General features: G+C 40.1%; 1 protein-coding gene across 1 annotated transcript; it reads left to right on the forward strand.

Moving 5' to 3' along the window:
• Positions 1-426: 426 nt before the first annotated feature.
• On the forward strand, positions 427-34247 carry ALDH8A1 (aldehyde dehydrogenase 8 family member A1). Its single transcript, XM_007520028.3, has 7 exons — positions 427-614; positions 5708-5855; positions 7661-7816; positions 11797-11946; positions 24090-24346; positions 27324-27485; positions 33126-34247. The coding sequence occupies exons 1-7, from the start codon at positions 477-479 to the stop codon at positions 33576-33578; spliced, it is 1464 nt and encodes a 487-aa protein (XP_007520090.1). The 5' UTR covers positions 427-476; the 3' UTR covers positions 33579-34247.
• Positions 34248-72089: the final 37842 nt, after the last annotated feature.

Genomic DNA, 72089 nt, shown 5'->3' on the forward strand with positions numbered 1-72089 from the left:
GAAATATTAAGGTGAAAAAGTTATCTTTATACTGCTCTCTTGTTTCTTATTGGATGGGGAGAAGGAGAAGGAGTTTCAGGAATTTAGCAATATTACATAAAATGAATTATGATTGCAAAGTAACTACAGATGTTTTAAGTTATAACAGTGAAAAGACCAGAGAGTTTGGTCTGTTGTTCAGCAGAGTGTCATATTTTTAAATAATAAAAGGCCACAACAGAATAATACAGATGTTAGTTTAACTTCATTCCCCACCCCTCTTCCTTTGCCCATATTTTATAAGGTACTGAAAGTCTGTAAAACATTAAGAACAATGTTCCCAGATTGGATACTCTGAGTGTCAGGTCCCTCCCACTTTCACAGATTGGCAGGTGGAGCTAGGAGACTGGTAAGGAGGAAGGGATCTCACTCAGAATTTGGGAACTAGCTAACTCAACTAGATCAAAGGGGAAAGGCAACAAGAATCCTTTATTACCATGGCTGAAACAAAGGCACTGTTGCTGTTGGAAAACTTTATAGATGGGAAATTTTTACCTTGTAACTCATATATAGATTCCTATGATCCATCAACGGGGGAAGTGTACTGCAGGGTTCCAAATAGTGGAAAAGATGAGGTATGTGCACTAGAGAACAATGAAATGTATTTAATATGCTGGCAAATTATACAGCTCTTAGTTTCTAGAAGCAAAGGGGGTTATAATAGAGTAAAGAATTGCTAAACATTAAGAGAAAGAAGATTTAGACTAGAGGAAATTTTGCATTATCACTGAACATATAGGATAAAGAAAGCAAGCCTACAGTTGCTTCATGCAGAAACTAATCATTAGGTAACTGATGTTTTGTAAGAGGTATTATTTGTAGGAATTGTCAGTATTATAAAAAAGGGAATAGAACTCTCTTTTCTCTTTCAAGTGTTGCCTAGGTATTTCTTAGTTAAATATTTCACTAAACAAAGACAATTTAAAAGGCCAGGAATGTAAAGTAAAACTGACCATTTGAATGATGAAACTGAAAAGCAAATTGTTACATAATTTTAGTTTAATTTGATACCACACTCTTTCTTATTCAGAGTGCTTAATGCCACATACATTACTTCTTTTTAGTGACAGAAATAATTTTATTTAAAGAATTTTGTGAAATTACTGGGAGATTTATTTGGTTAGTTATAATTTATTATGCTAATATACTGAATTTTACTAAAATTAGTTTAGCTGCTTTGTGGATTTTAATTTCTTAACCTAGAACAACCAGATAATTTTAAATTTTAGCCTTCATATATTAAGAATTATATGAATTGTTTAAAGAACTATACTAGTATCTCTCTATGGATAACTGTATTTAATCATTTTTTGCACTTGAAAACATTTAGACCTCTGTGTAAAAAACTTTAGAGATTGGCTAACTTTCTGGTTAAACTGTAACCTATGAAGTTGTTTGCTTCAAAGTATCTAGGAGAGTTGAAGGGAATCTGCTTTATGTTTTCAATCCTTCTTGCCTCAGGATTTCTAAAGTAATGTTAAAGATGGCAAATATACCAACTTCAGTGGAACTATTTTCTGCAAATCATGATTCATGTTTTTCATTTTTTGTCTTGTAGTACTGTCATGGGCCCCCTGCATACTCTATTCCAGTGGTCCTGGCCCACTACCTTCTCCTTCTCCTCCTGTTCCTCCTCTCCCTTTTTTTCCTCCTCCCCACCTTCTCTGCCTCCTCTTTTTTCCCTCTTCCTCCTTTTTCTCTACCTCCTCTTCCTCCTGATTTTTTTGTTGTTGTTGCTTTCCCATACCCCCAACCTTTTGCCCCAGCTCTAAGTAATTCTCATAGAGTTCTTCTCTGTCCCCCCCGCCACTTGCCACCACCAATATTTTAAAGTTTAATCAGAAATTGAAGGGGGCTGGGTGGTAGTGCAGCGGGTTAAGCGCACATGGTGCAAAGGGCAAGGTCTGTTGTAAGGATCCTGGTTCAAGTTCCCAGCTCCCCCACCTGTAGGGGGTAGCTTCGCAAGCAGTGAAGCAGGTCTGCAGGTTTCTATCTTTCTCTCTCCCTCTCTGTCTTCCTCTCCTCTCTTGATTTCTCTCTGTCCTATCCGGCAACAACAGCTTGACAACAATAACAACTACAACAAGTGCAACAAGGGCAACAAAATGGGAAAAATGGCCTCCAGGAGCAGTGGATTCATAGTGCAGGCACTAAGCCCCAGCGATAAACCTAGAGGCAAAAAAAAAAAAAAAAAAAAAAAAGAAAAGAAAAGAAAGAAAAGAAAAAGAAAAAGAAAAAGAATGTGAAAAGGCTTATACTAGAGAAGCATGTGGACCATTTTGGCAAGGTAGCTGACCCATGTAGAAGTGTATGTGCACTATTATTCACTTCTAAGACCCTGTTTTCATTTGCATTCTAAGTCACACCTACCTCTACTATCTTCTGGGTGGACAAGTAGTTTATAGCTGAGATTCATAGAAGTGGATTTTCTAGACCCATAATAGCCACATTTAAATGTTAACACTACTAATTCCCCTCATCAGTGCTCTGTGGACTTTTCCACTGACAGTGAAAGAGCACATACTTTTCCATCAAAGGGAGTATGAAATACTACTCAACTGTAAGAAGTTGAGATCTTGCCTCTTGCTACATGGATGAAGCTGGAGGGACTTTTACTAAGTGAAAAATGACAGAGAAAGACAAATATCAGATGACCTCGCTCATACACAGAACTGAGAGAAACAAATCAAGGGACAAAGTTAAACAACAGCAACCCTGAGATTCTGGTGCAGAATAGAGGTTACTAAAGGAGAGGGAGGAAGAAAGTGGAGGATGTTCTACGGTCTGTAGAAAATGGATATAGGTACCTTGGTAGTGGGAGGAATATGATAACACAATCTGAAGTGTGGTGAAACTGTAGCCCTAAAATACATGCAACCAAGTAAACCAACATTACTTTAATTAGGGAAAAAATAGTAATAGCAGTCTGGGAGGTAGCATAGGAGATAAAGTAGTGGACCACTCTCAAGCATGAGGTCCCAGGTTTGATCCCTGATGGCACATGTGCCAGAGTGATGTCTGATTCTCTTTCTGTCTCTCCTCCAATCTCTCTCACTAATAAATACATAATAATAATAATAAGAAGGCTGGGTGGTGGCACATCTGGTTAAGCCCACATGTTACAATGCACAAGGACCCAGGTTCAAGCCCCCAGACCCCCACCTACAGGGGAAAAAGCTTTGCAGGTGGTGAAGCAGGGCTGCAGTTGTCTTTCTTTCTCTCTGCTTCTCTGTCTTCCCCTACCCTCTTGGTTTCTGGCTGTCTCTATCCAATAAAGATAGCAATAAAAAATTACAATGTAAAAATAATAGTAATAAAATAATATTTACAAAACTTAATTGCTAGAAATTCTGACATACCTATTAATCTGCCAGCAAGCATACAGGTACTTCATTTTATTTTCCTTAAAAACACCTGAGCCATGGATCACGTGATAACTCACCAAGGACAGCACACCTTACTACTATGCATTTAGAACCCAATTTTGAATTCTGATATCACATGGGGGCACCTCGGGCAATACTGAGGGAAGCTCCACATACAGTGGAGCAGTGCTGTGATGTCTTTCCTCTCTGTATCTCTATCTGAAGCAAACGAAGTATTAGCCCATAACAGATGTCTGTCGTGTGGATGTTTTCTAGGGTTCATAGGGTGTCTTTGTGTTTTTGTGATAATTTATTTTGCTGTGCAAAAGTTCTTTACTTTAATGTAATTTAATGTGTTTATTTTTGGTTTTGTTTTTTTAAATTTTTGCCATGGAAGTTGAGTCCCTAAAGGTAGCCCTGATGCCAGTATCATTTAGCCTAGGAAATATTTTGCTTATGTTTTCATCAATGTACTTGATAGTTTTGGGGGAAGAACCAGTAAGTCTTAAATCTATATTAAGTTTATCCTCGTCGTGGTGTGAGAGAGTGATGCAATTTCATTATTTAAATATGACTATCTGATTTTTCCAACACTGTTTGTAGAATTTGTCTGTTTCTTCTAAGTTCTCCAACTTAGTAGCATAAAATTGTTTGTAGTAATCTTTTACTATCTTTTGCTTTTCTGTTCTACTTGTTGTAATTTTTCTCCTTTCATTTGTTATCTTATATTAATTTTTTTTTTCTTTATCCTAACTTCAAGTGCATGATTTCACATTGGGTTTCTGTCATTCTCAAGTTAAACACCATAATAGCATTTTTTTTTTTTTTTAGTTTCACTACTGCATTTTTTGTTATTGTTGTTTGTCTGTTTGCTTGCTTGATTTTTGGTCATTCTCAGAGAAATACTTTTTGTTCTTTTATTATGGAAATGATATACAAGACGTGGTTATCATATGGATACATTTTCTCATCCTTCCTTGATAGATGCTTGCACACCAATCTCACCAGCAAATTAGATCCTCTCTACATTATATATTGGGTTCCTTACACTCACTCAAATTCCTGATTCTGTCACCATCCTGCTATTTTTGATCTTGCTGCCATAGACCACATCCAGTCCAAGTTATACTCTGTATTCCTCCTATAAGTGAGCCCACATGCTATAGGCTCTTCTTCAAACTGCTCTCATTATAGACGTGAGGGCGATCTGGCTGCGACATCTGTCACCCCATGGATCACCAGGGTTGATTTGGCTGATCTGGCTGGCTAGGCGGGTGTCCCCTTCCTCCCTCACTGCTCCATGTGTGTCCCTCCCAAAGCTGCACATTGAAGAGGACGGCCTTCCCCGAATAGAGACAGACTGGTCTTGGGTTGAGGGTATACGTAGCTGCATTCCCCTGCTAGAACCTCCAAACGAGCTCTCAAACTGGTCTCATTTTATTGAAAATCTGTCTGATGATAATGCAGAACATGAGAAACAAACCTACTCTATGACCCAGAAAGCCCTCACCTAAGGATCTATCCGAAGAACACAAAAACATCTATCTGAAGAAGTCTATGTACAGCCTTATTCGTAGCAACACTATCTGTAATTAGCCCAGATTTGAAAGAACTACTGTGTCCTTTAGCTCTGTCATTTCTGTTTAAATTATTTCATAGTCAGTCCTTGTTAAACTCTTTTCACCAATCACTTGTCTTGGTGAACATCATTAGAATTGTTTCTTTCAAGTCTTCTTCAGAAAAAAAATATATATGTTATATTTAGTCTCTTCCTGCAAGAATTTTATCTTGATCTATCAGTGTAGGTGATTTTCTCTCATCCCGTTATGTCTGATTCTCAGCAATTATAAATGTTTGCCATGTAAAAGAGGAAAAGAGTGAGAGTCGGGCGGTAGCACAGCAGGTTAAGCACACAGACCGGGGTAAGGGTCCTGGTTCGAGCTCTTGGCTCCCCATCTGCAGGGGGGTCACTTCACAGGCAGTGAAGCAGGTCTGCAGGTGTCTATCTTTCTCTCCCCGTCTCTGTCTTCCCCTCCTCTCTCCATTTCTCTCTGTCCTAACAACGATGACATCAATAACAACACCACCTACAAAAACAATAAAAAAAATACAAGGGCAACAGAAGGGAAAATAAATAAATATTAAAAAGAGAGAGAGAGAGATAGAGGAAAAGAGTAAGAAGCCGGCCAGGAAGTGTTGAGTATTTGAAAGTAAGCACAAAATAAAGTAGGCACGTATAGTCTGGGTTTATGAAACCTCTCTTGAGTGGCTTTTAGGCTACCTTCTCCCCTTGATCCTCAAAGGTTGAAGCAGCAGTGGTGGCTGCGAGAGCAGCCTTTCCTGCATGGTCATCCAGGAGCCCCCAGGAACGCTCTCAGGTGCTATACCAGCTGGCAGATTTGCTGGAACAGTCCCTGGACGTGTTTGCCGAAGCAGAATCCAAAGACCAAGGTGAGAGCCACTTACTCATGAGCTGGGTTTTTTGATCTTGCCCTGCCCCATCCCAGGTAACAAAGCTGTAGTCAGAAAGGAGCTGCCTCTTATTAAATGTGTCTGCCAAGTACAAAACATTATTCAGATGCTTACCTCTATAGATTTTTACAGATCCATACATTCCTCACAGTCTGCAGATTATCTCTCGCCTTTTAACTGGTGGCAGAGGAAAAGGTGGAAAGTAAAACCAACAAACTTTAAAGTTAGGACTTGCATATGGCATACTTGTGCCTCATTCCCATTACCAAACCAAGTTATGCAGGTAACCCCAAGCTCAAAGAGCAAGGAAGTCCACTCTTGTTGGTGAGTACAACTGTAAACACAGGGTAAAGGCTATGAATATGGAAAGAAGTTAACATTTAGGAATGATCATAGAATCTTCTGCTAACTCTCAGTAGAGAATTTCAAAGCAACATACAATTCACAGTCACGCTATTTTGGAAAATGGCTCCTGTGCCAGTCACTAGGTCACAGACATCAACACAAAATTTCATTTATTTATTTTTCCCTTTTGTTGCCCTTGTATTATTTTTGTTGTTGTTACTGATGTCATCGTTGTTAGATAGGACAGAGAGAAATGGAGAGAGGAGGGGAAGACAGAGACGGGGAAAGAAAGATAGACACCTGCAGACCTGCTTCACTGCCTGTGAAGCAATGCCCCTGCAGGTGGGAAGCCAGGGGCTCGAACCGGGATCTGTAAACCGGCCCTTAGGCTTTGCGCCATGTGCACTTAACCCACTGCACTACCACCTGACTCCCTAAATTTCATTTTTTTTTAAACTCCTTCTCTGAGGTTGGGATAATGGAGTAATCCTCTAAATCTTTGCAGTAGCAACTACTAGGAAAAGCCAAGATGGCTTAGAGTGATATATGTGCTATGACCCAGAATAAAGTTAAGAGGCAGTCTAATTTCAAGTCCTTAAGAAGAAAGCGTTTCAGAGTCTCTCTTAAAGACTACTGAGAAACAATCTAGGTAAGCAACTGTTTTCCTTTTTTTTTTTTTTTTTTTTTAACTCAGTCCAGTTAGAACTACATGGGATATGTGATGGCCTGAGCTTCTGACACACACAGTACACTGTGCCAGTGATCCCCACCAGCTGTTCTGCCACGTGCTCATCTTAATAACTCCACCAAGTGTTAGTAGGCATTTAATACACAGCACATGTTCATCAAAGTGCTTTTTTGTGCAATGTGAAAATGCAGCTGCCTTAATGCCCATTATCCAAGCTTTGTAACATTGCTGAATTTGAACTGAAAGAGCTTGTGTGGGTGAAGTGAGAGATAGCATCTGGCAGATTCATGGTGATAGCTATGAATTGTTCAGTTCACAGCATAAAACAAAGACTGCTTGACTCAGCTTTAAACTCCCCCTCAGCTCATTTTATAATCCTCTGTCTAAATTATTTCTTATTAAGGACATTTTATTTTATTTATTTATTTTGCATAGAGACAGAACTCAAGAGAGAAGGAGGAGATACGGAGAGAGGAAGAGAGACAGCTGCAGCACTACATCACCACTTATGAAACTTCCCTCCTGCACATGGGGACAGAGGGCTTGAACTTTGGTCCATGCACATTGAAATTACTTCACAGTTTTATTAAACTATGGTCAAAACTCTGTCTGGTCAGGAATGCCATTTTAGACTGGAAGGAACTAGGCCTACTTCAGTGTGAGCTGTGATAAATGTGTGACAGAGGGTCTTCACATCTTTAGAGTGTTCTACAGAACACTGATCATGCTTTCTATTGCTGACTTATTACAGGAAAAACCATAACTCTGGCAAGAACCATGGACATTCCCCGGTCTGTACAGAACTTCCGGTTCTTTGCCTCCTCCATCTTGCACCAAACAGCAGAGTGCACGCAGATGGAGCACCAAGGCTGCATGCACTATACTGTGCGGGACCCTGTGGGAATCGGTAGGTGCTATGCAGTGAACCACTAGATAATAGTGGCACAGAGTAGTCATCCACCAGCTCTCTAGAACTGATCTGCAAGAACAGATAAAGGAAAAGGAAGGAGCTGATTTCTTCAGCATTAAAAATTAACTGACCTTTAGGCAGGGGAGGTAATCTAATGGTTATGGCAGAAGACTTTCATGCCTGAGACTTCAAAATCACAGGTTCAATGCCACTTGTACTACTATAAATCAGAGCTGAGAATCTGAGCACCACTATAATTTAAGAAAAATTGGTTTAAAAAAATCTATTTCTGATTTACCTTCTTTGTGTTTAACTTCTTGTTTATCAATAGAGTATTGCTATTGTGAAATCACTAAGAAATGGTTCTGGAAGTATATTCATATACCAGAATCCCTCCCTATAATCTAAACAGTTAATTTCTGGAGAGTGTTGTGGTTAAGAGTATGAATATAATATATATGGCAAGTTACATAATCTTTGTGTGCTTCAGGATTTATTATCTGAAAGACTGTAATAACATTTTATTTATATAGGTGGTAAACAGGCCTTGATTAAGTTGTACTTCCGCAACTTTCTCCCACCCCCACCCCCCGCCTTTTTAAAAAATTTTTTACTTAAGAAAGGATTAGTGGACAAAAACATAAGGTAGGAGGGGTACAACTCCACACAATTCCCACCACCCAATCCCCATAACCCACCCCCTCCCATGGTAGCTTTCCCATTCTCTAGCCCTCTGGGAGCATGGACCCAGGGTCGTTGAGGGTTGCAGAAGGTAGAAGGTCTGGCTTCTGTAATTGCTTCCCCGCTGAACATGGGCGTTGACTGGTCGGTCCATACCCCCAGTCTGCCTCTCTCTTTCCCTAGTAAGGTGTGTCTCTGGGGAAGCTGAGCTCCATGACACATTGGTGGGGTCTTCAATCCAGGGAAGCCTAGCCAGCATCCTGGTGGCATCTGGAACCTGGTGATTGAAAAGAGAGTTAACACATGAAGCCAAACAATTTGTTGAGCAATCATGGATCCCAAGCTTGAATAGTGGAGAGGAAGTGTTAGGGAGGTACTCACTGCAAACTCTAGTGTACTTCTGCTTTCAGGTATATATTTTGCAGTAGTTTATGGATACGTGTGCACATAAGCTCTCTCTCACAGAAACTGGTGTATATCTAGGTTATGGGACTTTGTTAGAAAGTGAAGTACCTGAGATGAAATTAGAGTGTACTATAAAAGGAAAGGTCTCACCCGAGTAATGAAGCTGAAAGGTTGTCATTCCACATGTGAAGTCTCTGGATACAGTCTGAGGTGAAGCATGTTGAGGTGGCAATCGTTGCTTTGGTTAGGTTGTGATCGGCGGATGCAATATTATTTGGTTTGGATTGGGAGATGCATACGGGAAAGTGGGCCCTATCCAAGGGTTCCAGGACTGGGGGAAGTAGGGGCTCTATAGTGAAGATGTGAGGTTCCTGCTGTCTTAGGGTTCAAAAAGACAATCGATAGTTAATATTATCATCACATTATTTGGTAATTGGGTTAACTTGGAAAAGTCCCTTTGTTATGGTTTGCTGCCCAGTATCTTGTATATAGCTGTGCTATTGGATGCTTCTAATCTACTTGGTCTAGGCTTTTGAGAGAGTCCGCATATCAAATACATAGCCTATATATTAAAAAGATTCAGTTTGTCTTTTGAGAAACTTTGAGACATACAATTGATTTCCCCCTCTCATATTAATTAACTACTGATTTATATGTCTACATTTTTCTAGGAGTGTACATAAACACCATTCCCACCACCAAAGGACTGTGACCCATCCCTCCCGCCCACTCCCACCCCCCACTTATTATTATTTTTTTTTAAACAAGAGAACTGCTCAGCAATGGCTTATAGTGGTGCTGGGAACGATACCCAAGACCTTTACCTAACTCAATGCCACAGGAATGAAATTCTGTTGTGCTACTGATAGATGGCGCTGTGTCCTTAGCATTTTCCTCACTCGGCCTCTTTCCTGAGGAACACAAGTGTCTGCAATGATGAAAAATGTCCTGTAGATGCCACTATTTCCTACGAGAAAAGAAGCAACATTGACCCACCATCCATATTTTACTAGTTCTGTTTTAGGACAGGGTGAAAGAATATGTTGAAGGAAAGAAAACTAGAAAAATCACCACTTTGGTTACTTGAATCTTCTGGAAATCATGCTGCCAAGGGCATTATGAAAAGTTCAAATCTCCTTTTACTAAGAATGCTGCAAGACATTTTTGTTACCTATAAAATATTTTCCATGGAGAAATTTAACTTTATAAACTACATATTTTTCACAAATGTCTTGGTATAAAATAAAGTGGACCAATTTACTTAGTCACCAGAGAAATTTATTTTTGCCTTTCCCTGCTGAATTGTTGGAAGTCTGGATAGTTCATGGATATTGCACAGAGACATGTAGATGTTGCTTCTGTTAATCATCCTACAAGCATATCTGGTTAGAATATTGATAGGAATCTAGATGCAATGCTTTATTAAAATATCCTCTTGTTTGGGGTCAGTTCATCTGGAAATGAGCCTGCTTTGTCAGGCATGTGACTCAGGTTCGAGTACTACCCTGATATGTTGGAGGGAAGTTTGGTGCTGTGGTATCTTTATCTTTTTTCCTCTATTTCTTTCTCTCTATCGGAAAAAGTTGGTTCAGCACAGTGAAACCAAGGTGTAAAAAGAAATACTCTTATAAAATGTTTTTTATTATCTTTATTTATTTATTGGATAGAGAGTCAGAAATTGAGAAGGAAGGGGGTGACAGAGAGGGAAAGAGTCAGAGAGACACCTGCAACACTGCTTCACCACTCGCAAAGCTTTCCCCCTGCAGATGGAAACTAAGCACTTGAACTCGGGTCCTTGTGCATTGTAGTATGTGCACTCAACCAGGTGTGCCACCACCTGGCCCCCAAAAGAAATATTCTGTTCAGCCAAAACAGATTTCAGTGGTCAAAGTATCAAAGTTCATTGACATTACTAATAGGAGAGTTCTCACAGAATTTACTTGCTCTTATTTTACAAGAAATTATAAAACACTAGGAATTTTTAAAAATTATTTATTTATTTATTTATTTACTTACTATTGGATAGAGACAGGGGAGGAAGAGATAGAAAAGGAGACAGAGAGACACCTGAAGCCCTGCTTCACCACTCTTGCAGCTTTCTCCCTGCAGGTGGGGACCAGTGGCTTGAACTCGGGTCCTTGTACACTGTAATGTGTACACTTAACCAGGTGCACCGTCACCTGGCTCCAAATACTGAAGATCTTTTTATCTCAGTCCACTACAGACTAGAAACAGAAAGGGAGAAATTGGGATGCTATATTAGCTGGATAGCTTAGTGATTCTTCTTCTAGCGTTTGCCCTTCTTACGTAGCCAGTCAACAGCGTCAGGTTGAGCCTGATGTAAAGTTTTGAGCCCTCCTTTGAATCTGGAGAGGTGGCAGTCGTTGACTATGTGGGTCATAGTCTGTCTGTATCCGCAGGGGCAGTTCGGGTCGTCTCTGGCTCCCCAGCGATGGAACATAGCGGCGCACCGGCCATGGCCTGTTCGATAGCGATTGAGGAGGGCCCAATCATAATGTGCTAGGTCAAAGCTGGGTTGAGCTTAGTGATGAGGAGGGGAAAATGTAAAAATAGAATAAAAGTTGATCTAAGAATTCATTACATTTATTAGTGACACCTTTTACCTCTGCAGTCTATTGCTCTTGTTCATATATGTAAGTTATCAAGAGAACAGCAAATTGTATTGTTTAAATTTTTTAAAGGTGCTGTTCCTTATATGTTTTATAGCTATTTCCTCACAAATGGCTGCAAATAAGCCAGGTTTGGGATCCTGGCAGAGTAAGCTTAAGTTACATGTAGCAGGAAATAGCTACTCACTAATAAAATCTCTCCTGGCTAGTCTGCTTGGAGTACATGTAGTTATCAGCAATGCTTCTGTTGTCTTCCACTAGCTGGTCTGATCAGTCCTTGGAATCTGCCACTCTACTTGCTGACCTGGAAGATCGCGCCTGCCATTGCTGCTGGCAATACCGTGATAGCCAAACCCAGCGAGCTGACATCAGTGACAGCATGGATGATGTGTAAGCTTCTGGAGAAAGCAGGTAACTACTACTAGGACTTCAGGGAGCCACAGAGTTGGTTTGGGGGTGGGAGGTGTAAGTTTCAGCCACTTTAAGGTTACTGATATTTTAAAAATAATTAAAAAAAAAAAATCTAGTCCCTTGGGGAACAAACTTGGGGCCTTGTGGATGCTGTGATACTGTTAAGCAGTTTCTGAGGCCCACGTTTTCATATTTTTATTGGCAGGGGAATCAAGGAAGGAGGGATAGATAAAGAGGGAAGAGAACTTAGTACCACTTCACCATCCCTGGAGTTGCCTGAATTCAGTCAGTGGTGCTCAGTGTGTTGTGGGAGCTTGAACCCATGGCCTCTTACTTGGGATGTCTACTGGATATGCTGTTTCTAAAACCCTTAACAAATTATTTTGGGATAGAAATCTGCTCACCGGTAAAGTTAGGTCCAGTGACATCTTTAGTTTTTTTTTTTTTTTTTTTTTTGTCTTCCTGGACCTTTTCTAAGAAATCTGTCATCTGCTCCCTACAGCAAGAACATATTGCTGCCAGTTAGTTGTTTGGCAGTATAAGGCACACAATATAATAATGCAGCCATTAGACATCAAAATAGACATCAGCCTACCTTAGATAGTGTCTTAAACTGCTTTTTCTTTAAAAATTTTTTATTGGTGATTTAATAATGATTAACAAGATTACATGATAACAGGGGTACAATTCCATCCAGTTTCCACTACCAGAGTTCTGTGTCCCATCACCTCCATTGGAAACCTTCCTATTCTATATCCCTCTGGGAGTATGGACCAAGATTCTTTATGGGGTACAGAGGGTAGAAAGTCTGGCTTCCTGCTTTTCTGCTGGACATGGACATGGGCAGATTGATTCATGCCCCCAGCCTGTTTCTATCTTTCCCTAGTGGGACAGGGCTCTGGAGAGGTTAGGTTCCAGGACACATGGGTGAGTTTATCTGTCTGGAGAAGTCAGTATGGTGTCATGGTAGCATCAGCAACCTGGTGGCTGAAAGGTTTTAAGATATAAAGCGGGACAATTTGTTTCATAAACAGGAACCCAGAGTTAAGAACAGAACAGATGAAATTAGGGGTCTTTGTGTGGGATGAAGCTAGGAAGTACATTTTAGGTATGTTCCATGACTTTCGTAATTTTTGCCTAAGCCTGATAGTTTACATTTAGGACTAAAGGTATTGTCTGAGAAGATTGTGTTAGAATTGAGAGTAGAAAGCTGGATTAGGGCAGAGAGTAGCTCCTAAATATGAGGAAAGTATATAAGTGCCATTAACTGTAAATCCCACTGATCTGACCTAGGGCCCATAGCTATTCATACTTAGCACAGGAACCTGTATAACCTCTGAGTCCCTGTCAGTCGGAGCTCAAAGTCCATGGTCACAGCTGGGAACATTCTAGGCTGCATTCATTTTAGGACCAGTCTTCCTTGAGTGGTAGAGTAGGTTGACCAGTTTCCCTTTGGAGAGTGGGGCAGTCTCTACCATTGTTGCTCTTCAGTGAAAACAAGGTCCTGGAGATGCCCACAGAGGACTTATGATGATGTTCTTGATGGAGATGACCAGTGATGGTGGAGAGAGGGATATATTAGAGGTCTAGACCCATCAGATCTATATAGGAATTTAAGGATTCCCTGACTGGAGTCCCAGATGATGGGTGGGGCTGGTATTGACCAAAAAAAGCCATCCATTAAAGTGTGCTGGTCTTCTGTCTTTGTCCAGTTTATCAGTCCTCATTTTATCTGACAAGGTTAGACTAAAAGTGGTTCTTTTAAGAATGTTTATTTAGAAACTACTGCAAACTTACAAAAAAGTTAAGTAGCATAAATTACTCATACATCTTTTCACCCAGAGGCACCATTTAAGCCATAGGCTATATTCTAAACCTATATTTTACACCTAGATAATACAGTGCTAAAAATTCCAACCTGGATCAGTTCTTTAGTCGTTAACTTTCTATGGCCTTGAAGATTTTACATAATTATAGACTAGGTCTATAATGTTGTTTGATGTTTTTCTCATTATAAGACCTAGAAAGTTTAGCCTGACTTTCACAGAACTAAGACTGTATTCTCATTTTATTCTACATGGTGGTGTGTATCTACATGTATTGTTACTGGGGATGGTGACTTCAGTGATCCTTTTAGGATGATATTTTCTGGATTCCCCCATCACAACGCCGCCTTTCTTCCCTTTTCTATAGTAAGTCTTTTGTGAAGAGATATATGGAGACTATGTAAAATGTGTTGGCTCCTTCCATGTTTGTATCCCAATTTTAGCAAACAGTGATGGTCTTTTTAATAGGTAAGTTAAATTTTATGTTTGGACCACAAATTATTCTTAATAAAAATAAGAATATTACTAGGCAGGGCTAGGCAGTCATGCATCCAGTTAAGCACACATGTTACCATGCTCATGGAGTGTGGTTCAAAGCCTCAGTCCCCACCTACAGGGAGGAAGCTTCAAAAATGTTGAAACAGTGTTGCAAGTGTCTCTTTTTCTCAATCTCCCCCTTCCCTATCTACCAGGAGTGGTGGATTTGTCCTGCAGGCAACAAGTCCTAGAGATAATATAGTGAGAGAGAGAGAGAGATAGAGGGAGGGAAAAGGGAAGGGAAGGGAAGGGAAGGGAAGGGGGAAGGGAAGGGAAGAGAAGGGAAGGGGGAAGGGAAGGGAAGGGAAGGGAAGGGAAGGGAAGGGAAGGGAAGGGAAGGGAAGGGAAGGGAAGGGAAGAGAAGAGAAGGGAAGGGAAGGGAAGGGAAGGGAAGGGAAGGGAAGGGAAGGGAAGGGAAGGGAAGGGAAGGGAAGGGAAGGGAAGGGAAGGGAAGGGAAGAGAAGAGAAGAGAAGAGAAGAGAAGAGAAGAGAAGAGAAGAGAAGAGAAGAGAAGAGAAGAGAAGAGGGAAAATATTGTAAGGCATTTTTTTGGTTGTTTATTCATAGAATACCTGATAGAAATAGTCCATTTTTTAAGAGATACACCTTCCTCAGTTTCTCATGTATTTAGAACCTCTACTGGGGAACTTATGGCTCCTATGTTCTTTCTGCTAATGGTGCATCTCTGACTTTTTTAGGGGACATTTTCCTGATGTGGCAGCAGTATTGGGATGCCATAGATGGAGGTCCCAGCAAGTAAACCATCAGAAAACCCTCCTCTTTTGGGTCCCTCCACTCAATTTTTTCCACAGCCTCAGGTATAAGAGGGCAGTCTATTTTCATAATGGGACACAGGCTTCCAGGGTCTTCTACTCTTGGTATACCATGCCTTCTTCAAACCCACAAAGAAGGCATTTCTGGTTTACCTATGTCTATATGATTCTCTCTCTCTCTCTCTCTTTCTTCTCTCTCTGTCCTTCTTCCCCCTACCTACCTTCACCTACTTACTTTTTCTGTGAAAGCAAAAATGTATACACTGGCTTCCATAAAAGCTGAGTCAATTCTTTATTTCAGGATTTAGATGATAAAGTTAAAACATCGGATTTAGGGCAAGGAATTAGGTCTTATGACCCATTTTCAATCTCTGTTACACAAGTAACTTAGAGAGGAATCAGACCTCCTATCTTTGGTCTTGAGATGATGACTATGGCTGCTTTTGACCTTCAGGGGATGTTCAATATGTTCCAGAAAGTGTCAACCTCTTGTAAAAAAGAGCCGTTTAATTAGCCAATAAATCATTTTTGCAGAGACTTGGCCAACCACTTCACTGTTTCTAGGCTTCTTTTTCATTCAGATATAAAAACTTGATCTGATCTATCTTTCAGGCCTCAAGAGTCACATTTTTCTTTATGATTCATACACTTATTTTAATTTAACTGACTTTTAAAAATCATTTTATTGGCTGCTTAATGGTTTACAGTACAGTTATTGACACATGAGTACCCCTTTTCACATTCTTGTGGTAAATGTCTGAAAAACACTCCCATTGTGAATAAACACCACAATATCTTTTTTTAAAAATCCCAGCAATCACATTTTAATACAATTATTTAAAATATTTTAAATGATTTACTTTCAAGAGAGAGAGGAATAAATAAAGAGACTACCATGCTGTTCAACTCTGAAATATTTTGGAGCTTATGACTGAGATCTCTGAGGCCTCGGATATAAGAATCTGGTGTGCTGGCATTGTACTATCTCCCTAACTCTTCATTCCATTCCTTGAGTTAACTTCCAAAGTTAAGTATCTAATGTCTTCAGAGATCTAAGGAATTTCTTCCCTGTATGTTGACTGCAAGGTCCCTGGAGTGGGATAAAAGTGGGACTTTCTAATGGAGAGTGTAGTGTGCTGATACCTATCAGGATGAAATAAACTGTACACATGTGATAATATTTATCTTGAAAAAAAATCACATACCTTGTAAATCATCTTTTCACCAAATGAAGTGATTTAAGAAACATATGGGGCTTATATTCTGTTTTGGTTTCTATTGGAGAAGGGAAGAGGTAAAAATGGAGGTGCCAGTTTTTCCCCAAATCATGTTCTCCCCAAATCAAGCACATCTTGACTATGATGATTTCTCTTTATCTTAAATAATATATATATTATTAAATATATATATTAATAAATAATATATATATATATATATATATATATATATACTCCTGGGTTATCACTGGGGCTTGCTGCCTGTACTAAGTATCGATCCATCACTCTCAGCCATTTTTCTCCTTCCTTCCTTCCTTCCTTCCTTCCTTCCTTCCTTCCTTCCTTCCTTCCTCCCTCCCTCCCTCCTTCCCTCCCTTCTTATCTATCTATCTATCTATCTATCTGTCTATCTATCTATTTTATTTTGACCAAACAGAGAGAAACTGAGTGAGGAGGGGGGAGATAGAGAGAGAGAGAAAGACACCTGCAGAACCACTTTACTACTTGTGAAGCATCCTCTCTGCAGATGGGGAGTAGGGGCTCAAACCCTGATCCTTATGTGTGGTAATAAGTGTGCTCAAAGCACTATCACCTGGCCCCCTAAATTATTATTATTTTTTGCCTCCAGGGTTATTGCTGGGGCTCTGTGCCTGCATTACAAATCCACTGCTCCTGGAGGTCATTTTTTCCCACTTTGTTGCCCTTGTTATTATTGTTGCCATTGATGTTGTTGTTGTTGGATAGGACAGAGAGAAATCAAGAGAGGAGGGGAGACAGGGAGGGGGAGAGAAAGACAGACACCTGCAGACATCCTTCACTGCTTGTGAAGTGACCTCCCTACAGGTGGGGAGTCAGGGGCTTGAACTGAGATCCCTACATCAGTCCTTGTGCTTTGCACCATGTGTGCCTAAATTATTTTTAAAGATAGATAGATAATGAAAGAGACTACACCACCAAAAACTTCCTTCAGTGTGGTGGAGCCTGGGCTTGAACCAGGGTTGTGAACATGGCAAAGCAGCATGCCATCCAAGCGAGATATTTCTTCGTCCCTTGTTTTCCCTTTCTTAACTACTTTCCCCTTTAAAATATCCTAGGCCCGTCCTGCACTTTGAGTTTTATATTTCAGTCTACTTGCCCAACATTGGTTATTATGAACTAATATGATTATTCCAAGATGGTTTTTCCCTCCCTGGGCTGACACTGCCAAACTTTTCTCCTCTGATGAACATGGAGAATGTAATGCTCAAATCGCATCTATCTTCAGCCCTCTGTTTTTCTACTGGGATTGGGAGGAGCTGTGATTCACCTCTGCATAACTCTGCTTTTGAACACTATGATAATTTAGTTGTGCAAGGAGTAGAAAGATAAAATAACCTGCTAAGATAATCTCAATACATTTTTTTCCCTTTTATCTTATCTGGTACTTCACTGCTCTGGGCTGACTTCTCCTGATACAGACTTTGAAGCAGAAAGGCAAAGAATGAGAGGGAAAGGTATGGCAAAGAATGAGAGGGAAAGGTATGGCACTGAAACTTTCTTCAGCATGGTGCAGAACTAGGGTCCAACCTCGGTCACACACATGCCAAAGTAGTGCACTATCCAAGTAGGCTATCCTTATGACCCATGTTCTGATTATTTAGTGCAAGTTCCTTTAGTCCCGAGTCATTCTCACAGGTTTGACCTGTAGGAAATCATTTGAAAAATAAGCAGTGAATATCTCATTGGAAATTCTAGGATATATTGTTTTTTTCCCTGGGGAGTACCAAATGTTAGCCCTCATTCCTGGAGTGTCCACTGATGTTGATTTTCTAGTACTTCTTATTCATTTTTGTTCTGCTCTATTTTAACTTAATTTTTTTTTGTTACCTTGCACTGGAGGGGCATTATTCCCTTTACTGTTCCTTAGCCACCATCCTGAGTTTTACCAAGTTGTTATTTGGTAATTAAACTGCCTTTCTTCTCATATAATAGGAGTCTCTTAAGAGTAGAAGGCAGATATCTCTAGACAGATTTCATTACTATCTGGATTAAATGGCAAAATGATACTGAGAAATTATGGCCAGTAGATAGCTCTGAACACATTAATCTCCAAGCTCAAGGAAATGTGATTGCAATGTTAATGCCATTGTGTAGAAGACAATCTAATGAAACTAGCTTATTGCTCTATGGACCTAAATATCTGATGTTTCTATGTTTCTAGCACCTTTTTTTTGTGTGTGTGTGTAACTGGGCTTAATGCATATGTGATTTCATAGCTTTCAGACAACTTTGAGAGAAAGAGAGACAGAGAGAGAAAGAGAAAGAGACACACACACACACACACACACACAGAGAGAGAGAGAGAGAGAGAGAGAGAGAGAGAGAGAGAGAGAGACTACTGCTCCAGAGCTTTCTGTGCTGTCATAATACCTGCCATGTGGTACCTGGGTTTAAATCCTTGTCTCATGCATAGCTGGGCAGCACCCTACCTGGTAAGTTGTCTCTTCAGCCCTTCTAACACCATATGTTTAAAGGTAACTGCAGATATTACAAATCACTCAATCATTTTTTTTCCTCCAGAATTAAAAAGTCCAACAGTTTACTTTCTCCTCCCCTATACAACTATTAAGCAAATAGATACATGTAGGAAATATGATGGAAACACAGGCCCCCACCCAGAAGATGAAGGGGAAGTCCTGTACTCTTTTACTGATCACAAGAAGATTTTTCCTTCCAATTTTTTTGCCTCAACCCACAGCCCAGCTGCTGTCACACACTGCCTGGTCCTGGGCATGCCTCACTTTGGCAATGCCCTATGATCTAGGATCAATACAAGCTAGATTTTGGTTGTATATATATTGTGTACAAGTGGGGATCCAAGTATTGTTTTACCAGATACCATTGTGAGTTATTGACTCTTACCATCTGTTCCTTGGGGATTCACCTGCAGGGGACCAAGTTGTTCCTTCAGAGTGATTGGGCTAAGATTGTGACTCCATACAATAGTGTTCTGGATAATACTGTATCATCACTATTAAATTATTCATACTTTCAAAGTGTATATATGGCTTTAATCCAAGGGAATATATATATTAAATTTTTATTTATAAAATTGAAATATTAACAAAACCATAAGATAAGAGGGGTATAATTCCACACAGTCCCTACCACCAGAACTCTGTATCCCATCCCCTCCCTTGAAAGCATTCCTATTCTTTATCCCTCTGGGAGTATAGACCCAGGATCTTTATGGGGTACAAAAAGTGAAAAGTCTGGCTTCTGTAATTGCTTCCCTGTTGGACATGGACGCTGGCAGGTCAATCCATACTCCCAGCCTGTCTTTCTCTTTCCCTAGTGGGACAGGGGTCTGGGAGGCGGAGCTTCAGGACACATTGGTGGGGTCATCTGCCCAGGGAAGTCAGGTTGGCATCATAGTAGCATCTGGAACCTGGTGGCTAAAAAAGAGTTAAGCTATAAAGCAGAACACTTTGTTGACTAATAATGAACCCAAAGGCAAGAATATTGCAGGTGAGGATTTGGGGTCTTCATTTTGGAAAAAGCTAGTAGGTATATTTTAGGTATATTCCAAGGGGCCCATGACTTTACTAGTTTTTGCCCAACTCTGATAGCTAACATGCAGGTGGACCCAAATTATTGTCTGGGGAGATGGTTGTCATAGTTGGAAAAAGGACTAGGAATCTGGATCAGGGTATAGAGTAGCTCCCAAATACAGTAAAAGTATATACATATTGTTAGCTGTATACCCCCATTGATTTGATCTGGGGCCCATATTCAGCATAGGAGCCTGTGTAACCTCTGCATCCCTGTAGGTCTAAGCTGGCATTCTGTGGTCATGGTTAGGAACATTCCAGGCTGCACTAATTTCAGGACCTATCTTTTTTTTTTAATATTTATTTATTTGTTTCCTTTTGTTGCCCTTGTTGTTTTTATTGTTGTTATTGATGTCATTGTTGTTGGATAGGACAGAGAGAAATGGAGAGAAGAGAGGAAGTTAGAGAGGGGGAGATAAAAATAGGCATCTGCAGACCTGCTTCACCACCTGTGAAGCGACACCCCTGAAGGTGGGGAGCCAGGGGCTTGAACCGAGATCCTTACACCGGTCCTTGCACTTTGTGCCACATGCGCTTAACCTGCTGCGCTACTGCCTGACTCCCAGGACCCATCTTCTTCAGGTGGTAGAGTCTGTTGCTCAACCTCCCTTAGGAGAATGGAACATTCTTTACCATTGTTGATCCACATTGAGGGCAAGGCCCTACAGGGGCCCACAAAGGGGTCCATTATGTTGTTCCTGATGGAGATGACCAGTGATAGTAGAAAGAGGGATCTGTTAGAGGTCTAGGCCCATCTTGTCTGTGTGGGAATCTCAGGATTCCCTGACTAGGGCTCTAGGAATAGGGTGGCCTGGTAGTGACCAAAGAGCCATCATTAAAATATGCTGATGCCTTGCCCTTATCCAGTTTTGTAGTCCTTACTTTGTCTGAAAAGGCTACCTTTGGCATGACTCAGGGAAGTGAATTAGGAAGTAGGTGAGGAGGGTATATAGTTCTAAGTAGAAACTGTTTCATTAGGTACTTTATGGTGTCTTTTTTTGGTCTTCCTACTTGTTTAAAAGATTATTTATTGTTATCAGGGTTATTACTGGGACTCAGTGCTAACAGTATGAATCCTCTGCTCCTAGTGGCCATCCCCCCACCATTTTTACTGGATAGGACACAGAGAGGAGGGGGAGATAAAGAGGGAGAGAGAAATAGAGGCACTTTACTCTTCATAAATCATTTTCCTGCAGGTGGAGAGCAGGGGCTGGAACCTGGGTTCTTGTACCACATGGCAATGTGTGCTCTCAGCTGGGTATGCCACCACGTAATCCTTACAGATATACTTTCTTACTGGAATGTTAAAGCATTCAGAAATCAAGAATCATTTCTAATTGAATAATGTTATATGAAGCCTTTATTTACTTATTTAATAAATCTCTATGAATCCCCTATTACTAGTTTTGCTATTTACCAATTGCTAAATCACAGCATTTAGATTGTTACTTAACACCATTTTACCATTTTCCTGAACTTCCTCATTAGTAGGTGAAGGTGATAATGCTGCATTACCCATTGATTTGCTAAAACAATGACTGGCCTACATTAAGCACCAGATGTATGAAAACAGTCACCGTCTTAGCTCTATATGGCATACTAGGCTTTGGCATAGGGGATACAATGAGAGAAAAACACAATGCAGTTTTCACCTTAGCTATTATACCATCTAATAGTGGATTACAAATAAATGAGTAAATCTGATTGTAAAAAATAACTTCCAGGCAGTCTTTCCCAGGCGGGGTGAGGCTTTGCTTGGTCAGATATTTATCACTCCGATTTGGCCTAAGTCACTTAAGCAGTAAAAAAAAAAAAAAAAAAGAGCCAAGGGATTCAGAAAGGAACAGGATTGGAATGACACCCCTTGTAAGCCAGGAATCTTGGTAAAGAAAAAAAAGTCAGCGGGGAGCCTGCTAGCAGTGCTCCCCACCCCCGGGGTTTGGTTATGGGAGGGATGGTGAGGTTCAGAAATAATAAAAAAAATTTCCTTTCTTTTTTCTCTATTTTCTAACCCAAATTGAGCTATATTCACCTCCTGGGTGTCACGCTTAGAACTCCTTGTTCCCCGTCCTGCTGAAGGCCAGGATCCTACCCTTTCTAGCAGTTGTTATCAGAGCTCACACCAGCAGCTGCTTCCAAGTCGTCATCTTGGCTCTGCCCTCATAAATGAGTAAATCCATAAACACAAAAATAAATATTAGGGACCTGGGTGGTAGTGCTGCGGATTAAGTGCCGGTGGAGCAAAGTGAAGTGCAAGGACCAGCTTGAGGATCCCAGTTTGAGCCCCTCGCTCCCCACTTGTAGGGGAGTCGCTTCACAGGTGGTGAAGCAGGTCTGCAGGTGTCTATCTTTCTCTCCCCCTCTCAGTCTTCCCCTCCTCTCTCCATTTCTCTCTGTCCTATCCAACAACTATGACATCATTAACAACAACAATAATAACTACTACAACAATAAAAAATAAAATAAATAAATATTAATAAATGAAGATGTCATTTGGTAGGATCTAATGATGTAAAATATTGGGGTACCTATTTTTGGCACTTTAAGTCAGCCTTTGGACTTGTATCATGTGCCCATCTAATGAGGTACAGGGCCTCCAACTCAAAATTTACTGTCTTTGACTAACTTTCCCTACTCCCTAGTGCCAAAATAGTCAATCTCTTCTCTGGCTTCTTTAGTGTTTGCCCTTTGCTTAACAATTCACACTGAATTATGACTCTTGGATGCCAACAAGGAACAGGCTTTTTGCTTCTTACCTTTCATTCCTGGAGCTCAGTACCAGCACTACACATCCACTGCTTCTGGTGGCCCTTTTTTTTTTTCTTTCTATTTTCTTTTCACTTGATAGAACAGAGAGAAATTGAGAGGGCAGAGGGAGATAGAGAGGAAGAGAAAAAGAAAGATACTTTTAATGAGTGGCTGAGCAAGTTGTGGTCTATATACACAATGGAATACTACTCAGCTATTAAAAACGGTGACTTCACCATTTTCAGCCAATCTTGGATGGACCTTGAAAAAATCATGTTAAGTGAAACAAGTGAGAAACAGAAGGATGAATGTAGGATGATCTCACTCTCAGGCAGAAGTTGAAAAACAAGATCAGAAGAGAAAACACAAGTAGAACCTGAACTGGAATTGGCATATTGCACCAAAGTAAAAGACTCTGAGGTGTGTGTGTGTGTGTGTGTGTGTGTGTGGGGGGGGGGTACAGCTCCAAAAAGGATGATGGAGGACCTAGTGGGGGTTGTATTGTTATGTGGAAAACTGGGAAATGTTATGCATGTACAAACTATTGTATTTACTGTTGAATGTAAAATATTAATTCCCGAATAAAGAAATAAAAAAATGGAAAAAATAAATAAAAATTAAGTCGATAGAGCCAAGTGACAGTGCATATGGTTGAAAGCATATGTTCAAATGCACACAGACCCAGGTTCGAGCTCCCTGGCCCCCACCTGAAGAGGGAAAACTTTGTGAGTGGTGAAGCAGTGTTGCAGGTGTCTCTCTGCCTCTCTCCCTCTCTGTCACCCCTTCCCACCAGATTTCTGACTGTTTCTATTCAATAAATAAATAAAAAGAATAAGAATAAAAATAAATAAATAAATAAATAAGAAAGAAAGATACCTGTAGACATGGTTTTCCACTTGTGATGCATTCCTGATTCAGGTGGGGAGTGAGAGCTTGAACCTGAGTCCTTGTGTGAATCTTATATGTGCTTAACTGGGTGCACCACTACCTTTTCTCCTTCACAAGATTCGGTCTATCTTAAGATTATCTGTGCGGCCTCAAACCCTGAAATCTAATCAATACTACAGAGATTATCTAGAATATTCTTTCATAGTTTTCTAGGGTAAAATATCTGGAGAAATTTTACGTAGGATAGACTTTAGACAGAAATGACTCTATGTTCTTTGCTTTGCTGTTAAACGAGTGTAGTGGACTCGAGATAACTTGGAGTTAGAATACAGGATATGCATGCATACACTTTCAGGTTTGATCCCCAGCACTGCATATATTAGCGTTGAGAGATTCTCAGACCTCTTCCTCCAATAAAATAAGTAAATCATTAAACTTTTGACAGCTGTGAAAATACACTTTCACTTGTTCAAGTCATTGGACTTTTAAGGAGAATTTCCAGGCAATCTGAAGACCTCAACAAATGGAGGATAATTACTGTAACTGATACTGTTTCTGATTCAGGTGTGCCACCAGGAGTTGTAAATATTGTGTTTGGAACGGGGCCCAGAGTAGGTGAGGCCCTGGTGTCCCATCCAGAGGTGCCAGTCATCTCCTTCACTGGGAGTCAACCCACAGCTGAGAGGATCACACAGCTGAGTGCCCCTTACTGCAAGAAACTCTCTCTGGAGCTTGGGGGCAAGAATCCTGCCATCATCTTTGAGGATGCTAATCTGGAGGAATGTATTCCAACAACCATCAGGTCCAGCTTTGCTAACCAGGTGTGCCCTCTGGGTGTTTTTCTTTTTCTCAGTGACCCTGTCTATCTGTAGCTATCTTATCACAGTGCATAGATAGCCAGGGCTGAGGAGGCCAATGCACTGCCATTGCAGTGAAAGGGAATCTGTTACATTGCTTATTGTTTTCCATTGACTGTCTGGTAACAGTGTTGACTGGGGGGTCTTGCACAGTTACATATAAGTTCATCAGAATCTTTTGTCTTGAGTTACACAACTATGATCAGGTACCGGCTATGGACAAATGACTGATTCTCGGTGATCCAGGCTTTTCCATCGCTTTATTCATGGAATCACCATCCCTCAGTTTTTTCTTGATGTCTCAATGTCCTATTTCCAGTAAACCTTATTTTCCCCCAGAAAAATGTTAAATGTGTTCATACACTTAGGAATAAGCAACTGAATATAGAGCAGAATTCATCACTTGAAGTGATGAGTGAATTTCAGGGAACATTCACTTCTCTTAACATTGTGTAACATTAACATGTCTTTGATGTTACACAATGATGTCTTAACATCATTTTCATGAGATTCTTCACAGCCATGCAATCTAAAAGGGTTAAAGACCTGGATAAAATATACTGAACTGTAAGCATCATGAAAGTGGCAATTGTGTCTACTTCTGTACAGCATTCCCCCCCATTTAAAAAATTGATTTAATAATAATCCATAGGATAAAAGGGGTACAATTCCACAGGTTCCACCACCAGAATTCCACATACCATCCCTTCCATTAGAAGCTTCCCTGTTCTTTTTTTTTAAATAGTGATTTATAAGATTATAAGTTACTAGGTGTGTATATTAATGCCATTGCCACCACCAAAGGTTTTTGTCCCCACCCCACCCCCCAATAGTGAAACTGAAAATATACCCTCTCCCCCCACCCAGAGTTTTTTACTTTGGTGAAATACTCCAAATTCAGTCACCCAGGTGCCCCCAAACAGATAAATGGTTAAGAAAGCTGTGGTATATATACTCAGTGGAATACTACTCAGCTGTTAAGAATAATGAACCCATCTTCTTTAACCCATCTTGGATGGAGATAGAAGGAATTATGTATGCTAAGTGAAGTAAGTCAGAAAGAGAAAGATGAGTATGAGATTACCCCACTCATGAACAGAAACTGAGAAAGAAGAACAGACAGGGAAAAACAAAATGGAAGCTTTCTTATTCTTTATCCCTCTCGAGTATGGACCAGGATCATTATGGGGTGCAGAAGGTGGAAGGTCTGACTTCTATAATTGCCTCTTCACTGGATATGGGTGTTAGCAGGTTTATCCATACTCCCAGCCTGTTCCTATTTCTCCCCAGTGGGGCAGGGCTCTGGAGACGTGGAGTTCCAGGATACATTAATGAGCTCGTCTGCCCAGGGAAGTCAGGTTGACGTCATGGTAGCATATGTCACTTGGTAGCTGAAAAGCATTAAGATATAAAACATAACAAACTGTTTAATAATCAGAGAAATTGAAACTGGAGGGGGAGATAGAAAGGAAGAGAAAAAGAGGAAGACCTACTACATGCTTCACTGGTCATGAAGCTTCCTTCCTGCAAGTGGGGATTATGGGTTTAAACTCAGGTTCTTTTGCACTGCAATGTATATACACAACCAAGCATGCCACTGCCCAACCCCTGTGGCACAGCTGTCTCAAAAAAATCAAACATGATTGGCTTTTTATGTGGTACAAAGTCTCCAGTGGCTCTGAGGTTACTCCATCTCAGAAAAAATAAATGTGGACTTTAGCATTATTACTCAGACTGTGGCTGAAACTCCCTGTGCTATGTCTCCCCTTGAGTTGGTATTCAAACTCCATTTCCTAGCCATGTCCATTCCTGGGATCTGGCATGTGAGAGGCACTTCCTAAACAAGTTTGTCCTCCATTCAGTTCTTCTACAATCATCCTACTAGAGAGCCTAGTAATACTTTTGATTTCTGGCATCAAGAGTAATTATCTTTCATTTGGTTCTACATATCTAGGGTGCTTCAGTTTTATAGCCCCTTCATATCGATGTGGTTCTAGATTTGCTATAGGAGAGAAGATAGATTAGGGAGAAGGATATTGTCTCCAAACAGTGCCAGAATGACCCAAATCATTTCTAGATGCATTTCATTGGCCAAAGCAAACTACATGGTCATGCATAAACTTAAGATGGCCGAAAAGCCCCAGAAACAGAAGGAAAACAGAAATATGGATGGACAATAGTATGTCTTCTTCCATAGAAATAGTGCTTATCAGAATATGCATGACACATAGTAAGCATGGAATACATGTAAGCTATTGCTATTCACTTAATGTTGCCGAAGACCGGCAGTGCCAAAATACAATTTATTTTTCACTCCGAACCTATGAAATTATATATAGTATTGCCGTGTTCACCTCCTGAGTTTTATCTCCTACCACTTTCAACATTTCATCCATTCCTACCACTACTTCTAACCTCCACCCCAGCCAATTTCTTATTTTAGTTCTCATTAATTAGCCCAAATACCATACAGTTGTGGCTTATCAATGGTGCAGGGAACTGAACCAAGGACTTCAGAACCTCAGGCATGAATGTCTTTTGTATAACTCTTATGCTATCTCCTCCTCATGATCATCACTTCTTGTCATGCTTATTCAGCTCCTTCACATCAAACATGTCATTTTATATAGTCATTTTTTCACAAGTGGCTTTTAGGACTCTCTTCAGTAAAATAGCTGTTCCTCCATCAGTATCCCCATTATCTGCTTAATTTCCCCTTATCACTGAGTACATTACCTGATGTTATGTCATTTATTGGGATGTTTGCTTGTATTATTGCAACAAATCTGTACATTCCATGTGGGGGAAACTTTGTTTACAACTATCTCCTGTTACTAGACCAGTGCCTGTGTCATAGTAGGGCTCAGAGGTGTAGGATGATCAATTAAAGGGTGCGTAGAACCTCCAGCTTCGTTATTGTCCTTGTGTGTCATACTTACAGGGTGAAATCTGCCTCTGCACAAGTAGAATCTTTGTCCAGAAGAGCATCTATAATGATTTTTTAAAGAGGTTTGTGGAAGCTGCCAGAATGTGGAAAGTTGGCATTCCCTCTGATCCATCAGCCAGCATGGGAGCTCTGATAAGTAAAGCTCATTTGGAGAAAGTAAGTAAATCTTTGCTTGTGATGAAAGTTGCAGAAAGAGTTCGTATTTCGAAAGAAGTTCAGTGTAAGACACAACACATATTTATGCTATAACGATTGTTAATCTGCCTTACTTTTGCAAAGCTATTATCTGTGGGGAATTATCTCTAGATGCAGAGACTAAAAATGTTAAGCATAAATACACAAATGTAGTCCGGACATAAATAGACTTGAGCTGTTAGGACGGAGATTCCACCAGTTAAGCATGAAGGCAGATTTCAAAACATAAAAGATCAACTATCAAGAATGATGTAGATAAATACCTATGGGTATTGACACCCCTTAATCTACATACAAGTATTTACCTATGGGTAAATATTTTTCATGGCAAAGTTCTTTATCTGCTTTATAATGCATAAGATTTCAGAAATGCAAGCACACACAATCCAAATTATAAGATCTTTAGTTGATGGGGTGACAGATGATGGCCTACCTGTAAAAAGCCAGTGATGGCCTCTGGGCTATTTATGAAATTTAGATCTTTAGGGTCATTGCAATTTAGTATTTGATGTTGTTTTCAAAATGAGTCATGAAATTTTGCACAGAAAGACACGTTTTTAGCTGCAGTCATTAAGGCATACATAGTTTTAAAAATAACTATGATTAAAATTTTTAAAGATTGTTTTGATAAAATAGACCAATTATTTCTTATTTTTTAATTTGTCAAGGAAAAACAATAACGATGACAACTCTGTGACCCCCACCCACTGCATATAAGATTGCTGGTATCTATGGAGTTGTCCTTGTTTTGCAGTCTCTTATGTCTGACCCTTCCTACCTACAGAATGTGGTTTTCTTTTTTCCCCCTCTGCTCACATTTCCTCCCCTGTATAAAACTTCAGAACAGTCCTACAGAGGCCTTGAGGTTTCTGAATCTGTGATTCTTACTGCTGTGCCCAGAGCCTTTGTGACTAAATACAAGACCCACAGCCTCACCCTGAGTCTCCTACCAGGTGGACCCCTGCTGTGGGCTATCAGCTCCATTTCTTTAAGGAAGCCCTCAGTAATCTGTACTTTTTGAGAAGAGCTAATAAAAGCATCTGGGAAGTGTGAATGCTGCCTTTTTAGATTGTGACTCTTCAGATTGGTTCCAAACCATCTGGGATCAAGCAGATACTGGACACACTTTACTGGCAACCATTTTTCCTGGCCTTTCTCCTAATAGTCTTGGAGGTTTCTTCAAGAGAGACCTGGCTGCTATTTCTGCATTCTACATCTCTCTGCAGTATGTCCATGTCTTCTCACAATCAAATTAGTTGTGCAAATTCTGAAGGTTTTGTTTCATCTTATTTCTGTATTATTGTTACAATAGGTGTTGATATAGTAACAGGAGAGTTTAATTAGATATGTAAAAATCTGGTTTATAATGGCAGAGGGTTCAGAAACTCAGATACAAAGTGTCTTCAAGTGTCTGTATGCCTTCTAAGCTTCCCAGGGGCACATGGGGCTGCACAATACATTGCAGGTGTTTCTATTCTCAAGGAATAAAATCAAGGATCACTTTTGCCCATTTCCCATTTTTTTTGGTTTTGCTTTAGTGTCCTGAAACCTTCCCTGCTTGACTGCCTTGAAAATCTGGCTATATGCCAGCCTTTTAGACTAACAGAATCTGACTCTAGCTATAGGAATTATATAGAATTCTTTTCCTTCTTTTTCTCTTTCTCCTTCTCTTCCTTCCCTTCTTCTCCTTGTTCATCTTCTTCCCCCCCTTTTGTTGCCCTTGTTGTTTTATTGTTTTAGTAGTTATTATTGTTGTTGTTATTGATGTCATCGTTGTTGGATAGGACAGAGAGAAATGGAGAAAGGAGGGGAAGAAAGAGAGGGGGAAAGAAAGACACCTGTAGACCTGCTTCACTGCCTGCAAAGTGACTCCCCTGCAGGTGGGAAGCCAGGGGCTTGAACTGAGATCCTTAAGCTGGTCTTTGCGCTTTGTGCCGCATGCGCTTAACTCGCTGCGCTACCCCCCGACCCCCTCTTCTTTTTTTAAAACTAGAGCTCAGTTCTTGCCGTGGTAGTACCAGATAATGAACCTGGGACCCCTGGGACCTCAAGCATGAAAGTCTGTTGCTTTCATGTATTATTATCCTTAACTCAAGTTAGAGAATTCTTGAATATAAGCACAGAGGAACTTAGCAGGCACATTACTGATAGGGCCAGACTTTAAGCTTAACAAGGGTCTGTTTTTACATTTGCCTTTCTTTTTTAATCTTTATTTGTTTATTTATTTATTCCCTTTTGTTGATCATGTTGTTTTATTTTTGTAGTTATTATTTTCATTGTTCTTGATGTCGTTGTTGTTGGATAGGACAGAGAGAAATGGAGAGAGGAAGTGAAGACAGAGAGCGGGAGAGAAAGACAGACACCTACAGATCTGCTTCACAGCTTGTGAAACGACTCCCCTGCAGGTGGGGAGCCGGGGGCTCGAACCGGTATCTTTAGGCTGGTCCTTGTGCTTTGCACCACCTGCGCTTAATCTGCTGTGCTACCGCCTGCCTCCCTGTTTTTGCAGTTTCTATCCTCTTTTGTTAAATAAATTGATGTACAGAGGGAAGAACATTTCAGAAGTTTCTAAGGTAGCAAGTGTCAGAGTATGTGCTATATTATTACCATCTTCATCATATTCATTTTATCATCATTACAGCTACCATCACTGTCATCATCTACAAAACCACCAGTAGATGACATTTAACAGACTTACTCTGTGCTGTTTTGCACAAAGCCGTTAATAGTGTGCTAAATGTTTTTTATATTTCATTTTATCAATTATTTTAAGGACCCTCTGAAATAGGTGTCACTATAAGTCTGATTGTTTAATACAAGGCTGCTGAGGTATAGAGTATTTAAAATCCGTCAGCTGGAGAGCATGGAAGCTGGGATGTGGGTACACTAAGACTCCTGTTCTCATGCTACTAATCTCTGTACAATCACTACTCTCTGCTTTATCCTCTCATAAAAGTCTCATGATATTAATACACTTTTGAAAAAATTTTTTTATTATTTTTATTTATTTGTTGGATACAGTCAGAAATCCAGAGGGATGGGGAGATAGAAATGGAGAGAGACAGAGAGACATCTGCAGCACTGCTTCACCACTCATGCGGCTTTCTCCCCTGCAGGTGGGGGACCAGGGGTTTGAACCCAGATCCTTGCTTACTGGAGTGTGTGTGCTTAGCCAAGTGCACCATCACCTGGCCCCATACATTATGTTTTTATAGCATATTACTAGTTACAAATTGCTTTCCCACCAGGTTTTACTGAAATTTTCAATTTCTGAATTCCAAATGTAGTTATTCTATTGCCCTAGCATATTTTCTCTAGAAAAAAAAACCAGTTTGTATGAGTCAGTTATATTATGCATGAACTGGGTTTTTTTCCACAGATTTACAACTTGAAAATCAACATTTCCCTCCACACTTCATTATTCTAAATGTTTCTAAGAGATAATCATGTAATTTCACTTAGAATTACAGGAAGGAGAATGCAGACCACTCTTGGCTCTGTTTGAATCCTTACTCAAGTGCTGGTATTGCATCCATTTTGGTTCTCTGAAGACTTTCACCTTGACTTCCCCTGTTGATAAGGATGACTTCGGCTCCTTTACATTGATGTGGGTGGGTTGTTTTAAAAGGAGTAAAAGAGTAGGGGAAAGAAAAAATCCAGGTCTACTTTAGTCTCTACCCACAAATGAGACTTGGGACTTTTCTGGGAAAGCTTTGAAATCATTGTGCACTCTGTAGGAGGAGAACATAAAGCTGCACCAGTTGTTCGATTTCTTAAAAGTCTATGTCCTCAAGACTTACTAAGTGTTAGGCAAACAGAAGCAAACATTAATGATAAAATGACACTTTTTTTTCTACACCAGAAAATAAATATATAGCTCTGCACTAAATACAATTCTACAGTGGAGTAATAATGTAGTTTTGGGATAGAATATTCAGATGAAAAATGAAAAATAGGAGGGCAGGGGTAGATAGCATGATGGTGAGGTAAAGAGACTCTCATGCCTAAGGCTCCAAAATCCTAGGTTCAGTCCTCTGTATCATCATAAAAACCAGACTTCAGCAGTGCTCTGGTAGGAGAAAAAGAAAGAAAGAAAGAAAGAAAGAAAGAAAGAAAGAAAGAAAGAAAGAAAGGAAGGAAGGAAGGAAGGGACAGAAAGAAAGAAAGAAGAAAAAAAGAAAGAGAGAGGAAAACAAATACAAAACACCATGTCAAAAATTTATCTTGCTTTTGATTTGGTACTTGATTGGTAGGTTTAAATGCTAGGATTTTTTAAAAAACTTATTAATGTGTCATTATGTTTTCACATTATAGAGATTTCAAACATGTGCTATTGAAAATTGACATGTGCTTCTCTTTGTCCTGATTTCTGTCACCCTCTAAACCCAGGTCTTTTTCTTCTCCTCTGTTAACCACTAACTGATCCTATAGCTCAAAAGTTTATTGTCTTATTTAGTTCATCGTTTTTTTTTCTCTATGTACCATACTAGTGAAGTCACATGGTGTCTGTCTTTCTCCAATTGTCTTATTTCACATAGTATGATACCTGCTAGGCTCTGTCCATAGTTGTTTTGTACTTTATAAACTATGGATTAGGCTCTGTCCATAGTTGTTTTATACTTTATAAACTATGGATTTGTTTTCTATTTCCCGTCTGCTTATAATTTCCTTCAGAGTTAGAATAATCTATTATGCTGACCTTGGCAATGCTTCAACAAATAAATATATATTCTAATACTAAAACAACTATTTTCTATATTTATTATTAATAAACAATTGTCATTATTTACAAGTCACAGGGCTAGTTTATTACATTATTTTCCATTGTAACTAGCCACAAAATATTACATGGATATATTTTAAGTTATGAGATTAGAAATTGGAAATTATTTTATTTTGAAAATTGACCAATTAGAGCAAATTCTGATTTTTTTACTTTAAAGTCTTATACAATATTCACTTTTTATTTTCTGCAATGAATATATCCACTCAAATCTGAGAAAATATTCTTTTTTGTATTTGTACCAAATACAACTGAAAATAACATTGTGAATTCTGGCAATATATTTATTAGCTATATGAACCATTTATTCTTTCAGTCATATAATCAACTAATAGGGAATCATAAGACTCAGTAAATAGAATTTTGAGAGAATTAAATGAACATGTGTGAAAAGCTATTATTTGATTGTGTGACACTCTGACATCACATAAATTACTCTCCTCTTATACAGAAGTGCTGAATACTCAAATCTTGGTTGGAGCACTTTTACCATTAAGCTTAGCAGTTGAATGATAAGGTAACTAACCTTAGATTTCTTAGAACTGGGACCAGTCATACTGCTTCCCCAGGACCTGAACATATACATCTGAGCACTGGTAACGAGCCAGTCTTTTCCCCTTACTTGTTTTGCTGCCTTGGTTTTTATGTACCTAAGTAACCCTTGATATAATAAACCTTCTATTTGTTAACCCTCCCCCTCAGGAAAAAAAAAAAAGATTTCTTAGAAATGACCATAAACATCTATCTTAGATAACAATAAAAATGATAACTTTTTTTTTTTGCTGTTTTGTTACTAATCATGATTTTTATCTACCCAGGTGAGAAATTACGTCAAGAGAGCTTGTGCTGAAGGGGCCCAAGTTCTCTGTGGTGAGGGAGTGGATAAGTTGATCCTGCCCCCCAGGAATCAAACAGGCTACTTTATGCTTCCCACAGTGATAACAGACATTAAGGATGAATCCTGCTGCATGAAGGAAGAGATATTTGGTCCGGTGACATGTATTGTGCCATTTGATAATGAAGAGGAAGTGATTCAAAGGGCAAACAATGTTAAATATGGGTTGGCAGCCACAGTGTGGTCTTCCAATGTGGGGCGTGTCCACCGGGTGGCTAAGAAGTTGCAGTCTGGCTTGGTCTGGACCAACTGCTGGCTCATCAGGGAACTGAACCTTCCTTTTGGGGGAATGAAGAGTTCTGGGGTAGGTAGAGAGGGAGCCAAAGAGTCTTACGAATTTTTTACTGAAGTCAAAACCATTACCATTAAACACTGACTTTGGTCAGTGGAGAAGCTGTGAAGGTCAATGGCTGACTGCAGAGTAGTGAAAGGAAATACTGACACAAATTCCAGCCTTGTCTTGACTCAACAAAAATAGTATTTTTATTGACTGGTGAAGAGATGCTACTTTCAATGTGGATTCAAAGAAGAGAGGACATCTCCGTGGGAAAGCCCAGAATAGAAGCCAAATATAGAGTCCTTCAATGAGTGTTATATCTTCTAAGGTTTTTTTTTTTTTAATCACTTTGAATTCATGTGAAATCACTGACATTTTGATTTTATTTTCATTTGCAAGTATATGGTAAATATTTTTTACAAAGCTGAAGGGCTGCAAATCAGCATAATTTACCACCTATGTTGAAATGGTTTCTCTCCATACATTAGTTACTAGTCCGGTTAACTGATTATTGACTGTACTTTTCTATATAAGGCAACAGCAACTATTAGTGATAAGCAGTATGGAATTTGTTAGAGAAGGCATATAAAGTAGGTTCCACTAAATGGATCAATATATTGATCAGAGGAAAGAGAAAAATAAAATAACCAGTACTATTAGAGGAAATTTTAAACAAGAAAAGGAGATAATTTCATCCATGGAATTGATCAATTCTAATCCTCACTGTGCATATCTCATTAGAAAATAAATTTTAAGTGATTTTAATAACTTGTGTGGAATATACTTTTTCTTCCTTCCTTCCTTCCTTCTTTTTTGTGACTGTATCCCCACCCAACTCTGGTTATTTATGGTCCTGAGATTGAACCTGAAGCCTCTTGTAAACATGTCCCCTCCATTTTTATTTGTGATTTATAAGATTATAAAATTACAGGGTATAGTTCCACACCTACCACCAAAGGTCTATGTCCACACCTTTCTATTTCCCAAAAATAATCATCATAACTCTTACAAACACTTAGAAACAGTTTACTTGCTTACCCTTTTTTCCTTCCCCTCCCTTTCTCCCTCTCTCTTTCCCTTCTTCCCTTCCTCCCTACCTTCCTTCCTTCCCTTCTTCCTTCTCTCTTTCCTTCATTCCTGCAAGTTTGTGCATATCAGTTTTCTATATTCCATATATGAGTGAATCCATCCAGTAGCTGTCTTTCATCTCTTTGTTTATTTCATTAAGCATAATCATCTCCAGTTCCATCCATTTTGTCCCAGATGTCACAATATCTCTTTTTTAATTGCAGAGTACTTCTATAGAGTATATATCCCATGACTTCTTTATCCAGTCATCTGTTAATGAACATGCAGACTCTTTCTACTTTTTGGTTATTGTGGGTAATGCAACTATAAACAAAGAAATGCAGTCAAAGTTTACATATCCTTTGAATAAATGCATAAGAGTGGTACTAGGGGGTCAACTAGGAATACCAAAGAAGGCCACCTGGGACTGCAACAAGACAGGACTAGAACGACTTCAGGAACCCACCTAATCACCAGTGAGGGCAAGCACATGTGGCTTGTGGACAGAAAGAAGCCTAGGGAGAGATTAAGTGGCTGGTAATAGTCTGTCAGTTTACCGGTTGAGGCACCACCTCTAGTCTGTTTCACCAACAAAAAGATGGCTGAAGGGAGGAGAGGACTCCCCTAAGACTCACCAAATGCAACTGTGATTCTCCATTGCTACTGCCCTGAGAATCTGGAGCAGTGGTGGGGAGGCCGTGTGCTGACACCAGGGAACAGAGAACTAACCAGGAAACTCAGGAGGAGGTCTATACCTCAGTAGCCTAGCAATGGGGCTGTGAGAGTCTCTTTGCATAACCACTGGATTATCTATTGGTTAGCAGTGAGGGGTTAAGCTAAGAAGCCTACTTATAGTTTAAAAGCCCTCAGGCTCCCATATCCTACAGGGAAGAAAAAGAACAAAAGAGACTTTTTTTTTACTATTTATTTATTTTTTGATACTTATTTATTTTCCCTTTTGTTGCCTTTTTTTAAAATTGTAGTATTATTGTTGTTACTGATGTCATCATTGTTAGATAGGACAGAGAGAAATGGAGAGAGGAGGGGAAGACAGAGAGAGGGAGAGAAAGATAGACACATACAGACCTGCTTCACTGCCTGTGAAGTGACTCCCCTGCTGGTGGGGAGCTGGAGGCTCTAACTGGGATCCTTATGCCAGTCTTTGTGCTTCGTGCCATGTCTGCTTAACCCACTGCACTACTCCCCAACTCCCCAAAAGAGGCTTTTAAGGCACTTTACTCCAACTCAGGGACTAAAATAATATTGAAACAACTGTCAATTTCCACAACTGTGAACCCTTTAAGTACCTTACTTGGACACAAGTCAACCAGGCAAGAGTGATCAGTAATTTGAAAAGTAGGAGAAAGGGAACTAATAACATACTATATAAAATGCCTAAACCAACAAGAAGAAATATTGGAGAAATAAACCAGGACAGGAGTCCAGCTAAAAGCCCCCCAAAGGTTGAAGCACAAAATAATGAGGTCAACTAGTTAAGGAAATAATCACATGAATGAGTAAAGGGTTTGAAAGAATTGTCATCAGAAATGCAGAAACAACAAATGAGACTCTCATTTGTTGAAACACCTATTATCTCAAGGTTATTAGAGAGCTGAAAGCTGAAATAGCTGAGCTAAGAACACAACTAGCTGAACAAGTTAAAACAGTATCAGAACAGGTTAACAAAATAGATGAACTCCAGAAAACAGTAGAGGAGAGAGAGAATAAAATAAATGAGGCTGAAGACAGAATTAGCAAGATCGAGAATGAATTAGAGACAACTAAAAAAGAAGTAAGAGATCTCAAAAAGAGATTAAGAGATACTGAAAACAACAACAGAGACCCATGGGATGACTTTAAAAAATAATATATGCATTATTGGCTCACCAGGGGAAAAAAGAGAGGGAAGGGAAGAAAGCATTTTTCAGGACATAATAGCTGAGAACCTTCCTAGTCTAGACAACATCAAAGACATAAAGGTTCAAGAAGCCCAGAGAGTCCCAAACAGAATTAACCTAGATTTAAGGACACCAAGACACATCATATTTAGAATGGAAAGGAATAAGGATAAAGAAAGGATCCTGAAGGCTACAAGAAAAAAACAAAGAGTCACCTACAGAGGAAAACCCATAAGATTAGCAGCAAACTTCTCCACACAAACAGAAGAGAATGGCCAGAAGAGAATGGCAAGATATCTATGGAATGCTTAATGAGAAAGACTTTCAACCAAGACTACTGTGTCCTGCTAGACTGTCATTCAGACTAGTCAGAGGCATAAAAACCTTCTCAGACAAGAAACAGTTGAAAGAATCAAGTATCACCAAGCCTGCCCTGAAAGAAGTTCTGAAAGGTCTTCTATAAACAGTCAGATCATGATAAATATGCCATATATCAGAACACTAAAAATCTACAAAATTGGCATTAAAATATCTTCAGTTTTGATATCAATAAATGTCAATGGCCTGAATTCACATATTAAAAGGCACAGAATAGGAAGAAGGATCAGAAAACACAACCAAACAATATGCTCTCTACAGGAAACCCACTAACTCAGAAGACAATCACAGACTCAAAGTGAAAGGATGGAAACTATCATACAAGCCAATGGCCCACAAAAAAGTGCAGGAACAGCTATTCTCATATCTGACACAATAGATTTTAAAATAAATAAAATTAGAAAAGATAGGGATGGACACTACTTAATGTTCAGAGGATCAATCAAGAGGTCTTAACATCTATGCATCCAATGAGAAGCCATCTAAATACATCAAACATCTACTGAAAGAGCCACAGCAATATATTAACAACAACACAGTCATAGTAGGGGACTTCAGCAACCCACTCTCTCAGCTTGACAGATCATCCAAGCAGAAAATAAAGACATGAGGGAGCTTGCTGGTGCTCATGTGGGTGGCCTTGCAACAGAGGTAAGCCACTACCGATTCTAGTGGTAGTGTGATGCAGATAGAGGCGCCAGGGGAAACTCAGGTATGTCGGGCTGTGATGAGAAGGTGAGAGAGGAGATCAGAGCAGAGAGGAAACACAAATCTTTATTCATGTGGGTACCTCAGAGTTGGGTGAGAGCGCAGTGGTTCAGGCCACGTGGAGCTAGCAAAATGGCCGCCTCCTGCTACGAGCAGCAACCCTTCTCTGCTTCCAGTTGCCGAGGTGAAGAGGGGCAAAAAGACAGACTGGACCCACAGCAGCAGCAGGATTTATAGAATAAAAACCAGAAGTGGAAGTCGGGACAGGATTGGCTAGGAAACAAGGCACTCCAGGAATAGGGTTTCTCACAGTAATAGACAATACCCTGAGGAGACAACATGGTGGAACAAGGCACTCCAGGAATAGAATGTCAGCTCTCTCAGGAATTGAAAATACCCTGAGGGAACAACACGGTGGATGTGACCGCATCTGCACAATTTTCTAACACAGGTATGAACTTCCAACTTTATTCTGAGAAGGACAAGGTTTTATAGCAAGTAAAACAAAGGACATTTTACACATATGTCAGTAATCACAGGGTTTCAAAGGTCAGTTGCCCCTATGGTGGGGAGGGGTAGGAATGACGAGAATTGATGAGATACCAAAAGGTCAAAGCAGTTAGTTTCCATGATGCAAGACATGTTGATTATCTAAAGGTATTAAGAAAAACATAGTGGCTAAACCAGCAGGGTGAGATGAAGCAGATAAGGGCAGAGCTTGATGTAGATCATAGATATCAAAGAACAAGGAAGTAAGGTGTGGGGGTCTCACTGCCAGGGTACTGGTAAGGCTGTGATGGAGTATGCTTATGTGTGTGATCAAAAGGTGGTGAACTTATAATGAACTTACAATCAGGCAGCCATTTGATCTGCTAGAAGGGGAATTAGTTAACTGTGAGAGGTTACAGGCCTTTGTGAAGCTTTGAGAGACTAACAAGAGGAAACTGAGTCATGGAAGCTTTCCCTCTTAGCTACATCCCTGGAAGGGAGAGGCTGACAAGTAGGGTGTCTTTCCAGACCTCCATGACAAGGATGGGAGAGTTCCTCTAAGATCTACCATGCCTTCACATAATTCCATAGGAGCTAAATGAGGAGATAGATAAACTAGAACTATTGGATATTTTCAGAGTCATTCATCCCAAGAAACTGGAATATACATTTACTCAAGTCCACATGGGCCATTCTCAAGGATAGACCATAGGTTAGGCCACAAAGACAACATCAGCCAATTCAAGAGCATTGAAATCATCCCAAGCATCTTTTCAGACCACAGGGGAATTAAATTAACACTTAATAATCAACAAAAGATTACTAGTAGTCCCAAAATGTGGAAGCTCAACAGTACACTACTTAACAACTACTGGGTCAAAGAGGAAATAAAGGAATAAATCAAAATGTTTCAAGAGTTCAATGAAAATGAAGACACAAGCTATCAAAATATTTGGGACACAGCTAAGGCAGTACTGAGAGGAAAGTTCATAGCCATACAAGCACACATTAGGAAACAAGAAAAAGCACAAAGAGCCTGATTGCACATCTTAAAGACCTAGAAGAAGAAGAACAAAGGAACCCTAAAGCTATCAGAAGAACAGAAATCACTAAAGTTAGGGTAGAAATAAATAACATTGAAAATAAGAAAACCATACAAAAGATCAATGAAAGTAAATGTTGATTCTTTGAAAGAGTGAACAAAATTGACAAACCTTTAGGCAGATTCACAAAACAAAAAAGGGAGCAGACCCAAATAAATTAGATAGTAAAAGAAAGAGGAGATATCACAACAGACACCACAGAAATTCAATCTATCATGCCTGATTTCTATGAACAACTATAAGCCATCAGGCTAGAAAACCTTGCAGAAATGGATGATTTCCTAGATACCTACAAACTTCCAAAATTAAATAAAGAGGAGCTAGATAACATGAACAGGCCCATCACAGCTAATGAAATTGAAACAGTTATCAAAAACCTTCCCAAAAATAAAAGTCCTGGAACAGATGGTTTTACAAATGAATTCTACAAAACCTTTAAAGAAGAGTTAATTCCTCTACTTTTAAAAGTCTTCCAGAAGATTGAAGACACTGGAATACTCCCTTTCAGCTTCTATGAACCCAACATCACTCTGATAGCTAAAGCAGACAAGGACACAACCAAAAAAGAAAACTACATTCTCTGATGAATGTAGATGCTAAAATATTGAACAAAATTATAGCCAACTGGATATAGCAGTAGATTTAAAAGATTGTTTATCATGATTAAGTAGGTTTTATCCCAAGGATGCAAGTTTGGTTTAATATACTTACATCAATCAACATGTTCCACCACCTCAATAAAAACAAGACCAAAAACCACATGGTCATATCAATAGATGCAGAGAAAGCCTTTGACAAAATACAACATCCCTTTATGAGCAAAACACTACAAAAAATGGAAATAGATGGAAAAGTCCTCAAGATAGGGAAGACTATATATAGCAAACCTTCAGTCAACATCATACTCAATGGTGAAAAATTGGAAGCATTTCCCTTCAGATCAGTACTAGACAGGGCAGCCCACTGTCACCATTATTATTCAACATAGTGTTGGAAGTTCCTACCATAGTAATCAGACAGGACAAAGGAATCAAGGGGATACAGACTGGAAGAGAAGAAGTCAAACTCTCCCTATTTGCAGATGACATGACAGTATACATGGAAAACCTAAGGAATCCAGCAAGACGTTTTTGGAAATCATCAGGCAATGCAGTAAGGTGTCAGGCTACAAAATTAACATTCAAAAGTCAGTGACATTCCTCTATGCAAAAACTAAATTAGAAGTAGTTGAAATCCAGAAATCAATTCCTTTTACTATAGCAGCTAAAACAATAAAATATCTAGGAGTAAACCTAACCAAAGAAGTATACTGAAAATTATGAGTCACTACTCAAAGAAATTGAAAAAGACACAAAGAAGTGGAAAGATATTCCATGTTTATGGGTTGGAAGAATTAACATCATAAAATGAATATACTACCCAGAGCCATATTACAAATTTAATGCTATTCCCATCAAGATCCCAACCACATTTTTTAGGAGAATAGAACAATTGCTACAAATGTTTGTCTGGAACCAGAAAAGACCTAAAATTGCCAAAACAATCTTGAGAAGAAAGAATAGAATTGGAGGCATCACACTGTCAGGTCTCAAATTGTATTATATCACCATTGTCATAGAAAGTGCTTGGTACTGGAAGATGAATAGACACACTGACCAGTGGAATAGAATTGAGAGCCCAGAAGTAAGCCCCAACACCTATGGACATCTAATCTTTGACAACAGTGTCCAGACTATTAAATGGGGAAAGCTGAGTCTCTTTAACAAATGGTGATGGAAAAAATGGGTTGAAACATGCAGAAGAATGAAACTGAACAACGATATTTCACCAAACACAAATGTAAATTTCAAGTGGATTGAGGACTTAAATGGTAGACCAGAAACTATCAGATGCTTACAGGAAAATACTGGCAGAATTCTTTTCTGCATAAATTTTAAAGACATCTTCAATGAAATGAATCCAATTACAAAGAAGACGAAGGCAAGCACAAACCTATGGGACTATATCAAATTAAAAAGCTTCTTCACAGCAAAAGAAACCACTACCCAAACCAAGAGACCTCTCACAGAATGGGAGAAGATCTTTACATGCCATACATCAGACAAGATATATAAAGAGCTTGCCAAACTCAACAACAAGAAAACAAACAACCCCATCCAAAAATGGGGGGAGGACATGGACAGAATATTTACCACAGAAGAGATCCAAAAAGTCGAGAAACACATGAAAAAATGCTCCAAGTCTTTGATTGTCAGAGAAATGCAAATAAAGACAACAATGAGATACCACTTTACTCCTGTGAAAATGTCATACATCAGAAAAGGTAACAGCAGCAAATGCTGGAGAGGTTGTGGGGTCAAAGGAACCCTCCTGCACTGCTGGTAGGAATGTAAATTCATCCACCTTCTGTGGAAAACAATCTGGAGAACTCTCAGATGGCTAGAAATGGACCTACCCTATGATTCTACAACTCCTCTCCTGGGTCTATATCCTAAGGAACCCACCATACCCATCCAAAAAGATCTGTGTACACATATGTTCTTAGCAGCACAATTTGTAATAGCCAAAACCTGGAAGCAACCCAGGTGTCCAAAAACAGATGAGTGACTGAGCAAGTTGTGATTTATATACACAATGGAATACTACTGAGCTATTAAAAACATTGACTTCACCGTTTTCAGGTGATTTTGGATGGACCTTGAAAAATTCCTGTTAAGTGAAATAAGTCAGAAACTGAAGGATGAATATGGGATGATCTCACTGTCAGGCAGAAGTTGAAAAACAAGGTCAGAAGAGAAAACACAAGTAGAACCTGAACTGGAATTGCTGTACTGCACCAAAGTAAAAGACTCTGGGGTGAGTGGGTGGGCAGAATACAGCTCCAAAAAGAATGACAGAGGACCTAGAGGGGTTGTATTGTTATATGGAAAACTGGAAAATGTTATGCATGTACAAACTATTGTATTTACTATTGAATGTAAAACATTAATCCCCAATAAAGAAATTTAAAAAAATAAATAAAATTAGTTTTTAAAATAGAAAAAAAAAAGAGTGGTATTAGACAGGAACTATTGTAGGTCAAAGCAGGTATTACTCTGCTCTAAAGTTTCAATTCACAACATGGTGCCAGGCATGTTAAAGGTGCTCAAAACAATTTCTAGGAATAAAACCACATTTTCCTGGTACTTTGAGGCATTTATTTATTTATTTCCAGAGCATTGCTCAGCTCTGGTTTATGGTGGTGGGGGCAGGAGGGTATTGGAGCCTCAGGCATGAGAGTCTCTTTGCATAGCCGTTATGCTATCTACACCCACCCCTCTAAAGGGTTTATTGAATGGTGCAGGGATATCAGGTCAAAGAGACAAAAGAGTCTTGATAACTAGGTGTGTAATTATTGACTCGTTTGTAAATACTGGAAAATAATAAATCCCTTTGAGATCAAGTAATGATATTAGAGCATACCTGAATCCTAGCTTCTACTTTCCCTCCTTGCTCAGTCATTTTCTACCCTCCTTCCTCTGCTGAAGTCTGTTGACCTTCATCAATTTAGCTTAGAAACAATTCTGAGTGTCTACAGGAGGAATTTGAGCAGTGCCAATTTCTAGGAATTTTCATCTTCACTCTTGTAATCGGTCTAGCCTAAGCTCATCCATATTTCTGAGACGTAAATCCTATCTTCATTCTAAATTCCAGAAACTTACCCCTTTATCCTCCCTATGTCTAAATATCCATCTCCCCCACACTTGCCTTCTGCCTAGATGCTGCCTCCCTAAAATACTTGGAGTCAGCCCTGCTCTTGTCCTGGCTCTAATTCTGCTTTATGGAGGCATCTGCTTCCTGCTGACAGACATCTCTTCGGGTTTCCAGAAGCTCCTTCTGGGCTCATAAGGGAGTCTTGTTAATACTTGAAAGCATAACCATATGCTATTATCTTCACCCTAGTTCTCAGTCATTATAATCGGTGGCTATGTCTTAACACTAGTGTTGGACCTGTCCTTGTTTCTTTCTGAATGACTGAGCTTAGTTCCAAGGCTATCTCCTAGGCCATCATTATCTTCTAAGGCTATCACTTCTAGGCTATCTCATACTGTCTTGGTCCTACATCAGTGAATGATGCTATTTGGGTGTTACAGTCATGACAAAGTCCCATGAGAACTGTGTCTCTCTTCAGTGGGTTTGCTGGAAGCCTTGCCACACAGGATTCAGAACTAAAAATGAAGAAGTCAGGGAACACAAATTGGCAAAGTAGCCCACTTGGGTTGTACACTGCTTTGTCATGTCTGAGGCTCAGGTTAAAGCACACACCCCACAGCATTGAAGGAAGCTGTGGTGTTGTGGTTTCTCCATGCCCAATTCCCACTTCCTTGTCTCTTTCTGAAAAAGTCAACTCAGAGTAATGAAATCCCAATTTGAAACTCCCATACCCCACCCCCACCAAGAAAAAAAAAGGAAGGACATAACACAGGGTCCCAATAATACATAACAAGTTTTATTTCTAATGAATTGGTTGTCTTACATTCTTCCTTCCTTTCCTTTTAAGATTTTATTTATTTATTCATGAAAAAAATAGGAGGAGAGAAAGATCCAAATATCATTCTAGTACATTTGCTGCTGGGGATTGAACTCAGGACCTCATGCTTGAGAGTCCAAATTTTATCCACTGTGCCACCTCCCAACCACTCATACTATTTTTTTTTTAAAAAAATATTTCATTTACTTTATTTTTGAGAGAAATTCAGAGAGAGAGAAACAGAGGGAGAGAGATAGAGAGAAACACCAGAGCACTGCTCAGCTCTGGCTTATGGTGGTGCGGAGTATTCAACCTGGGATTTAGGAGCCTCAGGCATGAAAGTCTGTTTGCATAACTATTATGCTATCTCCCCGCCCCATACTATTTCTTAAGTAAGAAATCCTTTTACAGTTTTGCATGGCTTAATACCATTTTTTTTTGCCACCAGGGTTGTTGCTGTGGCTCAGTACTTGCACAATGAATTCACTGCTCCTGATGGCCAATTCTTTCTTTCTTTAAAAACTTTTTTTTTATTTAATAGGTTAGAGAGAAACTGAGAGTGCAAGAAGAGATAAAAGAGAACCCTGGAGCCATGCTACACCACTCATGAATTTTTCCCCCTGCAAGTGAGGAGCAGGACTATGAACCTAGGTCCTTGTGCTTGACAACATGTATACTCAACTGCATATGCCATCAACTGGCCCCTGACATTGTGACGTTCAAGGCTTAGAGGTGGAAGGATGGAAAGTAGTACTTGAAGGGCAGGAATCAGAACTATTAAAACATAGCACTTCTCAGTTTTTGATGTGTGTTGTATGCTCTCCCCCTGCCAAGAAAATTGGTTCAGTCCTGCTAATTTTCGAATTTTCGTGGGCCCGCTTGTCCCCGCCCCAAGGAACCCCGCCAGAGTTCCAGAGTTCCAGAGTTCCAGAGTGCTTGGCGCCACTGCGGGGGAAGGAGGAAAGAGAGTTCTGTTTGGTGATTAGTTTGTCTTAGTTTATAAATCGTTGATCCTAAATAAAGAAATACAGCTTCCCGGCCCACCCGTATGTCTCTGGTAATCTCTGTTACCCACCTGTGAAGCTAGCCTGGCCAGCTGGAGCTGCCGAATTTTAACAACAAATGGCACCCAACGTGGGGCTGACCTGCGCATCTCTCAGATAAGTGAAGACAATTTGGCTACCTATGTACTATGGCCTTCTCTTCTGCTTGTGAAGAGATCTCCAAAGGCCTCTGCTCTTTCTTCACAAGACTGTTTTGCTGTTTCTGGAACATTTATCTCTGGACCACTCTGTGGTTTCCACTCACTTGGGCACACTCAGAACAGCCAGCGGAGTCGGGAAGAACCAGCGGGCAAGAGGCGAGGCATGGAGCTGCCTTTTCCACCTGGTGGAGCAGCCAGCCAGCTGGCTGCGCCCAGACAACCCCGCACACCGCGCCCGCAGCCCCTCAGCCCCGCAGCCCGCAGGAGGCCGACGCCAGCACGCAGGAGCCCGATGCCACCACACAGGAGCCTGATGCCAACACGCAGGAGCCTGATGCCTACACACTGGAGCTCGATGCCAACACACTGGAGCCCGATGCCAACACGCTGGAGCCCAATGCCAACACGCAGGCCAGCCCACAAAAGCCGGCTCTCCACCATGTGGCGCAGGACACTGGATGCGTGATCCCCTCCACGCTGCTCGGCCACTGCGAGCAGGACAGCAGACATGGCAGGGCCATGGGGCAGGGCCGTGGCAGCCTACCATGGCCGCCACCCCAGGGCACCTCAGCCTGCGCCTTCTACAAGGCTGGCCCACCCGCCCTCAGGCTATGAATTCTATACAGATCCCAGACCTCCTGGACCTCCTGGGCTCCCTACCAAAACTGGGCACCCTGGCCGAGATCTCCAGCTTGGGTCTGAAGACAGACAAGCTAGAATACGCAGAGATTCATCCAGAGATTGCAACCTGCAATTCCTAGAAGTGGAGCTGTGCAGGAGGCCACCTCCGGATGGTGATCCCCCCCAAACAACTAAGACAGTACACATCTAAATTCGTGTTTAAAATGACATGTCTTCGTAACAAAGGTTTCTCTCCTTGTGTATTAATGACCATGTTTATGTGTGTGTTTAAAGTTTGGTAAACAGTAACTTTAAGGTTGAATTCTTACTAGGCAAAGTTAAGTGAAAAAGGTTTTCAATGTAATTCTCATAAAGATAAAATTAACTTACATTTAAAGTCTGAAAAAGGTTTTCAATGTAATTCTCATAAAGATAAAATTAACTTACATTTAAAGTCTGAGGTAAAAATTAGTTAACAATCAATATATTTTAACTATGTTGGTCTAAACAAGACCTGCGCACACCTAGGGTGTGTCTCCATCTTGAATGGGTATAACAAAAGGTTAAATAGACTTGTTGATATGTAAAACTCTCGATTACCTTCTCTATTAGAAATGGTAGATTACACAATGACTATGCTAATTATTCTCATGCCTGAGGTTTCCTTTCCTGCGCACACCTAGGGTGTGTCTCCATCCTGAATGGGTGTAACAAAAGGTTAAAAAGATGTTGTTGATATGTAAAAGTCTCAAATTCTTTCTCTATTAGAAATTTTAGATTGTGCTGTGGTTATGCTAATAACAAGTTTTGTTTCATAGTAAGTAAATTGCAGCCAGCTGCCTTTGGGACTCTAGGCTGTTCCCCACCCCCATACAAATGCCTGTCGAGGCAAGTACGCCCCCCAGAGGCAGGAAATGTTTTTTTTAAGCTGATAAAGTTTTGCCCACAGAGGCAAAAAAATGGCCCCCTCAGGCCTTCCCTTGGCAGCACACTGGTTCTTGTTACTTGCTTACATGTTTCTCCATGTTTGTGACAGCTTCTTTTAAAAAAAAAAATGCCTGTATGTTATAGGTTTCTGTTCACCCCACACCCCTGATACTGTGATCATTTAGTTTACTGTGATCATTTAGTTCCCCCGCCCCAAGGAACCCCGCCAGAGTTCCAGAGTTCCAGAGTGCTTGACGCTGCTGCGGGGGAAGGAGGCAAGAGAGTTCTGTTTGGTGATTAGTTTGTCTTAGTTTATAAATCGTTGATCCTAAATACAGAAATACAGCTTCCCAGGCCAGCCGTATGTCTCTGGTCGCCTCTGTTACCCGCCTGTGAAGCTAGCCCGGCCAGCTGGAGCCGCTGAATTTTAACAACAGATGTGCTTCTGAATTATCCAGGATTCTTGTTACAATGCAGACTCAGATTTAGAAAGTCTAGCATGGGGTTAGATTACATTTTGAGTGGCAAAGAATTAGAAAACACTGTGAAATAACCAGCTCAGATAAATCTTCCTTTACTTCCCAGATATACCTCTTCTAGAGACAAAAGAACTACTTAAGCATTTTTTTTTTACCAGAGCACTGTTCAGCTCCAGTTTATGGGGGTGTGGAGGACTGAACCTGGCCCTTTGGAGCCTCAGCCATGAGAGTGTCTTTGCATAATCGTTATGCTATCTACCCCCACCCCAAAGGAAGTACTTAAACAGGAGAATGGAAGACCTTCCTGAGAAGGGCTGATGAGAAATTTGGTATAGAGCCTGAGAACTGGGGCCCTTCACATGCAACATGGATGAAATGCAAGTGAAAGGTAGCTTCAGTAGTCTGGGAGGTGATGCAGAGATAAATCTTTAGACTCTCAAGCATGAGGTCCTGAGTTCGATCCCCAGCAGCACAAGTGCCAAAGTGATGTCTGATTCTTACTATCTCCTCTTACCTTTTTCATAAATAAATAAAATCTTAAAAAAAAAAAGATAAAGGCAGCTTCACCTAGATGTTAAATACACTAAAGAATTTTACACTTGAGATAAAATCCTTAGTGCTTTGATAAGAATATGGGTAAAGATGAAATTTCTATGTATCCTGAAAAGAATATTGGTCTCTGACCCAAGTCACAATGTAAAGTTAGTGTCCCATTTAGTGAAGAATCTTATTTCATAAACTATTCTTTCAAATTGAAATAAGCAACATTTCCCAGGATAGTATCTATAATATCTATATTTAATATCTATAAATATTAACCAATGTGCTTTTTAAAAAAATATTAATCATCAGTCAAGGGTCATAAAATATTTTGTCAAATAGAAGTATCAAGATCTGTGAAAGAGCAGCTACCTATATAGCAAGAAAGACATAAGAGAAAGACATTTAAAATTAAACTGCTCAGATACCTTTGAAAGGATACTATGTTCATAAATAATAACGAAATACTATGACAAAGAAAAAAGGAAGAAACCTGAAAGAGACTCAGAAATTTAACACTGTTTTCCCAGCTAAACTTAAACAAAAATCAGTCAGACTGTATCATTTGTATGGCTGAAAAGCAAATTGAAAATCTGAAAGGTAAAACTGAGACAATAGTTTAGAATGTGAAGAAAGACAAAGGGAAATGTAAAGCTGACATATAGTACTGATCTAGGAAGCTACTATTAGGGCTAAGCTAAGATGAGGAAACAATAACAAATAATCACATATATAATTGAAGATTACATCCCTGAAGTAAAAAGAAAAGATTTTCAGAAGGAAAATATTCAGCATATGGGGGATGGGTGGTAGCGCACGGGTTAAGTACACATAGTACCAAGCATAAGGACCCACGCAAGAATCCCCGGTTCAAGCCCCGGGCTCCCCATCTGCACGGGGTCATTTTACAAGTGAAGCAGGTCAGTAGGTGTCTATCTTCCTCTCCCTCCCTCTATCTTCCTCTCCTCTCTCAATTTATTTCTGTACTACCCAATAAAATGGAAAAAAATGGCCTCCAGGAGTAGTGGATTCCTAGTGCTGGTACCACAGAGCCTGGGCAATAACCCCCATTGATTTTTTTCTTAGATATTCAAATTCTTACCTGAAAAAAAAAAAACTTGAAGCTAATTAAGACCCCACTAAAAACCTAGTTCTTTAAAAAAAATTTTATTATAAAAAGGAAACACTGACAAAAACTAAAGAATAAGAGGGGTAAAACTCCACACAATTCCCACCACCAGAACTCCATATCCCATCCTCTCCCCTGATAGCTTTCCTATTCTTTATCTCTCTGGGAGTATGGACCCAGGGTCATTTTGTGCAGAAGGTGGAAGGTCTGGCTTCTGTAATTGCTTCCCCGCTGAATATGGGCATTGGCAGGTATATCCATACTCCCAGCCTGTCTCTCTCTTTGCCTAGTGGGGCAGGGCTCTGGGAAATGGGGCTCCAGGACACATTGTTTGGGGTCATCTGCCCAGCATCTGTAGCATCTGTTCTATTGTCTCCCTAACTTGAGGCCAGATCCTATAAACCTAATATTGGTTTGGATTCAAGAAAGGACACTCAACACTTTAACAGTTGGAAGAAAGTCCAAGCTTGTCCGATAAAGAAGTGACTACCAAAGCTAGATAAGGGCAAAAAACTGCTTCACTTAATGGTGATGATTTTGGCCACTATCAGGCAACTCCATCACCTGGGTCCTGCAGAGGGAATCCTTGGATTCCTCCATAGATAATATGGGACTAGATCTCTGATATATTTGCTCTGATATATACTTCTACCATCACTGGTCACAATCATTAGAAATATCATTATAAAGGGCCGGGCGGTAGCACACAGAGGAGAGGGTTAAGCGCACATGGCACGAAGTGCAAGGACCGGCTTCAGGATTCTGGTTCGAGCCCCAGGCTTCCCACTTGCAGGGGGGGGGGGGCACTTCACAATCGGTGAAGCAGGTCTGCAGGTGTCTATCTTTCTCTCCCCTTCTGTCTACCTCTCCTCTCTCCATTTCTTTCTGTCCTATCCAACAATAATGATATCAATAACAACAACAATAATAACCAAAGCAACAATAACACAAGGGCAAAAAAAAGGAGTGGTGGATTCGTGGTGCAGGCACCTAGTCCCAGCAATAACCCCGGAGGCAAAAAAAACAACATATATATATATATATATATATATATATATATATATATATATATATATATATATAATATCATTATAAGCCCTTTTGTAGGCTTCTTCAGTACTGCACCATTGTGGGTCTTGTGCAAGGTTGAGCATGGACAGTTGACACCCCAGAAGTCTGTCTGTCAGTCTCCCACTGGCATGCCAGCTGTTGTGGTCAAGCAAGATGGGCTGGAGTATGGGGAATTCCAACCAGCCTATCAGTCTCACCACAATACCTCAACCCCCCCCACCTCTGGTAGGCTTCACCTTCTTTAAGTTTCTATTTCCTGTTCCTCCATCACCCTCCATACCTTCCCTTTGTCTTGCTCTCTCTTTCCTTATAAGATATTAGTCTCATTGGTTGGCTTGGCTGCCTTCCCCTGCACAGCTAACCCCTTTATAAACTTGTAACAGAAACAATAAAGTGTTCCATCCACTGCCACGGTGCCCTGAGGTGGTTTGTTGTACCATTCGCTGCCACAGTGTGCTGTAAGACAGCTCAGGGAGCTCAGCTCGCTGCTGGCCCAAGATTCCCCCCTCTCCATCTGTCTCCTGTGGCCAGCGCATCAGACAGTGAAGTGGGAGCCAGGCTGGCCCATTCCCCTGAGGAACCCATCACACCCTCACTATGAAATAGCAATGGTAGGGACTGACCCACTCTCCGAATGGACGTTGTGTCATCCTTCTCTGCCACTCGAGGAAGACTAGCTCTGAAATGAATGCAGCCTAGAATGTTCCCAGCTGTGACTATGGACTATGAGATCAGTCTGACAGGGACTCAGGCTGTATAGGCTCCTGTTATAAATGTGAATGGATAAGGGCCCTAGGTTAGATCATTGTAGAAGCAATTAATTGCATTTATATATCTTCTTCAAGTTTGCGTGCAACTTTCTGCCCTAATCCTGCTTCCTAGTTCTACTCTCAGCTCTGACACCGTCTTTCCAGAAAATATTTCTGGTCCACCCCCATGTTACCTATCTAGCCCAAGGAAAGATAAGACTCCTAGGAACATTCCTAAAATAGACTTCCTAGCTTTCTTCTACCCTAAGGTTCCTACTTTCATCTTTTCTATTCCTACTTTATGCTTCCTGTTAATTAAACTTTTTTGTCCTGGTTTCCATCTTACCTCATTTCAGCCACCAAGTTGTAGATGCAACTATGATTCCATCCTGACTTCTCCGGGAAGACAACTTCACCACTGCTTAGAACATCATCTCTCCAACTAGGTAAAGATAAAAACAGACAAATGGTATGGATCAACCTGCCAATGACTATGTCCAATGGAGAAGCAATTACAGAAGTTAGAACTTCCACTTTCTGCACCCCAAAAAGAATTCTGGTCCATATTCCTAGGGGAATAAAAAATAGGGAAGTTTCCAGTAGACAGGATGGGGCACAGAACTCTAGTGGTGGAAACTGTATGGAATTATACTCCTATTACAATTACACCCCTTTCAGTCTTGTAAATAAAATATTAATTCACTAATGAAAAATAAACTATTAAAAAATAAAAAAAAAAGATTACTCCTAGGAAGGAGAGCTAAGAATGGTGAGAGATGTTGAGCACAGTGAAGACACTTCTATTTGTATTATTTGACACTCCAAGTTGATCTATTTTTAGTATGCCTCTTATAAATAATGATAGATGCATTAAAAAAAACTCCAAGTGATGCTGTTTTTCAGCCAAATGGGAAATGGGAAGATGTTGGGGCTATGTGTAAGCTTGATAGAGCTTAGGGAGAACACTCCCATCCTTGGATGGAGGTCTGAGAAGATACCCTCTTGTTAGTCTCTCTCAACCAAGGTGAGCAAAGGGGAGAAACCATCTCTCAGACTACGTTCTTCCCTTCTTGACTCTCAAGCCCACAGAAACCTCAATACTTCTTCCCATTAACTGCAGGCCACATGGCCGCCTACTTTAAGATTTACTTACGCAAAGTTCACCTCACCTTCTGATCACAGAGGAGAACACACCTTATCACACACTCCGTCATACACCTCAGACCCCAGACAAGAGAAATTCCAAACTATATGGCCTTTTGATATCCATCTTATCTTTGTCTCACCCTACTGGTTTAACCCCTATGCTTCTCTCAAATACCTTTGGATAATTAAGTTGCTTGCATCATGGAGAATAACTGTCTCGTATCTCATCAATTCCTGTCATACCAGCCCCTTACCATACGGGCAAGGTGACCTTTAAGAAGCCTGTAATACCTGACATGTTTGAAATATGTTCTTTGTTTGGTTTTCTATTTAAACTTTTGCCCACCTGCTAATAAACAAGATCTGAGCACGCTTCAGTCTCCCCGGTATCTTTACTTCGTTTTTCGTCCCTTGAGCAAGTGAGAAAGAACCGGTCGGTTTCCTTTCTTCTGGAGATCACCCCACCATAAAGCCGACAGGAAGATGTACTCCATGCACTCCAAAGGTTTATCAGGTGTTTAGTTCCTTGACCCCTGGCTAACTGCCTGAAAAAATATGAGATCATCCAGTGTCTTAGAACGCCCAACCCAGTTGGGAAATTTGCTTTAGATCAGATCAAAGGAAGATTCCCTGGCTGTTCCAAACATTGCCAACTTGTTGACTAACAGGGGTCCTAGCAGTCTATCCCCATGAGATATCCTGCCCTTACTCTCCAACTCATTCTTTCTTATCTGTACCCTGTGGGTGAGAAGACTTTAGGGATAATTCACCTTCCCCAGACCATCAATACTGAACATTCTCTTAGCCTGCATCCAGATTTTAAAATGAGGAACACTCAAAGCTCATGGTGCTTGGATTTACATTTATTTGTCTCTTGGCTATTTCTGGATCCTTATTTAAAAATTTTTTTATTTATAAAAAGGAAACATTGACTAAACCATAGGATAAGAGGGATACAACTCCACACAATTCCCATCACCAGAACTACGTATCCCATCCCCTCCCATGATTGATAGCTTTCCTATTCTTTATCCCTCTAGAAGTATGGACCCAGGGTCATTATGGGGTGCAGAAGGTAGAAGCTCTGGCTTCTGTAATTGCTTCCCCTCTGAACAGGGCATTGGCAGGTTGATCCATACTCCCAGCCTGTCTCTCTCTTTCCCTAGTGGGGCAGGGGTCTGGGGAGGTGGAGCTCAAGGACACATTGGTGGGCTCATCTTCCCAGGGAGTCCAGTTGGCATCATGGTAGCATCTGGAACCTGGTGGCTGAAAAAGAATTAAGATATAAAGCGTGTAACTGCTTTGTGAGTGCATTAGTGGTGAGTGTGTCCAGCCCTAAGATTTCCCAGAGCTAAGTTTCCCACTTCAGATTCTGCAGATGAGAGCATCAGGGTATAATTTTAGAGAGACATTTTGTTCATAGATGTTTAAAACAAACAACGTGAAATGTTCATCAGTAGAATGTTCCTGAGTATTCACACTGTCATTATCTGTTGCTGAGCTCATCTGCATACCAGCTGACTCACCCAAGGGCCTGTGCAAACCATTGTCGTCACTACTTCCAGGCGTCTGCTGAACAAATGATAGGCAACTCTTCTGGGAAGAAGAGTCATATTTCTGACTACAGATAACCATTCATTAAATATCAGGAATTTGCCTAATCTTTCCTGTTAAACAAAGATATGCCACCTCTGTGCTCAGATTACTTTCCCATCCTACACCTCACTGCAATCCTCACCCATATCTCTCATCCATTCCAATCCTGGGGAGATAGCATTGTTTTCCAGTCTCACCTTATGATTACCATTCCAGTATGGTGCAACAAGTTTCAACAGTGCACAGAAAAAATATTTCTTGGAAGATTAAGAACTGGTGGAATCATTGAAACACAAGGTAGAGTTTTCAGGGACCTTGAGATCACCCACTTCCAGATGGAGAACTGAGCTACAAAGAGGTTAGCTGTGTTTTTCAGAGACCTTCTAATCTCTAAGTGGAACTCCAGTTCTGAAATAAAGAAGCATCTAAGAGGTAAAAGTCTTTTGAGGACAAAGGAAAATAATTGCAAATTCTGGTAATTATTTTGGAGTTTCCTACCATAGGGAAAAAGCAGCTGGCCTCTATCTCCACTGAGGACATGATATGGGAGGGGGAAAAAGTTCTTAATTACAGTTTCAGTTTATCTGTAAAATAAATACACTTTATTTTCATGTTTCCAGCTCAGAAATAGTGAATGGTAGAAGAGGGTGGAAACCTTTTTTTTCTGGAGAACTCTGATCATAGGCAGTGTCACTGTCAGATGTGTGTGAGGGAGGTAGTCTCTACTTTTGTGACAGCAGGAGAAGTGGGACTGTGTTGTACCAGGAAGTGACTGTCTGTATAGAAGATTCTTGCTGGGCCAACAAAAACTCTCATCAAGATGTCTGCTAGTGGTCAGGTGGTGCTGTAACCAGCAGAGCACACACATTACCATGTGCAAGGACCCTGGTTCAAGTCTTTAATTCCCACTTGTAGGAAAGAAGCTTCAGTGAAGCAATGTTGCTGGTATCTCTCTTTCTCTCTCTCTCCCTCTTTATCTTTCACCTCCCTCTCAATTTCCCTCTGCTTTTATAAAGGAAGAAGGAGGAGGAGGAGAGGAAGAGGAAGAGGGGGGAAGAGAAGGGGAAAGAGAAGAAAAAGAAAAAAAAATAGAAAGAAGGAAAAAAAAAAAAAAAGACCACTAGGAGCAGTGGATTCATACTGCAGCAGGCACCAAACTCCAGTGACAACTCTGATGGGAAAAAAAAAAATTACATCCGCCTATGGGAATACAAGGCCAACCACTGGGAAATAAATGGGAGAGCATGGATTTCCAAATAGGTGAGAGATCTTATTTTTATACAGGATCCTTGAGTAATCAATGCATGTGGGGATCAACACAATAGGTAAATCTTGAAGATGAGCATATTTATCTATTTCGGGGGGTTATGAATTATTTTATGATGTTTAAAGTTCAGCAACATATATGCTTTTGGAGTCCTTTTTGAAGTCATATTAAGTATCTTTGGGGAAGTGTACTTGCCTGTTTAGTAGTATAAAATTCTAGGAAGCAATTGTGAAGGACTGTTCATAACTCTCAGGGATCTCTGGCCATTGACTGACAATAATATGTGGTCAGACAAAAATCCCATCATCAGCATGAATAGTGCCTTCTTCCTTATGGAATTGGCATAAAGACCTTATGGCAGCATTTGCTCCAGACTGAGAGGACTGAACTCTCCCCCTTTTCTGCCCCTTCCTCTGATAGCCTAATGCAAGGGAGAGCGCTCACATCCGCTAGACAGTATTTGCAGAAAATGTACTGCACCCTTTCCTCAGGATGTACTCAGTGCATGCTAATCTTGAGAAAGACAAAGGACCTGAACTTTAAGGTTAGAAATAAGGATAAAAGAAAGTCTCTTCTCTTGATTTTTCAAAGCTATAAAAAATGCTTCAGGACAGATTTGTCACTCTCCCTGAACCTTTGCACTGCATTGTTTGTAGAAAGAATATAGTAACATGATAAGCAAGCATTGCTATTTTTTGCCTTCTGACCAGTTTCTTGTACTTCATTATCATTACCAAAGGATCAGATAGCCACAGAAGTCTTGGGACTGTTCAACACACTTACCCCTTTATTCATCTCTTCTTCACTATAGAGGGCTCCTCTACCTTGGCAAGTTTAGTTTGGAAAAAAGATTTAAATCTTGGTAGCAATAGATAACTTTAAAAAATAGTTAATGGGGGGCTAATGATTTAAAATACAGTTCTTCCCCCCACCACTCTAGTTCTCTTAAAGTCTGAGATATATATTCACTTTTTTTTTTACATTTGTATGTTCAGTTCTCTATATTCTGCATATGACTGAAACGATTCTGTACTTGTCCTTTACCTTTAAAAAATTTATTTATAAAAAGGAACCCTGACAAAAACCATATGATAAGAGGGGTACAACTCCACACAATTCCCACCACCAGAACTCCATATCCCATCCCCTCCCCTGATTGATAGCTTTCCTATTCTTTATCCGTCTGGGAGTATGGACCCAGGGTCATTAGGGGGTGCAGAAGGTGGAAGGTCTGGCTTCTATAATTGCTTACTTGCTGAACATGGGTGTTGGCAGTTTGATCCATACTCCCAGCCTGTCACTCTCTTTCCCTAGTAGGGTGAGGCTCTGGGAAAGCAGGGCTCCAGGACACACTGGCGGGATTGTCTGCCCAGGGAAGTCCAGTTGGCATCATGTTAGCATCTGGAACCTGGTGGCCATCCTTTACCTCTTTACTTGTTTCACTAAACATAATCTCCAATTCCATCTACTTTATTCCTAAGGACACAATATCACCTTTTCATTGCTGAATATTACTCCACTGAGTATATGTCTCATAACTTTTTTATCCAGTCATTTGTCAAAGGACATTATGGTTGTTTCCTACTTTTTGCTATTGTGAATAAAGTTGTTATAACCATGGTGATGAATATAACCCTTCGAATCAATGTTATTATATCTTTGAAGTATGTTCCTAGGAGTGGAATTGCTGGATCATAAAATATTTCCATTTGTATTTGTTTAAGGATTCTCCATACTGTTCTCTGAAATGGCTGAACCAATTTGCACTCTCAACAGCAGTGTAGTAGAATTCCTCTCTCCACATCCTCTCCAACGCTTCTCTTGTTTTATTGATGAAGCTCACTCTCACAAGTGTGAGGTGGAATATCAGTGTGGTTTTAATTTTCATTTTTCTCATGATGAGTGAATTGGAGAATTTCTGCATTTGCATATGGGCTATATGCAAATGAACACTGCCTATTCATATCTTCTGCCTACTTAAAATTTTTTTCTCTTCCCACTTTTTGTTGGACCATTCTTTTTGTTGAGCTGTATGAGTTCTTTATCGATGTTTGATATCAGCCTCTTGTCTGAAGTGTAGTGTGCAAATATATTTACTCATTTGCTGGGCTTCCTGTTTGTCCTTATGGAATTTTCTTTTGATATAAGAAGCTTTTCAATCTGACATAGTCTCATTTTCTGCTTCTTGCTTTAGTTCCCCTTGCCCATGGGTTGGAGTTTCCAAATATGTCTATAATGTTAAGGTCCTAAATAGTTTCAGCAATGTATTTAATAATTTGCATTTTATAGTTTCAGGTCTAATGCTCATATTTTTAATCCATTTTTGAATTAAATTAGGTGCATGGTCTTAGATGGTGGTCTAGTTTCAGTTTTCTACACTTGGTTGTCCAATTCACCCAACATTTGTTAAAGACTTTCTCCCCCCCCCCCAACGTGTAGTTTTGGTCCCTTTATGGCATGTAATATGTCTATACACATGTGGCTTTAGTTCTGGGCTTTCTATCCTGTTGCATTGGTCCATATGTCCATTTTTGTTCCAATATCACAGTTTTAACTACTATTAGTTTGTTAAGCAACTTTTTGTTTACATCCTATTTTTTTGTTTATATCTTATTTTGATTATTTTAGAAATCATCTAGGTTTCAACCATCTATGAAGCAACTTTTAATTTTCTAAGTTCTGAAGAATATTAAAGTGGATCTACACTGCATTTCCCTTTAAAACAAGTCGTGTATTTTGAAACATATATAAGTGTAAGTTCCATGCTTCTCATATAGTGCTCTCTGCAAATGAATTTATACACTCTCCCATTCTCTACAAAATTTGAATTCTCTAAAGAGAAGGAAAGTTTTTCATATTAGATGCAAGTCAGGTTTCTTTTTTATTCTTACAAATCTTTGATCACTGGTTTTACTAAGTGCAAATAGAACAAAAGTAAGCTATATAGAATTTAATAAATACAGGAATTATCTGATTCTGTGGACCAGTTTAAATTACAGAGAAATAATTAGATTCTTTGTAATAAATCTAAAACCAAGTTGTGATAATTATGTTTAGTTTCCACTGATCTCAGAGTAGGAGCAATTGTCTCACAAACAATATGGAAACCAGGTGTCCTGGCTCCTCAGACAATGTAAAAGGTGATGCAGGTGTGTTTCTCCATTGAGGGCTGTGGCTTGAGTAATAGAACTTTAAAAACACCATTCAACAGGCGTAGCCTAACCCAGCCTATGTGCAAGAGCATTGTATTTAGAAAGCTTATTACTCAAAGTTGCACTGAGCACCACTCTCCTGGGCCTAATGCTTCATTTGTGACTGAAAAGTTGTGGCTGTATCATCCGTGCCTTATAACTGCTACAATGAAGCACGGAATTTCTGTAGTACTCTTCTCAGTATATGCCTGACATCTGAAGGTGAAAAGACAGTCTGCAATGGAAAACTTAAGAGAAAAGGCAGTGCCAATACATTAAGCAATTAAGAAAAAAAGCTGAGAGCTAGGGAGGCAGTATATAATGATTATGTAAAAGACTCCCGTGCCTGAGGTACCAAAGGTCTCAGGTTCAATCCCCTGCACCACCATTCTGCACTGCTCCGGTAATACATACATACATGCATAAAAATAAAAATTAAAAGAAAGTTAAATAAAAAGCATGAAATAACAAATTCAAAATTGAAAAGTTAGTGACCAGGGGTGGGTCCCAGGTTCAATCCTGAGCATTGCATGTGTCAGAGTGATACTCTGGTACTCTCTCTTCTTCTCGCTCATAAATAAATGGGCTTCTAGGGGTGGAGCTATGGTAACTTAGGTTCCAGAGATTTGCTCTCCTGCAGAAAACAAACATTAGAACAAAATATCTCAGTAAGTCTCATCAGAGAACTGATGGGATTTCTGTTAAAGAAAGGAACATCACTATCAGAAGTGAGGGCAGGAGGGGAGGGAAAGATTCAAGAAGACACATGGCATTGTGTAGCTGGTGGGCACTGTATTTGAAATTGCTTTAAATCCATGTGGCAGACTTAAAGGACCCATGTGAACCACTCAGGAACCAAATGGCTCAAGAAAAGAAGCTCAGAATGGCTGTTTAAAGCTATAGAGGCCACATGTTCTTGAGTGAACTCCAGAGGGCCAACTAAACACTGATTGTACCCTTGTGGCTGCAGGTAAGCCTACCAAACTCTAGTAAAGAACTATAAAAATGATCCCTAAAAGTATAGTCTTAAGCCTACCAAACTCTAAGATATACCTGCTGCTATACAGAACCTAGTGAACAGGATCAGACTTCCATATATGTGATAAAAGTGACTTTGAGGGGGCTGGGTGATAGCATGCTGAGTTAAGCACACATGGCACAAAGCTCAAGGACCAGCATAAAGATCATAAAGATCCCTGTTTGAGCTCCCACTCCCCACCTGCAGGGGAGGTCGATTCACAGACCTGGTGAAGCAGGTCTGCAAGTGTCTTTCTTTCCCCCCTCTTTCTTCTCCTCTCTTTATTTCTCTCTGTCCAGTCCAACAACAACAACAACAGCAATAACAACAACAACAAAATAGAGAAAATGGCCTCCAGGAGCAGTGTATTCATAGTGCAGGCACTGAGGCCCAGCAATAACCCTGGAGGCAAAAAAAAAAAAAAAGTGACTTTGAATTCCCACTTTCAAGAACCAGTTTGGAAAGTGAAGATCTGATATACTCATACCCTCCCTCTCCCCCAGACTAGGGCTCTGCTTAAGGGTCATAAGACATCATAATATCATGCAACTTCTTCAGAACTCCTCCCCTCTCCCTGCGGTTCACATACAAAGTAGAACCTAGTGTCACCTTCTAGCCAGCAACAACAACAATAACAACAACAAGAACAAAAATTAGGTAAAACTGGAAAGGTGCTGATTTTAGACAGCAAAAATGAGAGTCAGATATCATATGATGTAGAGTCAGTGGAACTCTCAGGGTAAGATTTTAGGAACTATAGTATTAGGAAATTTTAAGAAATACTAAACTTTCAATTTAAAGTTGAGAAATGAATTAATAAAGAAATCCATAGCTTCTAAGAGTCACTGGATAGTAAAACGAAGAACTTGTAAACAGAGTCACAGAATGTGAAGGACACTTTGAATGCATTCCAGTCTCAATTAGCAAGTCAACTAAGTAGACTTACCCAAGTAGAAGACAGGACATCAGAAATAGAAGACAAAATGGCCACACTTTGACATCAAATTAAAAGGAGAAAAAAGGTTGATAAGAAATGAAACAACTCTTCAAGAAATTAAAGACTGAATTTGGACTTCTGGGGCTGGCAAGTTATTATAAGGAAAATATATGAGGAAAACTAATAGTAGAATAAAGACTTTTTAAACAGGGGCCAGGTGATAGTATACCTAGTAAAAACACACGTTATAATAATCAAGAACTTGCATTCAAGCCCCTGGTTCCTACCTGCAGGGGGAAAACTTCATAAGTAGTGAAGCCTATGTATAGGTCTTTCTTTCTTTCTTTCTTTCTTTCTTTCTTTCTTTCTTTCTTTCTTTCTTTCTTTCTTTCTTTCACTCTCTTTCTCTTTCTCTCTCTCTCTCTCCTGCTTCCCTCTCAATTTCTTTTTGCTTCTACCCAATAAATAAATAAAATATTTGAAAATCTTTTTAAATAAAATGTGTTTATGTGGGGCTAGGTAGATAGCATAATGATTATGCTAACAGATTATCATGTCTGAGGCTCCAAAGTCTCAGGCTCAGTCCTCTACACTACCATAAACCAAAGCTGAGCAGTGTTCTGGTAAAAAAATAATAATAAATTCAAATTTATTTAGATATTCTTTACATCTCCAGTGATGAGGTTGTTTTTTTCTCTTCCAGTATGGAGGACGGTGTGGCACATCTTCACCAGGAGAAATGAATGCCTTACTTTTAGGCAAGTAGGTAGGAAGAAAACAGAAAAATCTTTGCCTTTTTTTTTCAGCTCAAAGTTATCCTTACAAAACATACCAAAGTGGTATATTTTGGAGTAGTATAATCTGATATTTTTTTCTTCCAAATATTTTCCATTTCTCAGTAAAATAAATAAATAAATAAATAAATACATAAACCCACCAGAGTTTAAGTGCAGAAAAGTTTGGATGTTGTGCTTGGATGAGTTAACATGTGCATTCAATCAGGTGCTCCACCATGCAGCCCCAAGGATGCTATGCTTGGATGAGTATAGTCTTAAAGAAAAACATCACATGGCGCGAAGTGCAAGGACCGGCTTAAGGATCCGGGTTTGAGCCCCTGGCTCCCCACCTGCAGGGGAGTCCCTTCACAGGTGGTGAAGCAGGTCTACAGGTTTCTTTCTCTCCCCCCTCTCTGTCTTCCCCTCTTCTCTCCATTTCTCTCTGTCCTATCTGACAACAATGACATCAATAACAATAATAATAACTGCAACAACAATAAAAAATAAAAAACTAAACCAACAAGGGCAACAAAAGGGAAACTAAACAAAAAAATTTTCAAAAAACAACTTAAAAAAAAAAAAGAACATGCCCAGTTTGAGGCAAAGTGATGTCGGTTCTGTGGGTAACTAGCATTTCTAAACCTGTGAGTATCCTCAAGTCTCTATGTACCCTGAGATGAACATATGAGTAAGAATAAAATACATATACTAGAACTGTTCTTCTTGCATTCAGACTTATTCTAGAATGGAAATGAGGGAATGTGAGTTCAAGTAGGTTGAGTTCTCATTTTAAGAAGGTATAGTATATCAACAATGAGTTGGCTTAACCTATAGGGATTTGACCAAGTCTAGCTATTTTAGTCTATAATGAAAAAGTATACAGGAAGTTCAGGTTATGAGTGTAGAATGGAAGTAAATATTTTTCATATTTTCTAGAGATTTTGTATTTGAAAGGAACAAATCTCTTTAGCAATTATATAGAACATAGATTTCATCAAGGGTTTGAGTTTTTCAATGTGTTACACCTTTGATTTTTAGTGACAATATTTGGAAAGTCATTGTTTTTATAGGATTGTGCATGGTAGCATGAAATAAAATGTAGATGCAGATTTCACTTCATGAAGACTTCATGTGAGAGAAAATGAAATAAGAATAGAGATAAAAAGTTAAAAAAAGAAAATTAAATAATACTAACTCATGCAAGTAGATAAAATATAAAGTCAGGTGGAAATGATTGTGAGAGAGAATTTCCCTAATGAAAAAAAAAACATCAGGATAGTTTGAAAAGGCACAGGAGTTAGTGAACTGGTAGGCAAGAGGAATTCTAGACAAGGAAATCTATCTATAAACATGGATAGCTTTAAAATTTGAGAGCAAGAAGCAGAAAGAGACACCTCAAAATTGCCACTACCCTGGTGCCCCAGTACTCCCATGTGGTGTGTGGCAGGGGACTTGAACTTGGCTCTTACACATCAGAAAACAGTTAACACCCCAGCTGAGCTATCTTGTCATTCCTACAGGTTAATAATTAAAAAAAAAATGTTACTGAACTGTCTCGATCAAACCAGGCAAAGAGTCTGCAGCAATCATTGTTATGGGTTATGTGATGCCTGTGTGAGCACTTCATCTGGGATTGAACATGTGAGAGTTCATTTGATTTGTATTTTTTAATTTTCTTTTATCTTTCTTCCTCCTTTTTGCTTTGTTTTTCTTTCTTTTTTTTTTTTCTTTTGCTACCAAATTTATTGCTGGGGTTCAATATGTGCATGATGATTCCACCATCCCTCATTGCCATTTTTTCCTCTGTTTCTTTTTGACAGAGACAGAAGCACAGAGGATAAGTGTGTGTGCGTGCGTGTGCGTGTGTGTGTGTGCGTGTGTGTGTGTGTGTGTGTGTGTGTGCGTGCGTGTGCGCGTGCGCGTGCGCGTGTGCGTGTGTGTGCGTGCGTGTGCGTGTGTGTGTATGCAAGAGAGAGAGAGAAAGAGAGACCTGATTGCTCCACCACTTGGAATCTTCCTCCTACAAGTAGGGGTTGGGGGTTAGGCTTCAACCCAGACCCTTGCTCATGTTAGCATACTTGCTCTACCAGGTGTGCCACCTCCTAGGCCTTTTTCTCTTCTTTAACAAAAATTGTGGCATATTTTACATAGTGATTATGTTAAATTAAAAAACATAGTTCTTCACAGATTAAAACACAAAAACATATGACTGCCCCATCAGTCCCTCCAGCCCCCTATCCCTCCCCTCTTCACTATGTCTCAGATACCACTGAAACAGCCTGTACTCAGAGCTCATTCCATAGGTTCCCAAGTGATCTGTTAAAATATCAATGTCACTGAGTATTGCTTAGCAAGATGAAGCATTAATAAAGTGTGGATTTGATGGAGTTAGTGTATTGCCCCAAAGTAAAAGACTCTGGTGTGAGTGGGGAGGGAGAGTACAGGTCCTGGAAAAGGATGACAGAGGACCTAGTGGGGGGTTGTATTGCTATGTGGAAAACTGAGAAATGTTATGCATGTACAAACTATTGTATTTACTGTTGACTGTAAAACATTAATCCCCCAATAAAGAAATTTAAAAAAAGCCTGCTCAGCTGAGGGTCCAGCCCAGGGCAGGCACACACAGGAGTTACCAAAGTCCAAATGCCTAAAAATAAAAAAATAAAATAAAGAGAAAGTGTAGATTTGTCCTTGTACTTTGAATCTAGGTATGCTTAACCTGGTGTGCTACTGCCCGTTCCACTGACAGTGTAGATCTGTATTAGGTTACAGCTTCTGAGACATCATGTGAGGTAGTATGATAGCTAATGACCCCTGGTGCACTTTCTGAGCCTGGCCTTTCTGCAGCCTGTGCAGTTTGCAAGGAAATGGCTGAGTGGTTTTGTTCTGTCTGGGTGGCAGGGGATGGGAATATTTGAAGACATTCATTTTATCTCCTTTTCAAATTGTGTTAAAGAGCAGGAGCAGAGAAAAAGGACAAGTCTAGTCTGACTAACTGTTGTTAGCATTGACCTTGGTATATAAGCTAACCCCACTGAAATTCTCTCCTGGTACAATGAGTGTGAGATGAATCTGGAGATATGAATTCATTTTCAGCTATGGTCATGTTTTCCTATAGCTGCTGCACATCTAGAAGAGTTGATATTTTTCTTTTTCTTGCTGCTTTGAGGGCCCAGATGGGACACCAGTACCTTTAAGACTGAATAGAGAAATGGCAGCCATCTTCAGCCTTTTGCCACAGAATCCTGGCTGATTTCAGTGAGGGGAAGTGGGTGACATTTGGTCTGATTTATTTGTACATGATCTAATTGTCACAGATCCTAGACACTTGGTTTAAGGTTCATGGATTCTGTCAATTTGTACACAGTATGAGTTTTACTGGGGTGAATGAAAATAGATTAATTATAATGTTATGATTATAATGTCTCTGGTATGTACTGAGATTATTCTCTTCAATTAATGAAAAGAAAATCCTCCTCTAATAAAATGTTTATTTTTATATCTGAATTGAAGCTCACAATTATCAGTTAACAAAGCTAGTTTTATTTATTAGATAAAGGACTTTAATGGAGGATGAAAAAGCCTGGGGTAGGAGAGGTGGCACTGCTGTAATTCAGCCCAAGTTGTGCAATAATTGGAGTTTGGCCTACCTAGTTGTAGAAGACTAGAAAAAAGCAAGAGTCCTATGAAGTCTGGAAGGTATGAAAGGCCAGAGGATAAGTAGAATTGAGATAGAAAGTGACAGCAAGGCTGTGGCAATAATCACTAGGAGTTGGAAGTCAAAGGTCTTCTGTACTACAGAGACGTGTACACTACAGTGGAAAAAAAAAAAACCAACAACCCAGGACTGGTTCCCAAAATATGACAGAGGGTGGTCTCAGGACTTACAATTGTAGACAGAAGATTTGAGTTCAAGGTTAAATTAGCATTCATGACCGGCACACTTTACTGATGGCTCTTTTGGGCACTACCAGGCCACCCCATTATCTGGGTGCAAGTCCCACATATATACGATGGGCCTTTATCTCTAACAGATCCCTCTCTACACCATCACTGGTTATCTCCATCTAAACTTCAAGGACATTTTTGATGATACAAACCCAATTGCAAGGAAGACTAAAACAAAAATAAATCAGTAAGACTACATCAAATTGAAGAGCTTCTGCACAGCAAAAGAAACCATCACCCAAACAAAGAGACCTCTCCAGACTGAGAGAAGATCTTCACATGCCATACATCAGACAAGAGACTAATGACCAAAATATAGAAAAGCTCACCAAACTTAGTAGCAAAAAAGCAAGTGATCTCATCCAAAAAATGGGCAGAAGATATGAACAGAATATTCACTATGGGAGAGATCCAGAAGGCTAACAAACATATAAAAATTTTCCCTAGGTCACTGATTGTCAAAGAAATTCAAATAAAGACAACACTGAGATACCACCTCACCCCTGTGAGAATGGCATACATCAAAAAGGACAGCAGCAACAAATGCTGGAGAGGCTGTGGGGACAAAGGAACCCTTCTGCTGGTGGGAATAACCTCTGTGGAGAGCATTCTGGAGAACTCTCACAAGGCTAGACATGGACCTTCCATATGACCCAGTAATTCTTCTCCTAGGGATGGATCCTAATAACTCCATAATACCAAGCCAAAAAATGACTTGTTCTTTGAAATATTGTTTGCAAAAAGCTTAGACCAGAGAGAACAGAAGCAACTGGTAACATTACTTTATAAGATACAGCTATCTATAAATAGCATAAAAGAACATAAGTTATGGTGAGATCTTGTATGATGCAGCAAATCCTGACACTGGCACTTTCAAAGTTAACTCAACTGACAAATAATTTGTTTATAGCACTATCTATTGCCTTCTTAAACCCTAAGACAGTAGGAAACTTCTTTCTATATAAAGTCCATACACCTCCCAGTCCTTGAAACTCTAGGGTGGGGCTCAGTTTCCTGCTTGCTTCCCTCAAGTCATACCAACTGATACTGCATTGGCTGATCCCAACCTAATCAATGCAACCAGTACCACCTTGGCATGCTTCACTTCAGACTATGTCCAGATGTCAGGCATGGAATGACAACTCTTCACCTTCATTACTCTGGTGAGACCTTTCCTAGCTCATAGGATTCCCTAACTCCATTTTGAGTGGTGCACTCCTTAACAAAACCTCAAAACCTTGATATAGACCAGGGCCATAAGATAAGGCCATACATATACATAAGATATGTATATGTATCCATAAGTTAGGGGGAAATATATGCCTAAAGCAAAAAAGAAATATATGCCTAAAGCAAAAATGTACAATAGTTTGCAGTGAGTCAATAAATGAAGCAAGAAAGTATAAAGAACTTAAAAAGACACCTTAAAGTACCTAATAAAACAGTTTCTCCTTAGACCTTGATATACCCTTTTCACCTATGTCTGAGTACATGTCCCCCAGTCACTCCAAAGCTAATCATGTCAGTGAGGACTACAAAAGCTGAATAAGGGCAAGAGACTGGCATACATTAACAATGACTCTTCAGTCACTCTCAGGCCACCTCATAACCTGGGGCCTTAGTCTGGGAGCCCTAGAGTTTCCATGCAGACATGATGGGCCTAGACCTCTAACAGATCCCTCTCTCCATGGTCATTGGTCATCTCCATCAGGAACAGCACAATGGACCCCTTTGTGGGCCCACATAAGAACTTGCCCTCAGTGTGGATCAATAATGGTAGGGAATGTTCCATTCTTTGAAGGGAGGTTGGGAAACAAACTCTACCTACTACTCGAGGGAGGTGTGTCCTGAAATTAGTGCAGCCTGGAATGTTCCTAGCTGTGACCACAGAATGCAAGCTCAGACTTACAGGGATGCAGAGGGTACATAGGCTCTTGTGTTGACTATGGGACCGAGATCAAACTGGTGGGGTTTACAGTTAACAATATGTATATATTCTCCCCCTCCCTATTTGGGAGCTACTCTCTTTCCTGATCCAGCTTTCCAGTCCTTTTTCCAAATATGATACCATCTCCCCACACAATAACCTGGGTCTACCTGCATATTAGATGTCAGGCGAAGGCAAATACTAGTGAAGTCATGGCTTCCTTGAAATATACCTAAAACAGACCTACTGGCTTTTTCCAAAATAGAGACCAAAAAGGCAGTATTCTTGTCTTTAGGTTCATGATTAGTCAACAGTTTGTTCTGCATTATATCTTAACTCTTTTTCAGCCACCATGTTCCAAATGATACCTGATGCCAACCTGTCTTCCTTGGGCAGATGACCCCACCATGTGTCTTGGAGCCCCACCTCCCCAGATCTCAACTCATTAGGGAAAGAAAAAGGCTGGGATTATGGATTGACCTACCAACACACATGTTCAGCAAAGAAGCAATTACAGAAGCCAGACCTTCCACCTTCTGCACCCCATAATGATCCTGGGTCCATACTCCCAGAGGGATAAAGAATAGAGAAGCTATCAGGGGAGGGGACTGAATTTGGAACTCTGGAGCTGGGCACTGTGTGGAAATGTGCCCTTCTTATCCTGTAGTCTTGTCAATATTTCCATTTTATAAATACATTTAAAAAGTAATAGATTTTATTTTAATAAATTTTATTTAACTTTAACAAGAGAGAGATATACAGAGAGAAAGATACAAAGATAGAGAGGTCAGAGAACTGCTTAGTTTTGGTTTCTAGTGGTGTGGAGGACTCAATCTGGGACTTTGGAGTCTCAGGCATGAAGGGCTTTTTTCATAGTCATTATGCTATCTCCACTCACCCAAAGTAATAGATTCTTTCACCAGATTTATTGCTGGGGCTTGGTGTGTGTATAATGAATCCTCTGCTCCCATTGGCTGTTTATATTTTTTTATCTGAATGGACAGAGAGAAATTGAGAGAAAAGAGGAAGATAGAGAGGGAGAGAGAGAAAAATACCTGTAATTCTGCTTCATCACTGGTGAAGCTTCTTTGCCCCCGCAGGTGGGGAGGGGTCTTGAACAAGGGTTCTTGCACCTGAAAATGTGTGTGCTCAATCAGATGCACTACCACCCAGACCTACCACAATAAAATGAATGCAGGATACTTAAAGTCAATCAGTATCAAGATGGGGAAAACAGAAGACGATGGGAATAGGTAGGAGAGGCTGTTTGGGTATCTGGTATTGTGAGCTGGAAATCTGATGGCCAGCCCCAGCAGTCTGTGTAATTTTGAGCAGGTTCCTAAATATCATTGGACCCCTTTTTCTCATTTGTTGATTGTAGGAGTCAAGCCTGTAGGAATTGTTTATAATCCTGGCATTTTTGAACCTTATACAATTTCTTTTTAAATAAATTTTATTTTTACAATGGGAATATTAACAAAACCATAGGATAACAGGGGTGCAATTCCACACAATTCCCACCACCAGAACCCTGTATCTCATCCCCTCCCTTGAAATATTTCCTATTTTTATCCCTCTAGAAGTATGGACCCAGGATTATTATGGGGTGCAGAAGGTGGAAGGTCTGGTTTCTGTAATTGCTTTCCCGCTGAACATGGGCATTGACAGGTCAATCCATACTCCCAGCCTGTCTCTTTCTTTCCCTAGTGGAGTAGAGATCTGGGGAGGTGGGGTTCCAGAACACATTGGTGGGCTCATCTGCTCAAGGAAGTCAGGTCGGCATCATAGTACCATATGGAGCCTTGTGGCAGAGTTATGAAGCTGGAGGGTTGACATTTCACGCCTGGCATCTCTGGACACAGTCCAAAGTAAAACATGCTGAGGTGGTACTGGTTGCATTGATTAAGTTGGGATCAGCAGATGCAGTACTAGTTGATATGAACTGAAGGAAGCTTGCAGGAAGGCAAGTCCCATCCTAAAGAACCTTCACAATTTCTACATGTATGAAGGTATTGCTATCAGAAAAAATGGATAAACTCTTCGTAAATCCATATTTCAGTGACCTGGGTGACTCCTGGTGATCACTGCTTCCTTAGATTAATTTTCTAGAGGTGGCTTTTACAGGCAAAGGAAAAGGATGAGAATTAAAATAGGAGGAAGGCAGGAAGCAGTTAGTTCAAGTACAGGCCACACAATCTAAATGTACCTGAATCATCGTACTGTGCTGCCATTCCATTAAATCTTTAGAACCTCAGTGGGAAGACTGAGACTATCTATAACTTCATCAAAGCAGCTGCCATTTCTAGCTGAGTGTCTCTAAGTGGCCTACTGAAAATAGAGTTGCTAATTAACATCCATCAAAAACCAATCAGGGGGCATTTATTTGGAGGATATATGTGACCAACAGTTAGTACAGGGTTTGGGAAAAATCAGTTCCAGGCACAACTCCAAAGATTTAGCATTAAAAGGTAATTTATTTTTATGCTGTTTATTTGTTGGCATGAGGAAAAATATAGAACCAGAGTACTTGCCTGGGGCCAGGTGGTAGCGTGCCTGGCTAAGTATATATGTTACAATGCTTAAGGATTCAGGTTCAAACCCTAGGTTTCCATCTGTAGGGGGAAAGCTTTGCAAGAGGTGAAGCAGTGCTTCAGGTGTATCTCTTCCTTCCTTTCTTCACTTTCCCTCTTGATTTCTCTGTGTCTTTATCTAATAGAAAACAAGCAAACAAAAGCCAAAGTAAGTTGCTTCTTCTGGTTTTGTCATCTGTCTTAATTAAAACCTTCAGAGGACCCAATACCAACATTTTAGGTTTATCACTTTCAAGGATTATTGGAGGAAAGGCTAGTATCAGTTGCACATCTTTGGGGAAAATTTTCTGATTACTTATGAGAGATGGCACTTGGTTTTATTTTATTTATTTTAGATTTTTAAATTATCTTTACTTAGGGATATATATTATTTACTTTATTTAGGGATATATATTATTTACTTTAGAGAGAGAGAGAGAGAGAGAGAGAGAGAGAGAGAGAAAGACCTGTAGCACTGCTTTACCACTTGTGAAGCTTTCTCCTCGAAAGTGGGGACAGGGGGCTGAAACCCATTCCTTGCGCATTGTAACATATGTGTTCAACCAGGTGCATCACCACCTGGCCCCGCACTTGGTATTTTCAACCTCAGCTAACCTAGTAATCCAGCATGGGGCTTCACTTTAGAGCTTTATTTCTATTAAAGCACACATTTTCTCCCCACACACTGAAGAGTGGGTTGTGATTCCAATGTGTCCTTATTGCCATGCTTTCTTTGTGTGTGAGTGTGTGGAACAGAAGCCTCACACATGTCTGAGTTCACTGTAGGATGCTTTTGCATTCAGATATCAAGGTGGGTGTGAGTGTTACAGTACCAGAGTTTCCTTAATTGTCATAGCACTTCCATGGAATACTTGAATCAGGGTCCCAAAAATGTCAATTTAGGTACCTAAAACTTGTTTTGTAATTACATCTAGAGGGGGCAGCTGGAAGGTGAATGCATGGAGTCACATCTTCTCTGGTTTCCACACTTCATTTGTCAGACACAGCTAAAGTCCAGTTCAGACTGGAACCTGCTTTGGTTTGGTCCTACAGAAGGCCGGTATTTATTCCTTTCCTCTTCTCTTCTCTTCTCTTCTCTTCTCTTCTCTTCTCTTCTCTTCTCTTCTCTTCTCTTCTCTCCTCTCCTCTCCTCTCCTCTCCTCTCCTCTCCTCTCCTCTCTTCTCCTCTCCTCTCCTTTCCTCCCTTCTCCTCTCCTCTCCTCCCCTCTTCTCTCCTCCCCTCTTCTCTTCTCCTCTCCCTCTCCTCCTGTTTCTTTCTCTTTTTTTCCATACACAGTTTTGGTTTATGGTAGTGTTGGTTATTGAATCTGGGATTTCAGAGCCTCAGGTATGAAAGTCTTTTGCATAAATATTATTATTGTTTTCTTAACCATAGTACTGCTCAGCTCTGGCTTATGGTGGTGTGGGGAACTGAACCTGGGACTTCAAGGCCACAGGCATAAGAGTCTCTGCATGAGGGTTCCCGGAAGATGGCGGACTGAGAAGCTGCTAGTGGCTTGAGCTCTGACCACATCTTCTGGAAACGGTAGGATTTTCTGCCTTTAGCAGGCCAGTCAATAAGGGGTCCTAGTGGTGACACCAAGGAGGTGACTATAACTTAATTTGGGTTAAGAATTAGAGTAGAGGTGGCACGGACTAGTGGGCGGGCTGCTCCAGACTTCCCAGGCTGCGGCAGGCAAGGCGGGTGCGCCGGCCCGGGAAGGCAGCTCCTCCGCTGGTTGCAGAGCACTGCTGGGCGGCCGGCAGAGGACTGGGAGGGAACACTGTAGCTCGGGGGCTTTCTCTTGGGACCACCGCAACCCTGAGGGCGGATCCGAGGACATCCTTGAGTACAGCTCTCATTGGATCAAAAGGACTTGGAGCTAGTTTTCATCTTTGAGAAATCCTTTAAAAAAGCTTCGGGGGGGGGGGGCGGGTTTCCCGGAAAATGGCGGACTGAGAAGCTGCTAGTGGCTGAGCTCTGACCACATCTCCTGCAAACGGTAGGATTTTCTGCCTTTAGCAGGCCAGCCAATAAGGGGTCCTAGCAGTGACACCAAGAAGGTGACTATAACTTAATTTGGGTTAAGAATTAGAGTAGGGAAAAAAGGGGAAAAAAAGGGGGGGGACATTTTTTTTCTTCCTTTTAATTTTCAAGCATACCTCCTTCCCGGCCCCCTCCCCCCCATAACTAGTCCTTTTCCTTACCAAATTCCTGTCCCACCAGGGAGTATCATTAATTCTAAGTCCATACACTTCTGAAACCTCTGGCCTTTTTTCTTTATAAGTAGCCAACCCCCCGACCTCACCCCGCATAGCTAATTAAATAATTAAAAATAAATACATTAAAAAAAAACAAACCCTTTCCTTTCACTGCCCTTTTATGACTGTTCTTTTTCTTATCTTTTTCTTTTTTTCTCTCTCTCTCTTTCTTTTTTTCTTTCTTTTTCTCATTCTTGTCATCCCTTCTTCCTTAATCCCACAGCTTCCAAAGTCACAGCCCAGCCCCCACACCAATAAACAGTGTGCTTTTTTGAATTCACTGATACACATTTGGGAATTTCCTTTCACTGCTCTTTAATTACAGCTCTTTTTCTTATCTTTTCCCTTTTCTCTCTCTTGTCTCTCTTTCTCTTTTTTAAATCTTGTCATACACTTCTTCCTTCTTCTTTGCCTTTCTGAATTTGTGAATTATTTTGGGGAAGAAATCTGACTCAGAGTGGACTCCCTATTTGTGTATCTCTGCTCTAGTTCCCTTTCCCCTCTTATTACCCCCAGAATATATAGTGGATAGTAGATTTGCATAACTGTCTATTCTTGCTATCCTTTCTTTTCTCTTTCTTCACTGGGATTTGGTTACTGTTTTTTCATGGACTGGAAAAATTGTTTGGATAACTGGTAAAGATTAAACTACTTCAATACTTGCTTCAGTTGCTACTGTAATTCCTGAGGTTGGTGAGTGCAATTGTCATAAAGGTATTTAGTACAGTGTTACTTGTACTCAAGACAAAACAACTGAGGAACAACAGAGGATAAAAAAAGAAACACATAAATCAAAAAAATGGGTAGATCAAAAACAAATAAAACTGCTACTCCAATGAATGAAGACAAGAGCCCAGAAGAAACTACAAATCAGCCAGAAGTAACCATAGATAAGAAAAGTATGCAAGCAATAATAAATTTATTAATCACAGAAATGAAAACAACATCGGAGGAAAGGAATGACAGTATTAGGGAAACAACAGTTGAGACCCCCAAGGAAAATACTGATTATCCTGAGGCAATTAGAGAACTGAAAGCTGAAATAGCTGTAATGAAGAAAGAAGCTGAGGCAAGGGAAAGCAGACTAACAGAAGCAGA

Source organism: Erinaceus europaeus, chromosome 4 (assembly GCF_950295315.1).
Source record: "Erinaceus europaeus chromosome 4, mEriEur2.1, whole genome shotgun sequence".
Taxonomy (NCBI): Eukaryota; Metazoa; Chordata; class Mammalia; order Eulipotyphla; family Erinaceidae; genus Erinaceus; species Erinaceus europaeus.

Excerpts from the sequence above, each read along its gene's own strand:
- ALDH8A1 (XM_007520028.3), top strand. The coding sequence starts at position 477 with ATGGCTGAAACAAAGGCACTGTTGCTGTTGGAAAACTTTATAGATGGG. Across the intron at positions 615-5,707 it reads CAAATAGTGGAAAAGATGAG|GTTGAAGCAGCAGTGGTGGC; the intron begins GTATGTGCACTA and ends TGATCCTCAAAG. Across the intron at positions 5,856-7,660 it reads AGCAGAATCCAAAGACCAAG|GAAAAACCATAACTCTGGCA; the intron begins GTGAGAGCCACT and ends GACTTATTACAG.